At 47.5% G+C, this 71,291-nt stretch overlaps 3 protein-coding genes across 4 annotated transcripts; 2 read left to right on the forward strand and 1 right to left on the reverse strand.

The window, feature by feature from the left end:
• Positions 1 to 5,064: 5,064 nt before the first annotated feature.
• Positions 5,065 to 19,798, reverse strand: cyldl (cylindromatosis (turban tumor syndrome), like). Its single transcript, XM_018740796.2, has 19 exons — positions 19,710 to 19,798; positions 17,710 to 18,172; positions 17,296 to 17,431; positions 15,403 to 15,872; positions 14,994 to 15,123; positions 14,198 to 14,661; positions 13,237 to 13,521; positions 12,017 to 12,098; positions 11,092 to 11,252; positions 10,774 to 10,933; positions 9,165 to 9,300; positions 8,939 to 9,049; positions 8,469 to 8,560; positions 8,279 to 8,342; positions 7,652 to 7,784; positions 7,385 to 7,493; positions 7,021 to 7,139; positions 6,666 to 6,870; positions 5,065 to 5,998 (listed from the first exon to the last, which is right to left on the reverse strand). Exons 2-19 carry the CDS (start codon positions 18,151 to 18,153, stop codon positions 5,814 to 5,816), a joined length of 3,486 nt encoding a protein of 1,161 aa, XP_018596312.2. The 5' UTR covers positions 18,154 to 18,172; positions 19,710 to 19,798; the 3' UTR covers positions 5,065 to 5,813.
• Positions 19,799 to 19,975: 177 nt separating this feature from the next.
• On the forward strand, positions 19,976 to 45,527 carry zc3h3 (zinc finger CCCH-type containing 3). 2 transcript variants are annotated; one of them, XM_029255067.1, is made up of 12 exons: positions 19,976 to 20,040; positions 21,044 to 22,289; positions 23,071 to 23,234; positions 32,084 to 32,237; positions 36,678 to 36,865; positions 37,295 to 37,358; positions 37,474 to 37,632; positions 37,787 to 37,856; positions 40,840 to 40,971; positions 43,579 to 43,742; positions 43,901 to 44,043; positions 45,342 to 45,527. In XM_029255067.1, the coding sequence occupies exons 1-12, from the start codon at positions 19,995 to 19,997 to the stop codon at positions 45,377 to 45,379; spliced, it is 2,568 nt and encodes an 855-aa protein (XP_029110900.1). In that variant the 5' UTR covers positions 19,976 to 19,994; the 3' UTR covers positions 45,380 to 45,527. The 2 variants fall into 2 exon arrangements, with proteins under 2 accessions (XP_029110900.1, XP_029110901.1); XM_029255068.1 differs by having other exon boundaries at positions 23,074 to 23,234.
• Positions 45,528 to 53,504: 7,977 nt separating this feature from the next.
• Positions 53,505 to 56,952, forward strand: mafaa (MAF bZIP transcription factor Aa). Its single transcript, XM_029255086.1, has one exon. The coding sequence runs from the start codon at positions 54,156 to 54,158 to the stop codon at positions 55,173 to 55,175; it is 1,020 nt and encodes a 339-aa protein (XP_029110919.1). The 5' UTR covers positions 53,505 to 54,155; the 3' UTR covers positions 55,176 to 56,952.
• Positions 56,953 to 71,291: the final 14,339 nt, after the last annotated feature.

Here is a 71,291-nt window from a genome sequence, read left to right on the forward strand (position 1 = left end):
TTCTAACACCAGTACAGTAGTGGGAATTAAATGCTGTCGTCTCACTATAAGGTCAGCAATCCCAAAAACATCAGCAACAAGCCATGAATGCAATTCAGGTTTAGAAGATAACTGACACCTCAGGAGGGGAGAAAAAAAAACTGTTAAAACAGGTGCAGTTGTGTGCTCTCAAAAAATAAAAGTGATGTAAAATGAAAGGTGATCCATAACTTGTCTCTATACGTGCCCCAGATGTCCCACATTTTCAGGTGAATTTTGACCTCACACCAGTCTAATCCAAGCTTTACTACTATTATGGATTACTTAACATTAGTGTTTATTTACATGGCAGGAGGGGCTGCAAAAGCAGTTCATGATAAACAGCTTATATTTCCCGTGTTTATGCAACGAGGCGAACTGACACTTCTCAACCAGTTTTCAGAAGCTTATGTTTCAAGGCTGCGAAATGGGATTAATTTATCTGCGGGGAGTTCAGGAAGGACTGCTTGTCCTCAATTTATAATTTTTAATTAATTCTTAAGTTTTCTGTAAATGAAAAATAACAGCATGTTTTTGTGTTTTAACTGTTTGAGCAGTAATTAGATTCTTTCGTTATCTATGACATATCCCCATTTTCTGTGACAGCACTGAAGTCCTGCTACATTCCTACCATCTTTTTAAAAAGCTCATCCTGTCTTTAGAATTGAACCTACAGCTTTCAGTTGAGCCTTTTAACAACTGCGCCCCCTGCTGGTCCGTAATGTCTCCGACAAACAAACCACAGATCCCACATCAGCTACCTTTGAGTAACAAGGTGACAGATCACCATCTGGTTGGGCATGGGGAGGGATGGAGTTGGAGGGGACGGGTGGGTGGAGGAGTTGCTCCAGAGTTCTACCGAGTGTTTTTTTATTTTTTCGAAATATGGGGCATTCGGCATGCAGGGACAAGAATTAATTTAATTTACTTTGCAACGGTGAGTTTTGGTTCCGGCCTGTTAAAAAAGGGGGTATCCAGCCTTTCATGTTTGCCGTTTGCAGCACAGATCCTCCTCCTCTGTACGCAAACGCGGCTCGACCGGCAACCCTTTTAGCAACAGGACGATAATGATCCATCAAACGGCTCTTAGCGGCCGAGGCTCCCGGTGAGCTGCTGGACGAACGCGTCTCCGCGCTCACGGGTCGCAGGAATCGTACGTGAACGTCTTCCACTGCCAGGTCCCTCGAGACTTGTCGGTCGGCGTTTGAGCGGCGCGTCTCGCGTTGGACCAACATCGTCCAGAAGTTTGAGAGCGTGTGTCTGGGGTGACGCGGGGTCTCCTGCTCTCCCTCCTCCTCTTCCTCACCCTCCTCGACCGTTTCCCCCACAAGAGGCCAATGTTTGAAGTCCTGCGCCCGCCCCCTCCCTCTCATGTGCACAGCGTGTGCTCTTCCCTTTCCGACCGCGGTCATTGCACATGGCAGCGGCTGAACAGACTGTGTTCCGATCTCACACCGCACACGCAGCTTTAACGCACCTCCCGCATCACCTCCACCGGCTGCTCCGGACCACATTATGCTGGACCGTGAGGGCGAGAGTCGCGACACGGTTAAAGAAGGCCGAGATCCATCTGGGAGCTGCTGTGGGGCTGAGAAACGGGACTTCTTGTCACCGGGTTACGGGTTCGAATGAATTTAGTCAAATATCCTGCTGTACAAATAAACAAACCATCAAAGATCAGTCCGTGCCTGTACAGTCGTGGAGGTTCAGGGTGCGAGCTGGAATACACTCTGGATGGGACAGCAGTCTCTCTCTCACACACACACACACACACAACATGCAATGTAGATTTGTTCATTTAACTGATGCTTTTCTCCAAAGATACTGACAATATTAACACATCTTTAACTACTAACCCATTTACACAGCTGGGTAATATTACTAGAGCAATTGAGAGTAAGTACCTTGCTCAGGAGTACTACACTTCGATGTGGGACTTTAACCTGCACCCTTTGGGTGTAAAGACCGCTGTTCTAACTACTAAGCCACCAGCTGTCCCTAGAGAGATCTAATGATACACCGGAAACTCTTGTCTTTGGGTTGTGGGAGGAAACCCACACAAACAGGGACAAAATGCAAACTCCTTGCAGACTGACCAGGATTCAAACCCATGTCCCAGGAGCTGTGAGGCTCCAGCTCTACCTGCTGCACCACTGTGCATAACTGCAGCATAAGCTGTGACTGAAGGAAATCAAACAAATCAAAGATCTGTGTCTGGGTTACACTTTCTCGAAAACAGACGGGCGAATGGATAGGTTTGTTTGTCTTTCTTCATTTTTATGACGCACTGATGCGCCACTAAAGCCTATTATAGCCCCGCTGTCAAAGCGCATCTGTGGAATGAATAAATATTCCTTACAATGACGCTGGCTTGGTGGAGAACTTCTGATTCCATTTTACGGCTGGGTGAGGTTGGTACCCAAGGGCTACCGTGACTTGCTGGGACTTGAACTTGCAGCCTTAACCCCCTTTGCCCGCTGCCCTGTGACCTGCCCCTGGCAGCCCTCATTGGCACAGTCCTGCTTTTCAGATAGGCCCTCCCTTCAGCGCCGGGTGGACATGGGCCCATAAGGGTGAGCCAGTACCAGTGTCATGGATTGAATCTCAAAGGATGGACACAGAACAATCTGGAATCGAGCCCCAAACGTCACACGTTTTCACCCATAATAAACATCGGTGCAGCTGGTGGGTCCCAGAGCAAAGCTCACAGCCAAGAGGTTTTAGTTCAAGTGTCAGAAGTCATCCTGTAACTGGACTATGAACAAGGGACGCTACCCAACACACACTGCCCCAGACAAACAGCCAGCTGTATAAATGACAGAGCAAATAAATAACTCAACAAACAATGTAAATAATAAGAAAGCAGCGCTGTCAGTGGGGGAAAGAACACATCTGTCCTGCTGCTCCTCTGTGCATGAGGCGCCGTGGGATTTATTCCAGGCTGATGTGGACCTCGGACCCGCTCATCAAAAGGGGGCCCGGCAAGCGGTGGTTATTTGCTTATTCATCTATTCATCTATTCCCTTTGTTCCGGGGAGCGTAGATGCGAGGCGGCGGTGGGGTGGGGTGCGTGGGTGCAGCGTGTGGGCGACCGAGTAGGAGGAGCAAGACGCTCGGTGTAGCGGAGGTGCCTTTAAAATATACCCAGCTCCAAAAAAAGAGAAGCATTTATAAGTAACTGCAGAAGAGCAATATAGCTGCAATATTACACCATAAATATACTGCAGAGAGTATAGGCGCTACTATCACTAATTCTATGTATGACATATATACTCATAGACTAGTAAATCACAGTACGCATATCCTCGATTTACTCCCCCTTCTGCAAGAATCTCCAGTGGATCTTCGTTTTGTTTTTATAAACTGAGCACTGCAGTAAAATTAAATGTAAAATAAAAACGCTTCGTTATGTAGAGCGGAGTGAAGAGGGATCCGATCTACTCTACTGCTGGAGTGTCCTTGCTTCTATCACCGCTGTCTCGTTATTTACCCTTCATTTTGTCATTATGATTTGCTTTTCATTGTGCTTTAATCTTTCTATGTATTCACTGCACAGCACTCATTCCTCTCATTTCCACCGTATTTTTACCTGTGCAGGTTTCAAACAAACTACTCTTCTAACAAGAACTCAGCCATTCCTGAGACTGGGCCTTTTCTTTGGGTGCTGTGGAAATTTCTGGAATACTGAGCTCCTCGGTGGAGGATCTGCTCTACGGGAGTGCGGACAGGCCCCGGGTGCAAGCGACTGAGTACGAGGAGTAATGGGTGGTGAGCTCAGCATTAATCTGTAATAAAGCACTTAACTTAAAATTGAACAGATTTGTGTCTCATTACTGAAACTCCAAAGAACCTGGACTTGTCTGAAAATACCCACAGTTCTGCTCTTCTCCCCCACTACTGATTTTGAGAAGACCGAGGTGACAGACGGGAACAGCCGCCAGTGCAGTGCAGAAGGCTGTTGCTTTTGGATCCAAAGGGTGCAGGTTCCAATCCCACCTTTGGCTCTAGCACCCTTAAGCAAGGTTTCTTAGCCTAAATTACTCCTATAAAAACTACCCAGCTGTACAAAGCCCCTCAGAAAGATAACGGCTCTGACAGAAGAACCAAAAAGGAAAACTCGGGGTCTGTAGTCCAGGGTAGTTTCTGAGGACAGGTATGAAGAAATATCCTACCCGTTCAGCATCTCCTGAAGAACCTGCACCAGCAGGATGTTTTTTCTTTTCCCTACCAGCCAAGTGGACAGTGATGGAGAGTGACGGGCAGCAGACAACAGGCCTGGACTCATACTGTACAAAACACGCCAGTCGGACACATCAACAGTAACTATGATGACGAGGCAGTCAAACATGTAAAATCTCTGCAACAAGTCACCAAACTTCCCAGAAGCCTTTGTGGCATGTCTAGGAACCTCATCTTGCTGCCAGTGTCTAAATTATTTACATTAGTTGAGGGCAACAGCAGCAAACACAGTTGCATCACCCCAGCCGCTCCACCGGTCCTGGACCACAGCGACCACAAGGGGGGGGAATGGGGGACAATGGAGCCTAAGAGCACCGCCAGGAAAGTCATATCACTCATATTACTACTACTATTCTTACTGTTAATTACTGTAAAGTGCAAAAAATAGCGCTGCTTTGGAGCACAGAGGTTCTTACAGTAACTTCATTTCTACAGCTGGGTCATTTTTACTGCATTAAGTCAGGGTAAGTACCTTGATCAAGGGCACTACAGCATGGCAGAATTCGAACCCAAGTGCATGCGTTTCAGAGCGATGCCCTAAGCACTAGGAGACCCACAGCAGGCTTTAGAAAGAACTACATTTTCAAATTTCCTCCTTAAAGATAGCTGCACTGCACGGGTGAATCTCTTAGCAAACAAAATAAGACACGAGACAGTTTGGACAGCAATCATTTACTCAGTTGCTGCTCCACACACTGGAACAGGTGTGTATTCGTGTGCTCTTACATATGAAACCCTGCAGCTCTACAAAGTGCATTAATAAAAGTTGAGGAGGATTCAATAGAAAGTATCAGCTTTACATTGACGTTTTTTGTTACAAACATCCGTTTATTGTCATCTTATCCTCTGAATCCCAGACAGCGACTGTCTTTTTTTTAAATTATTTCCATCAAGGACAGACACACATCCACACGCTGTTACCGTAGTAAACCCAGCGCGGCCCTTGAGCGCAAAGCGGGCTACAGGTACATTGACTGTGGGCGCCACCGTGAGGCTGAGGCAGTCATTGCAGCGTCGTCTGGACGTCCACAGCAGGCAACAGAGTAGAAAGTGCAAACGGCAACAGGGGACGCAATCAGTTTGGTCCCTTTTGCCAAAGGAAAACCCCCCCAGGCTACAAGAGCGAGGGTTCAACAGGCACTCAGAACAGCACGGGTACACACACTTACCGACTAGGTAAGTTCTGAGCAGTCCAGGACTAAAAATCCCCACTGTCCCTCAGGAAGTGTTTGACATTAAAAAAAGTGTACAGTCCAGCAGGAGAAGCCTTGGACAAACGTCTCATTTTCCTCCTCCTCCTGCTTATTAGTTGTTCAATTACTTTACATTTCAATAGTTGTCATGAAAAAGGCTGTGACAGAGATCACTTACAAGAAATATTGATATATGATACACCGCTAAAGCAGAGGCATCTGAACCCCGCAGCAAGGTAAATGCTAAAGGCTGCTTGTCCTTGGGCATCCAGGGGAAGCTGGACACCAGGCCCCGAGCGCAGGGGTGGTGCATCACCACCGACCATGACGTCCAAGCTTGACATCGATTGGCAGAGCGCTCCCTCAGTGGTACAGCCCCATCCGCGGACTCTCATACAGGTACATGTAGGCATCGCAGAAGAGGCGCTTGGCCACGCCCTCCATGTCCCGTGGGTTCAGGGCTGCCAGCTCCCCCAGCGGCATCTCCAGGTAGCGCGCCACTTCGGGACAAGCCTGGACGCGAGGGATGTTGTATCCATCCTGGTCACCTGTGACGGGGAAAGAAGGTGGTGGCAATCAGGCAGGGGACAAAAGGTGAACAAATTCAGCCCATCGCCAGCAGTACATTTGGACCCAGTTCTTCTGAAGTCAACAACAACTTCTTGCTGGTCTGCTGCCCAAGTGTTGTTCAGTGTGCTTTCATTGTCTGAGCAACTCTGTGTCCACAGAAGAGTTCATGGACTACTTTCTCACGAGGGCAAGGCAATGAAGTGTAAAATTTAGAAAGCGCCGAACATTTTTACAGTAATTCTCAGATCATGTTCTTAGAAAAACGTAGTTGCCTTGTGTTATAAGTTCTTATGTCCATTTCTGTGCCGATTTCGATTAGTTGACGTTTCCCGATTACAAAAATATCACTAGTGCTTCTGGAGCATCAGTTTTAGTTTGGTACTTTACAGCGAAAACATTGAAACATTCTACAAATCGCCAGAACATTCTAAAAAGCATTGGATCCTAAAGGCAGTGCAATATTCACTGCGTGGAACCTGATGCCAAAATTTGTTTATTTCAAGAATTTGCAGTATTTTTCTGAAAATAGACTTGTGGTACAAAGTGTTTAATACAGCAAAACAGAATAGAACATGGGGAGGGAACACTGATGCCTCAGAATGTGAAAAGGGTTATACCCACAAGCAGACGGACACGGACACTCACCCTGCCTGTCTGCCATGCTGTCAAAGAAGACCCAGTCCTCCGGGCAGCGGCCGTGTCTGACGAAGGAGACATAGTGACTCGTCTCTATGCAGAGCACCGCAAACAACTGGAGCTTCTCCTTGGGAGGGATGGCCGACGGGCGGAAGCCGTCAGGGATGCGGAGATGACTGGGCTTGTGGGAACTTCTCTTGGGGTGGCTGTGTACCTGCAGAGGAAGGATCCCCCATCGTATTCTTGAGCCGCCAGTAAAACATAACAACGGGACCTGTCCTGTCAGAGGTTGAACAGCAGAAACACTCGCACCACAAGGACCGGCGTTAGGAAGGAGGTGCGAAAGGAACGCAGCCTCACTCACCTGGAGTGAACATTTGCCACACAGCTGTTTGAAGCCCGTGTTCCCGAAGGTGTCGTCCACAAAGCAGTTGTTACACTCCAGTTCTGCCAGCTGGCCACACAGTATACACTCCTGAGGATCTGAAACACAAACACACACAGAGCACAGGAATAAACTTCCCCGTTTACAAAGCACTGCAGGCCGTACACAGGAAAGGAACTCATGGTACATAAGGTGTTTACTTTATCACGAATGAGAGAGATTTATATTTTATGTGTCTAAAGAGAGAACCAGATGAACGTTGTCTGGTTCCAGAGATCTATGGCGCACCAACTGAAACAGGGATGTGTCGCTTCCACGTTTGTGATCAACCACGGTAACTCACTGTCCAACAGGAGGTCACTGATGTCCAGCTCAAGCGTTGGAATAATTTTATTAAACATCTTGAACGTTTTCCCGAACCGGGGCATCTGCAGGATGAGACAGGCCGGAACCTGGCAAATGGGGGAGGGGGTTAGAGTGACACGCACTGTGGTGGCAGCTGCCGGTCAGAACTGTACACACCACACTGCACCTTAACTGACAGACACTCATAATTCGCAGGTTGTTAGTTCAAACCCTTGGGGCTGCTGTACAATACATGAGTGTTTACCTCAGCCAACCTGAGCGAGTTGCTCCAGAAGGAGTGCTCCAGCAGCTGCCGCACCGTGGGCAGCACCAGGCTGTGATTTTGGTCCAGGAAAATCTGATAGTAGTAGCTCTCCTGCACTTTCTTGCCCGTTGACCTGCGAGACGCAGTGCGGTGCTTGTGAAACACACCATACCTCCACTTCGAATGAGTGTAACGACTGAACAGCAGCTCTGTTCTTGGCGCTAAAACGAGATTTGCAGCTGCGTGGGGTCCCTGCGCTCGTCTGACTATGGAAAAGGGCCAGGCATGGTGCTGCAGACCTGTCAGATCTGTGCCCTAGCAGAGGATGATTTGTTTATACACTCTGGAAAAGTCCTCTAAGGGGGGTGGGGGGGTGTCGGGCCACCACTGCGATACTGGTAGTGACTATTTCTAACCACTAAGGGGAACAGCTGCATCAATGCATACTAAACACACACAACGCAAGAAGGCAGCACTTAGCTAACTGTGGAGCCCCTTTCAAACATAATGCTACTGATACACAACACTAATCATAAGATTATTGTGAAACTTACATGTGACATTTGTGAGAAATTCCAAACTCATTAAGTAGTTTTAATTGGGAAACTGGAGAAAACGGAACCTTACAGCTTAAGCAGCGGCTCCAGGCGAAGGATGTCACTCATAAGAAGGGTGAGGAACTCCTCGGGATCTGTTCAAGAAGCAGCACCACGTGAACACTGGCTCGAAAGCCCTCAGCGGGGAGGGGGGGAATGGACAGTTGAGGCAGTCTGACCCAGAGGACAGGACTAGATTGTCCAGAAGACTCCTCTCCTACCTTTCTCATCTGTGGTGAAGGTGGGGCAGTGTCCGCTGCTCTGCAACTTCTTGCGCAGTTTCATCATACTTTTCTCCGATACGAAGCCCTTACTACAAAAACAAACAAACACACACACACACACACACACACACACACAACGGTGTGAAAACAAACCCCACATGAAAATGGCACAAAAGTCAAGAACAGCTGCACTTCTAGGGACAGCTGGTAACGTAGTGGTTAGAGCTGCTGCAGGTTCAATTCCGACCTCCATCTGTAGTACCCTTGAGTAAGGTTCTTACCTTAATTGCTGGAGTAAATATTACCCAGCTGTGTAAATGGGCAAATAATTGTAAGTAGCTTAACAGTGTAAGTCACTTTGGAGAGAAGCATCAGCTACATGAATGAATGTAAACAGAAGCAAGACTTATCTCAGCGGTCCCTTTAAAACTGAAGCAGACCAACCCCCCCCAATTCGATAAACTCACGTTCGCAGGGGGTTCACGATTTCCTGGAGCAGGATGTTCTGGATCTGGGCGTCTTCCTGGGGCACAGACATGAAGAGCAGCGAGTCCAGCACAGAAGAGCAGGAGAACAGGCTGTGGGAGGAGGGAGGACAGGGACAGAGCAGAGGAGCAGTCACACATCTCTCGCACCCTGGTCCGCTACCAAAATACAGCGGTGGGCTCCAACAAGAGAGCCCGGTGGCCGGACCTGAAGAGAGCAGAATCCATGTAGCAGGAGTTGCAGTGTCCCTGGATTCCCTTCATGTCGCCCATGAGCATCTTGAGCACTTTGTCCGACGTGAGCGGAGCCACTCTTCCCGGCACGAGTTCGTCCGCTCCTCTGTCTGCGCAAACACACACAGCATCGAACGCACTTACATTCGGGCTCGAAAAGTACGACCAGCGGCAACTGAGGGATTACTCATTTACATGTATTCATTCAGCACACGCTTATCTCAGAGACGTTATAATATCGTTACATTACTACAAGTCCTCATGTCTGCTCATAACGTCTAAGGATGACCACCGCACCTGTACGCGAAAACATGACTGTAGCACGCCGGGGCCATCGGAAGAGGGGGCGGAGCCAGGGATGGGCCAGCAACAGCTGGAGTTTATCACAACCTCTGTTTCTTCCCCCGGACCCGCCCGTGACAGGGAGAGCGAGACGGAGGAGCCAATGGCCAATGAGAGAGAGTGCCCTGAGATGTCCACGTCCCCGATTATGACACCGACCCCGATCGAAACCCCACGCACGAAGCTTCCCCATGATCAACCCAATCCCTGTCCCCGTTCCCCCGTCTCCTTCCCCACGTGACCCTGAATAAATACCCCTTTTGAGACACTTCCTTACCTGTGCCGACGCATCTTTATTACAATGACACTTTACTCTATTGTTTACAATATCCTGCATTTCAATATGAATAATGTTTGAAATTAGTGAAAAATGTAACAAAGATCTAGTATACAGCATAGTATCTATGCTTAATTATCCATCCATTTTCCTTCCTGCTTGTCCTAGTAGGGTTGTGGTGGCAGCAGGGAGTTTGCCCCAGGTGGAGGAGTTTAAGTATCTTGGGGTCTTGCTCACGAGTGAGGGGAGAAAGGAGGGCGAGATCGGCAGCAGTAATGCAGTCGGTGTACCGGACTGTAGTGGTGAAGGGGGAGCTGAGCCATAAGGCAAAGCTATCCATTTACCGGTCGATCTACGTCCTTACCCTCACCTTTGGTCATAATTCTTTTGGTCACTACCCAAAGTTGAGATTGCGGATACAAGTGGCTGAAATGAGTTTTCTCCGCAGGGTGTTGGGACTCACTCTCCATGACAGGGTGGGGAGTTCGGACATCTGGGAGGAACTCAGAGTAGAGCCTCTACTCCTCCACATCGAGAGGAGCCAGTTGAGGTGGTTTGGGCATCTGATAAGGATACTTCCTGGGCACCTCCCTTTGGAGGTATACCAGGCACGGCCAACTGGGATGAGGCCCCGAAGTCGGCCCAGGACCTGCTGGAGGGATTATATCTCACAGTTGGCCTGGGAACGACTGGGGATCCCTAGGTTGAGCTGGAGGAAGTTGCAGGGGACAGGAGCAGCTGGGCCTCTTTTCTCTCCCTGTTGCCACCACGACCACGATGCTTGTTCACTGCTGACATATTTGTGTGGTTCATTTTCAACAGTCGACTTGCAGCGGAACAGAACCTGTCGTAAATCGAGGACTGTCTCTACAGATTTCCTCAATGACTGCCCAAAATTTTGGGTTTGCAACAATCACATCATTTCAGTCCCGCCCGTGACAACAGTGATGGTGTGAATTTTCACCTCCGTTTCTCTCCGAGACCGCTGCGTCCGGCGGCGCTGCAGACAGGAAGCGTGTATCTTTGCGACAGGAAGCCAGCCTGACGAACAGGCCTCTCTTGTAGGGACACTGGAAAAAGCGCTTGTTCTTAAAAGTGCCGTCACTCACTCCTATGTCCTCCTCCTGTGCAGAGACGCAGCAAGATGAGCGTGGGGGAAACTTTTAAAACCCTGTCGCTAGTCTGAGTTACACACAAAAGAGAGGACTGCAACCATCAGAGTCAACCAAGTAGTTAGTGTTCGCAGCAGCTGACGGTAGGGTGTGCCCTTGAGTTGCCCTACCAGCTCCAAACCGGCCCTGATTCCGTCGTAGCCCGGCAACGTGCCGATCCAGCGTATGGTGCCGTACGCGGTTCTGCCCTCAAACAGCTTCACCTCCACCATGGAGCCCAGGCTGAAGGTGACATCCTCTACGTTTGGGGTCATACATGGTTCCAGTCGGTCTGACACACACACACACACACACACACACACCTGTCACTGGACACTTCCTGCCACTTACACAGCTGGATATCTGTTTAAGTAACTTTTTCCTCAAGGGTACAACAGAAGCAGCCTTACCACTCCTCATGTTGTAAACATTCAAGTTATTTTTGAAGACTGATTTTAACTATATTTTCTCATCTGCGTTCTAAACTTTCTGCCTGTCGCACAGCAAACTCAGCCTGCTTTACCCACTGAGTGGCAATAGAGAGCACCCAAACAGAAGCGGAGCGTGGGACCACCTGAATTAAACTCATTCCCACAGTGTTTACAGCTCCTTTCTGGTGTGTGTATGAGTGTGGTGATGAGGAACAAGAAAAGGAACACTGCACCTGTTCATGGGATGAATGACTCATTGCTCTGCAGTTCGCATCAAAAAGAAATTTGTGGCGATGACAATTTTTTTTCCTTTCAGTCAATTTAAATTAATTTCAAGGTTGCATCAAAGTTGAGTAGAAATATTCAATAACAGGTCTTAGAGTATTTTATATTAATTATAGCTATATCCAAGGCTTCTACAGAACCCGTAAATAAAAAGTGAAGGAGGCCTGCAGTACTGAGCTCTTATTGACTGGGACTTGATGGCACATTTGAATCTGACTTGAATTACAAACAAAATGAGTTACAAACAAACTTCTAGTCCCTGTTTGGATGAGAGAATAGATAATGGAAAGAGGAAAATGTACATGCTCCAAAGTGGAAGCAGCAGAAGAAAAGATCCCACCTGGAGAGAGCAGCTCCTCCTTAATGACACACTGCAGAGGGATGCTCAGGGGACTCCCGTCCTCCCCCTTCTCGTGCGTGTCCTAAAGGAGGAAGACACACCATCACTCCCTGTTCTGCTCCACCTCCAACAGCTTGGCAGCAACATGCAAATACTACACTGCCTTGCCTTTAGTACTCATTTAGTACCGGTGCTCACAGCCAACGCTGCTCCACACAGCGGCTGTACTGTGGCAGATATCAATATTGAAATTAACGGTAATTGTAACAGTTGTATTGTTTGCGGCGACTATAGTTACTAGTCAGTAAATGAGAAGTACATTATTAAGGGTCCAAAACTTTAAGAACAACCTAAATATACAGTTGGGCACCAGTGAAAAATTCTCTCAATGTTTTTCAAAGTCTCTGCCCCTCATGTTATTGCTTCTGCTATAAAATAGATGAGCCAAATTCCCACATTATCCAGCAATTTTTAATGGTCACTCAAATATGTCACCTGTATGTAAACTGTGACACATGATGTAAAACGTTATGACAAAATGTTGGCTGAATGTAAAAGGGTCCTGGTGTGAAAATCTTGGAATGAAGGAATTTTCCAGTATATTGTTTGTCACATTTTCATTTTTTTTTTTCTTCTCTCATACGTGTGTCTGAAGAATAATAAGTGATCCTAAGGAAAAAAAGTAAAATTCATTGACTATTTAAAATAAACACTCTTGGCACAAATGCCATTACACAGAAGGTCGCAGGTTCAAATTTCACCTCTGGCTGTAGTACCTTGGAGGTACTTACCCTAAATTGATCCAGTTTAAAAAAAAAAAAAATTCCCTGCTGTATGAATGGGTAAATAATTATTTTAAATCAGCTGAATGAATAAATGTAAATAAGAATTGAGCATTAAGATTTCCAAAGAGATTTTTCAATAATGATTACACCGCAGAAGAGCATCAACAGTAGAAGACTGGACACTGAGTAACCTGGTAGCTGTGACAATTTTTCCATTTTCCAATTTTCGAAGGTGAGAGTTTACTAAATTTTCCCAGTATCCCTCAGAGGTGCCCCAGCAGACAGCTCTCTGGCTCCCAGTGATGTTTCAGAGGCCTTTGCTTTAACACACCAAGTATCACTTGTACAGCATTTACAGCACAAAGATAAGGGGAGAACAGGCGGGAGACTGTCAATCAAGACAGCACGGGCTGCTCTCAGCCAATCACAACTCACCGTGGACACGAGCACATAGACCATGCCCTGCTTCTTCTCCAGGCCCATCACTATACCATGTCGGCCTCGGTCATCGTCAGTAAAGAAAGTGACCCTCTCTCCAACGACCAGTGGCTCTTCTTGGTACCCCGATACTCCTTTCCACGGCAGCAGGGGGTCCAGAGGTTTGGGAGCCGAATCTCGAAGCCTGGTAAAAGGGACGAAGACACCGCAGTCCCTGCCACAGGCGAAGTACTTCTTCCCTCTGTAAGTACCATCAGTTTGGCCTTTTCCCTTATGCTTCTCCTGAGTGAGAGGAAAAAGAAAAGGAGAGGAAAGGCACAAGTTGTAGCTCCTCTCCCTAACACATGTGTAGACGCTCCCTGCTACCCAACAACAAAACGAACTGAAGAAGTTTTGCAATAACTCATCTCGTTCATAGCTCCAGTTACCACTAAGTCACAATGAATAAAAGCATAATAATGAAATGTTCTACAGAAATCTCTGATACAGCTATCAAAATTAAAAAAAATACTTTGCAAGACTTCAAATATTGTATTAACTTATATGGTTTATAAGTTATTGTATTAACATAACTCATCAATATGTTCAAATTAAAGCTATCTTGAAATAACAGAAAATTTTAAAATGTCACAAACTTTTATTTGGTGCTGAATGTTGACCGATTCATCTGATAATGTGCAACACTCCTCATTTTCTTATTGATCACTGACACTCAAGAACTCCCGACATGAACTGTTAAGCACTGAGTTGAATTAAGGCACCACACACTCTTGTTCTGCCCAGGAGCTCTTCAAACAACACCACATATATTCATGAAAGAATTATTAACTTTTAACTTCAAATCAAAAGTTATACGTGTCCATTTACCGGTCTAGCAACATGTCTGCAGAATGAAGGTGTGAAGAGTGACACAACAGGAATCACCTGTATACACACAGAGAGTAGAACACACACAGACCTTCAGTTCAATCCCGAAGAACATTCCGGTAATTGGGTGTTGCCTATCTAGCTCTGTGATGCCCCCAGCATAGCGGACCATGCCCTCGCACCATTCCCCATTCACATCCACTTCAACAGGGCTGTCTTCGGAAAGGCTCAAGGCAAAGTCCAGCTCTTTCCTGTCTTCAAAACACTTAAACCTGTCCTTGTCTTTGTCTAGGGCCTGCAGAAGCTCCGCCTCCTCCTTTGTGATCTCTTGCAGTGCATCCACACTCATGACCTTCGGCAATAACTTGGAGTTCATGCATGTGACTACCAAACTCGTCATGTTCTTGGAATTCAGCTTTGAAGCATACTCCTCCTTCTGAACACAACATATGCAGCCTTGAGGGGTGTCACATGAGTGCAGAGGCTCCTTCACGACGATGAAGAACAAATACTGGCTGCTCTGGTCACTCAACTTGTTTTGCTCACATTTACTACCTGCAAAGCAACAGCGGCGATCAATAATGAACGTGAACATTGCACACAATGAAAACAGCAGCATTAGGTCTACACCGGTTGTATAATAGTTGGAGTTGTCATGTTCCAATCAAAAGACTCGGGTTCAGTTCATACCTGCTGATGTAGCACCTCAATTACGGTACTTACCACGAACTGATATAGCAAAATTTACACAGCTGTTAAACGGGTTCATAATTTTAAGATGCTCAGTGTATGAACCTAATTTAAGTTACTGTGAGCAAAGAGCTCAACAAATGATAAAATCTTTTTACATGTTTATTGACATTAAACCAAACGGTACCATTTTTTACCTAAATTCAGTTTGGAGGGCAGACCTCGGACCATGGTAAAAGGGACAAAGACAGCGCAGTCCCGCTCACAGGTGAACAACTTATTTGGTCCAAAATTGTCATTACTTCCACCTTTTCCCTTATGCCTCCCCTGAGTGGAAAAAAAGAGATGTGGAATCTACAAGTGCACACAGATACACAGTATGTACATGAAGTACTACCTGACACTAAGTGAAAACTGGTATAATTCCAGGTTACATTTGCATTACAAAGACTTCACTTAAAATCACTCCTTTCTTTTCTGACGGAAGATAAAACCTGTCATAGTACAAAGCGCAACAGTAAAAGCGTGAAGGAGCAATGACTTCAATAATGCGGTACATACTGCAAATAGCAATGGAGACAAATACAGGAAGAGCAACACACGTACCATCAGTTCAATCCCGAAGAACATTCCGGTAATTGGGTGTTGCCTTTCTGGCTCTTTGATACCCCCGATATAGCGGACCACACCCTCACACCACTCCCCTCTCACATTCACTTCAACAGGGCTGTCTTTGGAGAGGCTCAAGGCAAAGTCCAGCTCTTTCCTGTCCTCAAAACACTTGAACCTGTCCTTGTCCTTGTCTAGGGTCTGCAGAAGCTCCGCCTCCTTCTTTGTGAGCTGTTGCAGGGCATCCACACTCACGACAGACTTTATCAACCTGGAATCTACGCATCTGACAAACAAAGTCGTGCTGTTCTCAGTCTTCACCTGTGACAAATATTCATTTTCCTCAATATAACATATGCAGCCTTGAGGGTGGTCAAATGAGTACAGAAGCTCCTGCACAATGATGAAGAACAAATATGTGTTGCTTTCGTCACTCAGCATGTTGTTGTCATGGTTAAAGTCTCCTCCTGCAAAGGGATATCAGAAATCAATAATCAATATGGGCATTACACATTATATTATCAGGATTATTAAATCTACTCCGAGCAAGTTTGTATCCGTTAAAGCTAAAAATTACAACAAATGATAAGTGTAACAATTAAAGTAACAACTCATCTCTCCTGCCACCTTCTTAGTCTGCCAGTAACTGAGGGGATAATTTTTTTGTTTTAAGGGATGAACTTTGAATCTTGCAGTAAAATTCCTGAGTATGATTTGGAACCATATGCACCAGATACTAACGTAACGAGTGTAATTTGTTCCTGAAGACATCCTGGTAAGGCAAATTCTCTTAAAATGACCTCTTCATTAGCATTAATTTAAAATGGAAAAATAAATGATGTCCTGATGAGTTGCAAAACTTTCATCAATTTTTTTCTACAGAACATACAAAACACCTGCCTGTTTTGGACACCTTTAAAACCAGACTTAGGACCCATATGTTCATAAACACTTATATCCAACACATTTATTTAGATCCTCCTTTGTCCTCTTAACTATGATCATTTATGTTATTTTCCACTTTTCCTATAATAATTTATTCTATTGTTATTGGGTGGCACAGTAGCATAACAGACACTGCATTTCCCAAGGGCTCTTGGTTAGAATCCAGCTCAGTCCATATGCAGTTTGCTTGTCTCCCCCAAATTCACTGTCATTTTGTCTAGGTACTCTAGTTTCATCTCCCAGTCAAAAGACATGTGATTCAGGTGAACTGGTGTGAAAAGCACATTCAGGTGTGTGTGTGTGTGTGAGATGGATTGGCCTCATGCCTGTAATTTTAGAATATGCTAAATGTACTGTATATTTCTTTGTTTTACAGTTGTAACCCATATTAATTTCTTCTGTTTGGTAAAAACACTTTGAGAAGCTGCTTTTTATGTACGGTATAAAAAAGATTATTAGAACACTACCTCTCAAGGCAATTTTTGTAATTGCTGTAATGACATTACCCTTCTTGGCAGAGGTATTTACACAATATTAGCAATGAATTAACAGATAAATAAGATCACAATCAAATTTAATGATATTCTTTTCAGGAGAATCCTATGCATAGTTATCACTTCAGTTTTAAACTGATATTATGACACTGATAGGTAAGGCTTTCCTTTGCCTTTTCATTTAAAAACTTCTCTGTTTCAGGGCTCATTATTATGAGAGATGGTCATTTTTTCACCGTGATAAAAATTCTCAAGACTTCTAAGAGGTTCCTTTAAGCAGTCAGAGGTACAAATGACAAGTTCTTGTAAGTCAGAATTCTCACAGTATGAGACATTATTAAAGGGAGAGAGCCTGTGATAATATCTTCTACTGATACTAATTCTATTGTACTCAGTAACTGTATATAAAATCTACCCACTCAATGATAATTGGAATTAAAAGGCACCATACCATTTTTATATGAATCCTCTTTGGAGGGCGCACCTTGGACCATGGTAAAAGGGACAAAGACAGCACAGTCCCTCTCACAGGTGAAGAACTTTAGTCCAAAACTGTCAATACTCCCACCTTTTCCCTTATGCCTCCCCTGAGTGGGAAGAAAAGAGAAGTGGAATCTAGAAGTGCAGAGAGATGCACAGTACATACATGACGTACTACCTGACACTAAGTGAAAACCTGTACAATTACAGGTCACATTTGCATTACAAAGACTTCACTTAAAACCACTCCTGTAACAGAACAAAAATGGTGAAATAAGGATCAGTGCAAATGCGCAACAGTAAAAGCATGGTGCAATAACTTAGACAACAAGGTACACACTGCATGTAGTAATGGAGAGAAATACAGAAGAAGGGACATACGTACCATCAGTTCAATCCCGAAGAACATTCCAGTAATTGGGTGTTGCCTTTCTGGCTCTTTGATACCCCCAATATAACGGACCACACCCTCACACCACTCCCCTCTCACATTCACTTCAACAGGGCTGTCTTTGGAGAGGCTCAAGGCAAAGTCCAGCTTTTTCCTGTCCTCAAAACACTTGAACCTGTCCTTGTCCTTGTCTAGGGCCTGCAGAAGCTCCGCCTCCTTCTTTGTGAGCTGTTGCAGGGCATCCACCTGCACTGTCCTTTCTGTCACCCAGTAACGCATGCTCTTGACTTCCAAAGTCTTCATGTGCTCCTCGCTGTTTATCTTTGAGACATACTGCATCTCTTCAATGTAACATATGGAGCCTTGAGGGAGACATGAATTCCGAAGCTCTTTCACAATGATGAAGAACAAGTACTTGCTGCTGCCCTCACTCGACATCTTAACGGTCAGTTACCACCTGCAGAAGGAAGGTGGAAGGCAATGTTGGCATGAGCACAGATACTCTTCCTACCTTCATTCATTCATTCATTTGTAGCAAATCTTAGTGGCCTGGAGCCTGTCTTAGGTACACCCTGGATGGAACTTGAGTCCATCACAGGGCAATCTCTCTCCCCCTCTCACACGGGGCAATTTTGAATCACCAATTCACCTGAATGGCATGCCTTTGTACTGCGAGAGGAAATCGGAGCACTAATAATACTCTATACATGCACTACGTATACGCTACAGGTAATAATACTCTATAGATGCCAATTCTATACTCCACAAACAGAAATTTCGATACTCTGTAGATACTTTAGTAAAGCTTTTAAAAGATACCAAATGCTAATGACTACCAAACACTTACTACATATCGCAACTAAAATAAATACATCCATACAAAAAACCAACAGAAACTTAGAGAATTATATTAAACAAAAATCCATCCTGTCACTAAAAATGACAGATAAAAAGTAATAACTAAAATTCACTTGCATTTAACAGAATGTAAAACCAAACATTAAATTAATAATTACATCAAAACATCTTAAAATGCTTAAAAAGGGTTATAAATACTGGTAATGCTAAAACCTACAGTTAAACTCCGTAGACACTAATGTAATGTCATGTATGTGTTTAAAGTGGATTCAAAGTGGCATTTTATTTAACTAAAAGCCATAAACATTTTTATTCAAAGTGATGAAACAGCACAATATGCTTCTTTTAATCATTAATGTTCATTTAAAGCCACCTGTTTGCCTTGAAGCCTTTCACTTTAAATTTGAGAGGAACTGCGAATCGCTCGCCAGCTCCCCAAGACGGGAATTATCATGACAGTTGAGTTTGGTGAAGAATGGCAATAATAAGTTGTGAAAGTCTTTCACTTTGTGTGTCGCTCAGAAGCCAGGCGGGCTGAGCCCCAATTGAATAACTGCACTGTGTTGTGAACAAAGCGACAAAGTGAAACTGAAACTGTTTCTATAAACTAACTAAGCACTAATGTAATGACAACTAGTATCTGTGTCTGAGGCGAAATACGAGTGGAGCGAAACGCTGAAGCTTTTTCACGGACACCGAAAGGCCTCGCCCACAGCTGGAAAAGAGCAGTTTTTGCCTCATTAATGATTATATTAACTAACCCCGGTTGAAATTACATTGACTGAATCGCATTATTGATTGATTGTTGACACTGACTCTCTCCTCCTCCTCTCGTGTCGCTCTCGGTCCTACCACACGTGACACCACCACTGCACTTCAAACTGCCCTTTTCCAACGCGTCTGTAACTGTGAGGTATCAAGAACTCTTTTTTCCTACATATATTTCTTAAATGTTCGTCTTCCGTCGCGCCTGACCTGGTTTCGAACCACGACGCAAGTCACTCTGGCTCTGCTGGTTTCGTTTCACTAAAAAAAAGTCACTCACTCACTGAAGTGCGATTCGTAAAGTACAGACAACTAAAACTTTCGTTCGGGAATTACACATGCAATAACGCCAACTGAGAAAAAAGACTTACATTGAATTATTGCGAAAATAAACAAAAAAGATGGGAAAGCTCGGTACTTCACTCCAGTACGTCGGTTCCTCAAACACAAAATCCCGGCACCCGCAGGTACCTCCGGCGCTACTACTTCCGGACTGCTTGATTGGACACGAAGCCCTTCAGTGAAACCATTCTTAATTGGATAGTATGTGTTTCTGTCTCTGTAAAAGTGTCGCTGATTAAAGGGCCAGGAGGCTACATCCTCGGTTATCATTGGTAGAACGTCGTGACGCAGACAGTTTACGGGGGAGGGGGGAAATGGAGGAGAGAGAATCTCTGACGAGACAGATAGAACTACTCCAAAGTGAGTTTTTAAGCTGGTTTTAAAGCAGTTTGTCGTGATTGTTTTAAAGAATGAAGTAAAAGTGACAAGCAAGGGAAATCGTTGAGTTGTCAGGCGTCGCGTATCAATGTTGTGTGTCATGTTTGCCGGTGCTGTAGCAGTGAAGCTAGCACTGCTCGAGCTCGGTCTGCTGATTGTAGAAATACGCACCAGTGTTACGTGTTTCTAATTCCCTCGCGTTTCAAACTCCTAGTCGGGTTCTACCATCCCGGTGAAATGTTTGTCAGCTCGTTCGAAAGCTAAAGTAATATTTACTCGCGTCGTTCCCCCCCTCTGCTCGAACTAGTGAAGAAGTTAGTAAAAGATAACTGGGTAGGTTACGTAAGCCTAGTTCGGCTTCGGCGTTTCTCTCAGCTCACCTCTCTCTCTGCTGCTGCTTAATTAAGTTATTCAGTGTGAGGTTACATTGATGATCTGTAAATGTATCGTTTTATATGACCAGTTGAAATGTTTTCAAGTTTCAAGTACAGTACCGTGTACAAGACAAGTATCATGAAAATAAATTCTTCGAATGCTTCTCACACTTTGATTTGGACAAGATATAGAGACAAATACTCTGTACAAACAAAACAATGACAGTGAGTTTTAATGTGTGTGCTGAGTCAGAAGATGGGTGTTTGCACAACTGTGTCCACAGAGACTGACTTGATCAGAGCTTATTGCGGGACATTGATGGCTGTTTATGATCGTTATTATGAATATTGTGTCGAAGGTGATTCGATTGGCAGTGCTATGTTTGTGCTCTGATACTTTTATTGTATTAAACAGCAAGGTCTTTAATCAGTTTAGGGTAAGTACCCTGATCCAAGGGGCTGCAGCTGCATGTGGGATTTGAACCTGGGTCCTCCCAGGTCAAGGTGGCAGCTTTAACTACTTGGGCACCTGGGCGTCTGTTTTTACAGTGGTCTGTCTAGTGATGGAGATGTTTGTGAATTAGTCAACATGTCATGTGTTCTTCACCTAGATCTCATCAACACACACAAAAGTATCCATGGAGATGCTCCGTCGGGTCCCGGGGGGTGGCGTGCTCCGACAGCCGCGCCGGTTAGAGGTAGAGGGCTGCCGTTCTCCAGCACGTTCCCCCCCTGCTCAGGGCTCCATGGCCCCCGGCCCTCAGCCCAGTGGAGGAAGTACTACTCTCTGAGCAACAGGAGCACTGTGTCTTCTGCCACCCCCGACCTCTGCCGAGAGCGCCCCCTGCAGGCCCGGCCCTCCCTGAAGCAGGTGTCTCTGCCTGCCTGTCGGACGGACCTCCCGGGGAACTCCTCTCTGCTGGTTCCCAGAAACAGGGGGACGATCAGTTGCCTCCCAAAGGGTGAGTCCCCAGGAACAGCTGCTGCCAGTATCTTGGGACAGACGGGGTCAGAGGTCATGGGCCGTGTCAGCAGGGCCACCGCTTCCATGAGGGGGGCTGGCGTCAGCACTCAAGGGGGCGCTCGGACTGCAGGGGACAGCACTATGGTTATCCAGCAGCTGAAGATGAGCACAGGAAGCAGGGCCAATCCAGCCTCCCGAAAGGCCACAGCTGGGGCATTTCCCACAATCCCACTCAGCTGTCCCCCTCCTCAGAAACCAGATTCCTCAGTGAAGCTGGTAGAAAAAGGGATGCACCCTAGTCGGACTGGCTCCACCCCGCTCCCCTCACTTCCCCCCTCTCTATCCGCGCAAACTCAAGACATCTCCATTCCTGAGGGGGCTCCCAGAAAAAATGCCAATGCCTCCAGCAGGGTATGTCTCCTTGCTGCTGCCCAGAAGAGGTCCCAGTTCACCTGGGTGAAGAGCAGTGCGCCGCAACCGGTCTTGTCGTCTCCGAGGGATGCTGGCTGTGGAGCTGTAGCCCTCGAGCGGAAGGTAGCCCACAGGCCTGGCCTCTCTCTGACCACCAAGTACACGTGGGTGTCATGTGCTGTCAGCCGCCACGGCAGGTTGTCCAGGAGGCCATCCTCCCCCAAAGTGCCGGACCCCTCCCAGAAGAAGACCAAGCCCCGCAGGGCTGTCGGCGCTTCCCCCTCACCTCAGAGCAGTCGCTACCGCTGGAAAGCATCAGGTGTGACGGCAAAGGGCACGGCCCTCAGCGGCTCCGTGTACCGCTGGACCTCGGAGAGGGAGAAGGGTCCGAGGGGGGCGGTGAGCCCCAGGCTCACCCCCCAAGCCACTGGGTTTAAGCTGAAGAGCAGGATGAAGATCATCAGAGGAAGGCCCTCCAGCAGGTGTGGAGCTTGTTCTTGAGTGTCTCCTTTTGACTTTTGCTTTTTGAACAAAGCTTGCTGTAAAAATGCTGTCTCTCTCATTTTATTACATAGCAGGGGATCTCTTAAAGTTGAAGAAACTCCAGTGTTTCTATGCATCCTTTTGATGACTTTCCTACTGTACACTTTCATAAGAGTGACCTTTCCCCATGTAGCTGTTTTAAATGGAAATGTTGGTGGAAATGGTGATGGGGTGGTCTAAAATGTGTCTGTCCTTCCATGTCCTTCACCAGGTGATCTGCCAGCAACACACTTACACTGTTTGTTCTTGGTGTCATCTGATGCTGCATTGAATGTCTATAAATTAACTGTACTATAAATTTAAAGTTATAGTAACTAAATTTATAGTAATTATAAATTGCTCAGTGAAAATGATGTAAATGTGTAAACTGTAGTGGCCAGTAGTGCTGCACTTTCATTGTTTGCCTTGATCCATATTCATTCTGTATTGTGACATTTTTGTACAAAGCATGGGGTTTGTGCACTTAGGTACTGTCAATGATTCACCTGTTTACTTCCTCATGCAATTTTGACTGTACCTTGATCAAGGGGGCTACAACAGGAGATGGGATTTAAACCTGGCTCCATTGAATGATGCTCTGTTACTCCACCTGCTCATCTTTAACGATGACATGAAGCGCGACCAGATGTTCTTTCTGACACGCTGACATGGAAACAAACCAGGTGTTTCCTGAGATCCGTGTGTCTTGGCGCTTTCCTCACCAGCACTTCTCTCCCACAGCAGTCTAGGCTCTGGCTCAGAGCGGCGGCCTGGGTTCAGCTCACCGACCGTGAGCAGCCGCTACTCCTTGCGTCAGCGCCCCCCGGCCCGCGGCCTCATCTCCATCGGGCGGCACAAGCTGCGGCGCTTATCCTCAGCCAACTCACCGGGATCTTCCAGGGCAGGTAGGCACGCGGGGCAGCAGTAGGGGCTGGAGCTGGGGGGTGTTTGACAGCTGAAAAGGCAACAGAACTGTCTAGCAGCATGTCGACCTTGACCAGTTTGAAATATGTCCATGCTGGAGTTGAGCTCACGTTGAGCACCTGTTGGAGCTGTGATGACCATGGTGGTAATCTTGTTGGAGTTGCTGTCATGATGATTTTTACATTTTCTTGACAGTCATATTAGAAATGTGAGGATGATGACCGTGTTTAACTCATGGAGTTTGCTGGCACCACAGACACACGGGTACCTCCACATCACTCATGGTGTATGTAGTGTCATCACTGTTGTCGTTGCTAAGTGTCTCAGGGTCCATATGGACTCTCCAGAATGTTCCATCTTCTTCATGAGAGCTTGCCTTGGTGCAATGTGGACATGCACTTTCCTGCTGCTGCCTAAGCACAGTATTACCGGAAGTTTCTGTCCCCATCGCTGCGGCAGGAGATTTCTTATTGTTGGCACTGACCTGCTACCGCTACATTTGAAGAGCTTTACTCCTACAGGGTTAGTGGGTTTAATCCAGCATCTGACCTTTAACCTTTCTGCCACGGGTGGGTGACATCCAGGTGTCCTTGCACTGGGTGTATTGCTGCGGAACACAGGCACTTCAGTCTGCTACGTACCGGCTCATTCGAGCTCAGATAAGAGCATTCGGAAGTAACTGAAGTTAATTATTATTTCTCAGTTGGTTTGCTGAACAGGGCTTTTATGCGTGTTGTGTTCTGCTCATGCGTGAGTTGCTGCGGTAACACCTTGCATGTGATTATGGCTGTCGATGTGGCATGGAGTGTCAACTGGTTGATTTAAGGTCTGTGAGCGGTGAAAGGCTGTGGCTCTTCCAGGGTCTGAACTCACCACCTACTGGACAGTAGGTGTCGCTGTCTCTGTGCAACGTTTCAACGGTGAGACACAAGGAGGTAAAGGACACTCAGCTCGCTCACCTCTGACGCTCCCTCCTGAGAGGAAGAGAGAGACAGAGCCTTCCGGCCACAGTCCAGCAGAAGGTTCTTCAAATGTGTCCTGCAGGACCTCCTACATCCACAAGGAGACAGTATATCCACTGTAGTCTTGCCCAGAGGCACTGTGGGTAACGGATGGGCCAGCTCCGGGGTGACAGAGGACTGTTTGCAGCTGCTCACGGTGAGGAAGCGAGGCCCTGTGCTATCAAACCCAGGCTGTCCCTTACTCGATGGCAGTGAGTTAATGCTAATTATCCTGTGTAAATTGGATTGTTGTGACTAAGTGTAGGATGAGGGCTGAGCGTGATGGGAAGCATTCGCAATAATTTTACACGCCCCTCCCCTGCTGCTCCCCCACCACATTTGCCATTGTGGAACTGCGACTCCATCTCGCTGTAATTGGCTGGAGTCAATGTGTTTCGCCGTGCGTTCGCAGTGTCATCGCTATTAATGATAAGCTTTATGGGTGGTGATGGGCGGAAGGCAGAGTGTTGGGCTCTCTCTCTCTCTCTCTCTCTCTCTCTCTCACACACACACACACACTGCCCTCCTCCCGCCCCGAGTATTCCTCTCCTTTGCTCATTCTGGTGGCTCCTTTCAAACTCGTTTCACACGGCTGTCTGCTCTCCTGCCTCCACATGCTCATTTCCGTGCCTCCTCCCCGCGGGGTGCCTGCACACAGCCTCAGATAAGAGGTGGCTAATAAAGAGCAAATTGAATTACTAATGACGCGCTCGCTGATCACGTTAAAGTGGCCCTTAAAGCAGACCCCTCCACTCCTATAGACCATCTCATAACTGTGTCTCTCCCTGGACGTCCCCACCCAAAGCGGGAGTCTGTCCGTGTCCCCTGCCTCCCGTCTGCTTATCTGCAGTTTAATTTAGAAGGGTCGTAAACCTAAGTGAGCAGTTAGGGGTGTAATGAATCGCGCGCCGCTCAGCATATGCAAATAAGGCGGGAAGGCAGATAAACGGGCTGATGGGATTGCTGAGGAGGCTGCTTCCCCATGGGGGGGGAGGTGACCTCTTCCATGCAGGTCTCTGTCCTCCTGCCCCCTGTCCGTGTCTGTCGTTTTGCATGTTTCCCACTGAGACAGGCACACACACAGAGTTTGGAATTTGACAGCTCTCTTTCTCCAGAACAGATCATCCTTCCCTCTCCACTTGCTTCCTATGTCTCTGATTCTCCGATCTGTCCGGCTGTCTTGTCCTTTTCCATTTCCGTGGCCTTTGTGTGGTTTGCATCCTCTTCTTTCTGCTCTGGACTCAGTGACGGGTGTTTCTACAACTTATTCCTGTTTCCTCCCATCAGTTACCATGGTGTGTGTCCCCCCCCCCCCCCCCCCCGCCTTCTCCACTGTCTCTCGCACTTTGAAAACACAAACGGTGGCATCGGCTCTGCTCTGCACTGTGTACCGGTGTGTGTTTTTTATGTCCTTCGGGGTGTGTGACTTGGTGCTGTAGACATCCCCTCCTTGGCTGCGGTCTGAGAGAAGCCATTTTTGGAATTGACTTCAGTAATTTTGCGATTCTGGCGCATCGATTGCCGGAGGCCTCGCCTGAATCCGCAGTTTCAGCGTTTCTGTGTCGGTTTATTCATGGGCTCAGTATCAAATGTACAAATACATTATTTTTTTGAAAGCGTAATAAAAATGTTAGGCTTTTATTGTAAGAATAAGTTTTAAAAGCTTGAATGGTAATTAAGTTTAGCTATTTTTCTTGGGAGATAAGTCTTTGCGGCTTAAGGGAGGACTAATCTGCACGCGTTTAACAATTTAATGGCACCTATGATGGATGCCTGGGGGGGTTGCAGGACTGTGCACCTGTGGCCACAAGGGGGCGACCTTCACTCTGCCCTTCGAAATACATTAATTCGGCGATTAGAGGCATCGCCTCTGTTCTCAGCTCGTACAGCTTCACCATGCCCTGCGTTTGTTTGGCTTGATACATTTCTTGTCTTTGTTTGTTTGCTTTGTTTGCTCTTTAACCTACTCTGCTCTGGTCCAGCCGCAGCACCTCTCCACGCGTCGGAGCTCCATGGGGGTTGGTCCCTGGTGCTGTCCACGTCATACTGATCACATTCCAGCTCAGTGTGCGGATCATTCCCACCCTTTGGACAGTGGAGACTTGGGTACAGAGAGCCCACAGAGTAGTTTAAAGTGCCCTGATGCCCTTTACTGGAAATACAAGTGTATCTTTTTATTAGTCGTTTATTCCATGCTTTCCTACATAGTGACTTGGTGTGATGATTTTGCACTGTTATTTACTGTGATTTACCCATGTATGAAGCTGGCTCATTTTTATTGTATCACTTCAGGGTAAGTACCTTCATCAGGGGTACTATACCAGGGGGCAGGATTTGAACCAAGAACCTCCAGATTGCACAGTGATAGAATATTACATAAAGTACACGCACCATTGGACACCCTGTGATGAGTGAGTACACGCGCGTATGCACACACACAGTTTGGGAAGTTTACACTGTGCTTCATTGGCAGGTCAACAGGAGTGTTATGGTAAAGGGCCAACCGGGGGAGACAAGTCTCTTACCTACAGTCCTCTGTTGCAGTCATCTGGTCCAGCGCCAGCCCCCCCCCCCCCAGCCCTGGAGCGGCTGTGTGCTTTTTAATATCAGACGACTGCTGCTGTTTGTCAGTTGGCCGCTCTTGTTAAAGGACTTTAAGATAACTGCTAATTCCACTCCAGGTCTATTGATTAGCTGCACGCTGGGCTATTGTTTTATGGCCGAGTGACTCCCCCAGCACCCCACCCCACTCCTCTCTCAGAGCATCGCGCTACGGCTGAATAATTAATGCATAACTTATTTAATTAGTTAGATTTGCTCCAAACAGAGGACGAGGGTGACATATTTATGGATTTTCAGAGGTGGGGCCGGCTGTTGGGAACCATAAAGCAGCCACAGTCATCCGCAGCTCTGCTGCCCTCCCTGCCTCCTGTTGGAACGGCATGGCGAGTGGAACTCGGACAGCTTTGTGTGTCGTCGCTTATGCCAATAAAGCGCAGTACAATTGGAAAAATGTGAAAGTGGAAGAATTGGCATTCCAAACAGGATGAGCGCAGACAATGATGTGCTGTGGCAAAAGTCACGAAAATGGAATAACATGGTAGGAAGTAATCAAAACATAAAAAGCAGTCAGAAAGGACACCAAAAACATATTGATAAGGAGCCAAAGGTGAAGCATTAGTGCCTATATTGGTGGTGGGAGATCGTAAGCCCTTCATAGGGTAGTAGTGGTCTGGATTTCGGTTTTCACACTGTTTTCTGAGTGAGTTGTGGTCACACTGTGTTTGGTACGTGTGTGCGCACTGCTGTTTGGCCCCAGCTCCCTGGGTAGGGGTTTTTACTGCCTATTACTGTCTACTAAAGGCTGAAACTGGACCTCCATAGGTGTGTGTTCCACTGTTTGCTTTACAATAGTTATTCGCATATCAGCCAGACTGCTGTGCTGCTCCTACGGTTACAGTTGAGGCCACAGACACCCCCCTGACCACTTTGTCCCCCTTTCCTATACTGTCTACGTGGAGTGTATCTCCAGAGCTCCTCGTGATGGAGCATGGTCTGGCAGCGTCTCTTTGACTGTGAGAAGGTCCACTTGCGGGGAAGCACACGTGTGAACTTTATGGATGTCGAGGGTTAGAGGACAGCGGACCTGTGGCCAACGCCGACCTGCTGCTTTTAACGCATTACGCTGGATGATTGTCAGCTGAGAAACATGACTTAGAGACTGGAAGTGTGTAACTTGTTCTCTTTGTAACTCCAGAGTCACTTTAACCCCCAAGTAAACAGGGTTGTTGTGAAGTCAGTACACAAAGCCTTCAACTCTGACTCCAGTAACCCAATAATGGCTTCTGACTCTGACTCCACAGCAGTGCCCAAAAGTTGCTCATTATTCTGGGGGTCGACTTGTCCAGCAAATATAGGCCTAAGCCTATATTGCACCTCTAATTTTCGGGGGTCAGCTTATACATTGGCATATATGGTACATTTAGTTGGAGTCAGTACATTTTTACTGACCCCAACTCCAGTAACCCAATAATTGCTTCCAACTCCACAGTACTGCTAGCAACAATCATCTTTTGAAATCAGCAGTATAAACAGTGCACTGTGTATTTACCGTATTTAAATGTATTAGTCGGTGATAATTTTAAAATTGACTCAATATTTTAACGTTGAGCTACGTAAACTTTAAAATGACTGCAAATAAATTGTCTCTAGAAACTCCTGTTCACTGCTGATTTATTTTTTGATTATGTCCTATGAACAGAGCTTAGTTACCTTATTATTGATCATCAGTACTCAGCACCACAAGATATGACCGTTAAACACTGTGTAACGGAGTTGAATTGAGGTGGTGCCACACTCCTGTTCTTCTCTAGTGCTCTTTACTGCAGTCTGTCCACTCGGAGGGTGAATGCGGGATGTGTCCGCCCTGCTATACACAGGAGTTTTAGAAAATAGTGAAGTGAAGGAAATGCAATTAAAAATGAATAAAGGGAAAACTCATAATTGGACCATTCATAAGGTGAGGAGCCTGTGTGCTCAGATACAAAGTACACAAGGCATTTGTCTCCGTTAACTGTTGCGCTTCCGAGGTTGTGAAGGAACACGGGCAGCAAAGAGCAAAAGGTCAAGGCAGATGAAAGAGGAAGTGGTAACTGAAAAAGCTCATACTGAGCATGTGCAGCTTCCAGCTGGTGGGCGGGACGTAGTGTAAACGAGAGCTGCCGATGATCAATGGGGCTCCGTTGCTCCCGTGGCAGGAAGGCGGTGTTGGATGAGTGGGTCCGAGGAGAGTGGGATCTCAATCATCCCAGTAATAGGGCTCTGACAGGATATGGACGTGCGTACGCTCTCTCTCACACACACACACACACATACACACACACACACACATATTCGCGGCCACACAAAGGTGCTGCCATTAAACAGGAGGTAAAGCGGAACAGCGTCGTGAATCGCTGTGCCCACCGGGAGCGCCGGGTGCCTTTGACAAGCTTTATTTGTCATGCACTGGGACGTCAGTGTTGTAGCCCCCAGACAGATGACTGCTGTTGGGAGAAGCAATGATCCCCACGCACCCACACATTCATACCCAGGCCTTTTTCATACATGGTTCAAGCAGCATGGGGAGCATAGAGCAGATGGAGGGATGAAGAGGTGTGTGTGTGTGTGTGTGTGTGTGTGTGTGTGTGTGTGTGTGTGTGTGTGTGTGTGTGTGTCTCTCTGCAGGAAAGTTAGCGCAGGTATTTAACAACGAGAAGGGAGCAGGAGACAGGGTTCAAGGTCTGCTGTGTGGGACATGTTAAAGGAGATGCAAATGGGAAGGCCTCCAGATGAATCCAGGTGTGTGTGTGTGTGTGTGTGTGTGTGTGTGTGTGTGTGTGTGTTAGTCATCAGGTGTCTTTGTCCACATGTGTACAGACCCAGATAATGTGTGTGATGACTGTACAGGTTTTCCCCCTCACTGGGCATCACTGACTCTTTGAACGTCACGAAAAGTGTGAAATGAAGTGATCGCTACAGTACACTGTTTGTGATGGTAATTATCGCACAGCAGCACCAACTGTTTCTACAGTCAGTCCAGTTGACGTCCAGCACATGGGGCCCAAGACAAGTTTAAATTACACACAGTCCTCAACTAATGACACAAGTTTCCTACGACCAGCTGAACTTGTTACAGTTGCCACGTTAACCTTATTATGTCAGTTCTGTGTTCCCACTCTTAGCTGTAACGTGTAACGGCAGGTGCTCTGTCCGCTCTGCAACAACACCGACGGGACTCCAAAGCTCTTACAGTCTGTGTCTTGTCTCAGTGTCTGGGTCTCCAACAGTCACTGCATTTTGTTTGCACAACTTTTCCTTTGTCTTTTCACTTCATTTTACTTTTTGTTTACACTGTCCAGCAGGTGAAAGTGTTAGTGTTCTGGTGGTGCAGAAAAGAAAAAGCAAAAGCTAATAAATTTCAAAGTGAAAATAATAGTGCAGCATGTAAATGTAATTATGCTACGTTGTATTATTATTATTGTACATTAGTGCTGTTTTAATGTGAATAATGTGTGAAATTAGTGAAAAGTGAGAGGAAAGCCCTTTTACCCAACGTAGTGTTCATGTGTGTTAATCGTTTCTATGGCCACATTGTTCACTATGGTACAATATAAGGGTCAAGTATCAGTAGGTTCACTTATTGCGGGACTGTGAGAATGAGCTCCACTCGTAAGTGGAGAACGGCCTCTTAGTTGAGTTCATGCTCCGTTATTGTGTCCAGAAAAGCCCAGTGTATAGCATGAGACAAAGGGGACATGTTGTCAAAGACCGCTGTATGGAATATGTATAAAGCAGAGCCCACTGCTCTCAGTTTTTGAGGAAACAGGCTCCAGTGCCACGGGGGGGGTCTGTCTCTACTGAAATGCACACTGTGAAGTCAAAACTGTCTGCAGAGTTGACCGTCCAGCTACTGCGCTCCTGCGGCTCTGTTCCCATCCAGCCGTGTTGAGTGCAGTGTGTCCTTATCCGTTATGAATCTGGCACCTGCTCACACTCTCGTTTGGTAGAGAACTGACCATAAAGCAACTCCACCAGGAGCGTGTGGGTCAGGGCACCGGAGGGCTACAATGGCTTTCTGTGCACGTGCACCGGAAAACACAGTAATACCGCTATTAGCCGTACTTTAAATTTATTAAAATATGTGATTAACGCCTGTGTTTAATCTCAGTGTGGCCATCGTGGGGCCCTAAGGTGTGCTTGAAAAAGCTACGACGACTCCTCTCGCTCCCCAAGTTAATGGGTTTCACTCTGTTAGTCTGTCCTTTTTTCCCCCATTTTCTTACTTTTTTTCGCACTGATCTCAGGTTGTCAGTTGCGTTGCTTGCATATAAATCTCTGAACGTTGGTGTAAAAAGCGCTTCTGGAGAGCGGCGACCATTCTTTACCCAGCTGTGCGATGCCTGTCACACCATCTCTGGCTCTTCATAAAGCACAAAGATGGATATGTAGCCAGATGAATAAATAAGGGAGCGAAGGCGGAGCCGTGTTCCTCCCGCTCATCGTTCCGGCGCCGTCGCCAACGTGTCGCCCAAATCATATAACGAACGAGACTTAAAGACAGAGCAGGCAAACGGGCGTGATTTATTATCCTCATAAAAATTCCTCCTGTTATTTCAGTCGTCTTTACATGTGGAACTTGTTAAAGGGCACTCCTGCCTGACAGGTGTGTGTGTGTGAGAGAGAGAGAGAGAGAGAGAGGAAATGGGGAATGTTCTTTGTGCCGCAAACACCTGTTGAGCTGATAGATGGCAGTAAAGAGCACCAAACATAACAAGTGTGTTGGCCGTCTTGATTCAACTCATTTCCACTCTGTTTACAGCTCGTGTCTGGTGTTGTTGTGTTGGAATCCCCAACACAACAACACCAGACATAGGTGGACCATAACCGTCGAGATAAATTGGAGCTAATAAAGTTGAAAAATGGCAACAAATTTTGCACAGGATTATGAGATTAATCAGTTTGTAGGAAGAAGTTTATGGTGACTTTGTGTGTATTTTTATTTTCATTCATTTTCAATTATTGATAATTTGTAGCTTGAAGTTCAAAAAAAATTTCCTGTAGTTATATCCAGGCTTCTAGGACTTAATCAGCAAATTAATGGAGGGATGCCTGTATCGTTATGCTCATGGTAAAGGTGACTTTGGAGTCGAGAGGATTGTGTGTGTGTGGGAGCGGATAAGAGAGAGGTCACTACTCACTGAAAGCAATGATAAGGAGTGGTCTGTCCTAATGACCTATACCCTAGTGACCTGACCCTCTCTCTCTCTCTCTCTCTCTCTGCCCTCCAGGCCCCTCCTCCCCCGTCCTGCGTGGGTCCACGGCCCAGAGGGTCATCAGGACACGTTACAAGATCGTGACCCGCAGGGGTTTTCCTGGACCGTCGTCCGCCTCCTTCAGCAGCCCATCGCTTTCTTGGAGAGCTAGGAAAGTCCAGTGTGCCAGGTAAGAACACACACATATATATTCTCACTCACTCTCAGTAGCATACGCAGAGCTGCCTGCGATGCACTGGTGCCACACTGAGTGAGGGCTCTATGTGCTCTTTACTGCCCTCCCCTGGATGGAAGTGATATTGTGATGAGTGACTGAAGTGAGAATGACAGGAGACAGAGGTCAGTTCTGGGGGATGGGCTGTACCTCCCGTCTACTACTCCGGTCCGCACTTTGTGTGTGTGGTGCATTGTGTTCCTCTTGTGTTCACGCTTGGAGATAACGGCCTCCCAGCCTTGCCAGGTGGCCTTTGACCTAAGAAGTCAGCATCTACCTTATAGCTTTTAGGACAGGAGCACGTGCACCAAGGCTTCACTTTGGACTCAAGAGACCCAGGTTCCAATCCCACTCGTGCTATGGTACCCTTGATCAAGCTAAATACCCTGAACTGATCCAGTAAAAATTGCTGTATAAATGGGTAAATCTCTAAGTAGCTTAACATTAAGTCACTTTGGAGAGTAGTTTCAGGTAAATGATTACAAACTAATAATTCTGTTGTTCTTAGTCACTTGTGTCCCTTTTCTTGTAACAGTCTTGGAGCTGCCCTTCCCCCTCCCTTCATTGCCCAGCTCTGGCATGGGCTCATGGGGTGTCAGCACATCGGGGCACGTGCTCCATTTAGGCACTGACATTATCTCAATTTACGCACGGCATCTTCATGCTGCGGGTAACGCCACCAAAATTTACACCCGGAGCTCTGTGTTCATCTGCACCGCTAAGTGAGTGTCATTTCCCCACGATCCAAACAGCCATCGTCTGCTAATGTCCCCCGCACCGCCGCCACCCCCCCCCCCCCAGCCCTCGTTCATCTTTCATCCCCCTTTTACTAAATTAGGCTGCGTTGCAGTTAAGTATCCCTGGAAATTAAATTCAGTTCATTTACGCACCCGGTGCCCCGAATGGATGCAAACGGGGTTGATAGTGGCTTTGCTTTCATCCTGTTCGCTCGGCCTTTATTCTCATTCTGACACTATAATTTATCCCTGTAATGAGGGAACGCAACACTTCTTTAGGAGAAGGCGTTGCTCTCATAACGCTCTAAGGTACAGTTGGGTTTTGCCATAACTACAGGCATTGTTTTCTAATCAAACTTTATGTTCATATCTGCACGCTGAGTGGTTTGTCTGTTCAGTTTTGTTTCTGCATTGCTTAACTTTTGTATCTGACTATTCACTTGTAGCCTTTTAAAGTGGAAGATATCAACTCCTGGGACTTAAACCCACAACTTCTTGTTCTGTAATGTGTTCGTCCAGGGAGGACCTTCAGGCTTCCCTCACGTTATGGACAATCCCATTGCGAGAACTGGTACTAATGAGTATGTAATTTGTTCCCTAAAATTTGCATAGTGACACATCAACACACACTGAGGAGAAACACCTTATGAAAGTGCAGATTTCAATCCAAAATGTGAGCGATGCCCACAACTACAGGAGGTGAGCAGCCTTCCACTCCCCACTCAGGGTGTTGCTGCTCCTGTAATTCTCAGTTGTCTCATAGCTGTGTGCCCACTTCTAGCCATCTCTCAGAAACCTTGGGGCTTTTATCATACAGTAAAACTATCATCTATTGTAGTAATTAACCCTAAAAAAGTTGGTAGGAAAGGGCTTAAAGAAAAGGTAAAGGAAGGCCTTACTTGTCACTCTAAAACTAAAACACAATTATCTGAAAAGGCAGGATCACAACAAATGACTTTGTGTGAGTGGTTTTACGACATTTTTACCACAAATGATCTTTTATAAACAGCTCAGCAGAGGGGACAGGCAGGTAATTACATTTTGAGAAATGCCTTGTTAGTGTTTTAATAATAATCTGTTTTATATGATGCACGTTAAAGGAACCTGTCCCAGGAAATAGTATGTGAAGCGGAGTATGTCCTAGACAGGATGTCAGTCCTTTACAAGGCAATCTCAAACACACGCGCGCGCACACACACACACACACACACGCACACATACATGCTATGGGCAATTTGAAATTATTATTTGGCCTGCAACACGTGTTTGGACTGCGAGAGGAAACTAGAGCACTTACAGGAATCCTACAAAAACAGGAGGCAAATATGAAACCTCCACACAGACTGCGCCGGATCCAAACCCACAGTCTGGTAGCTGTAAGGCAACAGCGATACCCACTGTGGTGCCCAAGATCAACAGATAATAGGGACGGGGGGTGCAAAAACTGGTATGTGTGAGTAGTTCTGAATGCACACACACTCCCAGCGTCGAACCCCGTGTGAAGACAGCGATGTTTAGCAACACAGTTTTTACCTTAATTTCCATTTCAGTTCACAGTAAAACTATAATACAGAGGAAACAGTGATCCTTTACTTGGAACCATTAAAGTGCCGTGTGAGCAGTGCAGTTACATCACTCAGGCTACACACACTGTCTTCATAATGAGGTGTGTGAGGCCAGATTACACACCAATAATACATACGCTAATAAACACCACCATCATCAGTTCACCCTCTGTAAAGACCACATTTCTGTCGTAATGATGATAACCAGCAGCTGCTCGGGAGAGCAAAGGAGCAATTGAGTGTGCATGTGTACGCATGTGTGTGTGCACGCGTGTAGACCCATGTGGTGAGTGACAAAGACACTTGGGTCACGTACATACAGCCACAATCTGATGGGCAGCAGATTGGACACCCTGGATCATCCCCATAATAGACATTAGAGCCATAATAACGGTTGGACTGAAGGACTTCAGGGGTATAAATTTCCCATAATCCTCCTCTCCTCGTGGCCTTGTCACTCTTCTCTTTCTCACTGTGAACACAAGGGTGATGACAGTGGTAGTGGGAGAGGTGTGTGTTGAAGGGACTCTGCTGGACATCCAGATGGACATTGGGAGTCACCACAATGTAATCCCTGGAGGGTCTCTTTGAACCATTTCTTTTACGGTACAGGGGTGTTTTTCTCTAGAACTTTCTATAGCATGCAGCTCAGTCATAAATAAAAGGAACAAATGGGAAAAATACAGTGGGGTAATAGAGTAAAAGACAATGAATAATATAATGACAAAAGCATTAGAGGTAAATGATAATACTAAAGTAAAATAGTGAAAAGGGAGTATGCGCCATCATTAATAACGAAATGCGCGCAGGTTGTTGTAGCCAGAAAGAGAGGGGGTCAAGATCCGCTGCATCTGGGGGGGCGCGTCAGAAGGGATTGTTTGGAGCTCCGAGCGCCGGATTAGTGGAACCACATCAAGGCCTTGAGTGATGATGCTGCTGCTGCCGTTTGTGGATGAAGGAGTTTCTCGCTATTCTTTGGAGGAGGGAAGAAAGTGCAGCTCAGCAGCTTTGTTTTGTGTGTGCTCTCTCTCTCTCTCTCTCTCTCTCTCTCCCCATGCCTTCTCACTGCAAACTGGACCCCGGTTCTGATGTAGAGCCAGTCCAGCATAACAGAGGTGCCCTGCGTCACACCTAGAGCCGTCCCCTCCTATCGGAGCCTAACAACAGGGCAGGTTCAGCTCTGGACCTTCTGATTGTGGGGTTTAAGCGTGTGAAGGGGAAGACTGTTAAAGAGCATGCTGGGGACTCCATTTGGAGTTCTGAAGCCCATTTGTGAGCCTAAACCCTGTCCTCAAATACCAGATACTGGCCATCTCACTGTTTAAACTCCTTAGTTTTGGCCCTGTTGTGGTGGAATGAGCTCCCTCTATCCCTCAGTACTGCTGAGCCCTTCCCAGCCTTCAAGAAGGGCCTCAAACCAGTCTGCATTCACTTCCAGGGCTGATATTGACACGTCAACTGCTTCCATTCTGCCTCTCGCGCTTGATACCTCTTCCCGTCAGATCTCAGGAACAGTCAAGCGAGAGGTCTAAAGCAACTGTGTCATTATCATTGTTGCTTTCTTCTGGGAGGCAACAGGAGTTCGAGCAGCTTGTCTGTCGTGTGACCTTAACGTTTCCACCTTTCTCAGCCCCCGCAAACGGCTAAGACCAGCAGTATTCGGCGCAACCCCCACAATTCCTCACATCGCAGAAGTAAAAGTCAGGTCATTCATCACCAGGCACAGTGCTGAATACCCCTCTCCTTCATCAGCACCACCCAGATACACACACGCGCGCACACGTACACCTACATGCTGTCATGCGGGCACAGCCATCCTCACAAAGCTGCTCTGAAAGAGTCAGACATATATACGCAAACAGCTGTAGACCCTCAGCAGTGTCCAGAGCAGCCGCTAGTTCTCCCTTACCAGTCACATGCATACACACACATACACCCCAAAGACACTGTTGGCTTTAGTAGAGTGCCCATCTGTTCTGTTCCTAACGTGTGAACCTGTAAGCTGAGTGCAGAGCATGTGAACCATGTGGCTAATGAGCAGGAGTCCTGCCAGACAGGCCATCGTGTAACCAAAACCCCCTGCACCCTCCCAGGAATCTCCTGCAGAGCCGTCTCCGGAGCCCCCCAGGAGCACCCCCTGATGAAGGGGTGCTGGCACATCCCTGGAGGGGGCGCAATGTGCGCTGGATTGGTGGTGCCCTCTACAGAGTCTCTGCCAATAAGCTGTACCGCACGGCCTCCCCGAGTGCCTCCGCCGCAGCTGCAGTGCGGCTTCGAGCAGGTAGGGGCAGCTGAGACACACCCTCCTGCTGTCTGAACTCTGCCCACCATGTTAGCACACACTGTTTTAACTTCACCTGCTGCCCTAATTCCTCCCAGTGTCTTTACACACACACAGTTTTAACTCCACCTCCTCTACTAACTCCTCCCACTGTTGTTACCTTCCACTGTCTTTAGTATACCCACATTTTTATCTCCATCTGCAGTATTAACTCCTCCCACTCTCCTAACTCCACCCACTCCCTTAAACCACCCACTGTTTTTGTCTCGATTTCTTCACGATTGCAGGTGTTAATCTTGTTGGCCCATTATTTCACCATCTTGGTACAACTTTGGGTTCATTGATACTTTATTGAAATCTCTGCTGCCTGATATCAAATTGAGAGCTACTTGAGCACCATGAACTCACGTAACTCCTCCCTCCGCACAGGAAAGTGTTCCACCCCTCAGGACCCGGCAGCTCACAGGGCCTCCAGCACCAGACACCTGGCCAGGTGGGCCCACTGCTCACCCAGTGGGGTGGTACATGTAAATATCTGTGCTGTTCTGTTACTGCGAGAGGATGAAATCAGTCGTGTGTGTGTGTGTGTGTGTGTGTGTGTCATCCAGCCGAGCGGTCCAGCGCAGCCGCTCCATCATCAGACATGCCCTCCAGCGCCGGCAGCAGAGCAAGCAGTACTGCATGTACTACAACCGCTTTGGGCGCTGCAACCGTGGCCAGAACTGCCCGTACATCCACGACCCAGACAAGGTGGCTGTCTGCACAAGGTACGCAGCACATGCTTCTGGAGGACCTAGTGTGGTTGGGAGGGAGTTCAGAGGCTTCAAGTGCTGCTCAGAACAAACCGGTGAGGTAACGCTTTCAGCGCTGCTCTGTGATTGGTCGAACTGTATATGTGAGACTCCTCATTGGCTGCCACAGGTTCCTGCGAGGCACCTGCAAGCAAACGGATGGCACCTGCCCCTTCTCACATAAGGTGTCCAAGGAAAAGGTGAGCCGCTGTAGGTCTGTGTGTGAACATGGCGGAGCACGAAACATACACACACACACACACACACACACACACACACACACACACACACACACAGTGCATACTGAGAATATGATCGCACTGCGATCCACACTGACATCCTGGAGCAGGTGAACTTGAGCGCTTTGGGTTGTCACAGTGATTCCGATAGCCTGCTTACCATGGTGACCTCACGCTAAAAGGAGAAAAATGAGCTGTGTGTGATGTTATGATGCACACTCATCGGGCCCGAAAGCTTTTCCCGGGGCCATAATACTTTCTTTTCTAAATTAAATTAAATTAAATGTGAAACAGATGAGCCGCGGTAGCAGGAACAGCAGCCATCTTAGGCAGTTTCCAGCAGACTTCTGTGCACGTTTTGGTTGTCATCATTGTCTTTCAACACGGTGTAAACACACTAATACAGGTGTGTACCTGCCACTGACTTGGAGGTTCCAAGTGAGAGGTGATGCTTTATTGGGACCTTGTTTTCGTGTGTGAGCTGAGAAGCACCTGCGATTCCATGCAACAGTTCCTGTGTAATTCTGGATGGTTCTCGGCCCGTTTGCGTCTTAGGCCGTGTCACTTAGGACTTGATATGAGATTGCTGACCTGGTTACACTGCCAGGTGTTTGATATATGAGTTGTGCTGAAATTCCTGACCCGGTCGTGGTGCCAGGTGTTACACTGAGAGGCACATACTGTGTTCTGGTCGCATTTCAAGCCCTTGAGGTGACAAATTGCCACTGGGCTTTGACCCCCATCCGGGACGGGGGCGGACTGCCGGTTCACATTTCTGGCTGAGCTCATCCTGGGGACACACCTGTGAACCCGTCGCTTCACCGGTGCCAGGTGTTACACACACTGTTCACGCTCAGGTATGTGCCACAGTCACGTTCATCACACAATGTGTGACATGCCTGTTCACCTGTCTGTGTGACCTAGCAGAGGCAGAACAGTCCCTATAAGCCCCGCCCACCGAAATATCACCCACGCGAGTTGAGCCGAACTCTTATTCAGAGTCAGGCGGCAGAGGTTCACAACCCGCTCCTGATGCCATGTCCACCCTGTGCACATGGCCGTGCACGCAGAACATAAACACAAGGCAATGTGTGTCCCGACTTTGGCCTCGGTAAATATTTCTGTAGCAGTTAATTAGGCAGAGGACATACAACCCTCGTTCAGACAGCTCCCCTGATACTTCTTCTCAGGTTGTTGGTTGGCATTCAGAGGTATTTTTAGCACTGTCCGAGCGGTATGAGGCGAGGAGACAGTCTTTATCACTCATCAAACTCGTATGCTGTGGTTTGCAGCTGCAGAGTACGCCAGGAAGGTCTGTCAGTCAAGCTCACGGGAAATGATCTTCACTGTTCTGGAGAACATTGAATGCTGTGATGAGATGGGTTCTACAGTCTACCTGTATCAGCCTCCAGTAGAACAGCACTTCAGTGAGGCTTTTTAACACTAAATGGTACATCACTGTGAATGGCAGGAGAGAAACACTCAGGATTTCCCTGTTTGGGGAGGGGGTGTAGGTCGAAGCCCCCTGCCCCCTGGGTCGAATGGTCCCAGTGATCCTTGCACCTGTGTCAGTCAGTCCTGGCCAGGAGGGTCCGGTTGCCTCTTCAACTTGTAAACACAATTATCATCAGAAGGCTATTGGTAATTCATTTTGTTGGTACCCCCACAGTAACTTTTATTGCCTAAATAACAACTGATAAATCAAAGGATATTTGTGTTATTTTGAGTTAAGTTCTGTGAAAGTCTTGGACATAACCTTAGTAAATTAAAAATATTCTTTCTGAGACACTAGTACATTTACATAGATTTACATATTCAGCAGATTCTTTTCTCCAAAGTGACTTCCAATGAACTCTATGTAGTGTTATCAGCCCACACACCGTCTTCGCCTAGGTAACTTACACTGCTAGATACACTACTTACAATGGGTCACTCATCCGTACAGTACATCAGTGGAACACACTCTCTCTCTGTCACACACACCAATTTAATGATATATTAGTAATAGTAATTTGTAGAATTACTAATAGTAATTCTATTAACATCAAGCTATATTCAAATTCAAATTAATTTACAACAAAAATAAAAATTTTCTCCACTAACTCCTATTTGATGGCGATTGTAGACGATTGATCCCATAAACATGGGCAATGTTCTTCAACCTGTTATTGATCGCCAAGCTTCAGGAACACGACACAAGCTGTAAACACAGTGGACGTGAGTTGAATTAAGGTGGTCCCACAGTCCTGTTGTGTCCTTTACTGCCATCTTTCAGCGCTGGGGGGGGAAATACAGGTCACGTTCACTCCTCTACATACAGGAATTTTCCAAAATAGATAAAGGAAATGCTATTTAAAATCATTTGGAAGATATTTGGGGGGTGCGGTGGCGCAGTGGGTTGGTCCAGGTCCTGCTTTGTGGTGGGTCTGGGGTTCGAGTCCCGCTTGGGGTGCCCTGCGACAGACTGGCGTCCTGTCCTGGGTGTGTCCCCTCCCCCTCCAGCCTTACGCCCTGAGTTGCCGGGTTAGGCTCCGGTTCCCCGTGATCCTGTATTGGACAAGTGGTTCAGAAAGTTTGTGTGTGTGTGTGTGTGTGTGTGTGTGTGTGTGTGTGTGTGTGTGTGTGTGTGGAAGATATTTGTATCCTCAGAAGCATGTAATGGAAACTTTGTACCACAAAGAGCCAGTGTAAACAGAGTACACAGATGGTGATCTTTAACATACATTAACAATACAGTCACAAGCCATTAGAGTGGTTGTGCCGGTTAATTAAAGCATGTTCTGTGGTTGTCTGCTTGTGAATATTCATAGTTATGGCCTGGACATTTTTAGCTGAGACGAGGCTTTTCCAGAAAAACGCAAACCTCCCAGCTGTAGCACGGTGCGTTTTGTGTGGACCCCGGGTCACGCCTGTCACTGACGTTTTCTCTGTCTCTTTCTTGCAGATGCCCGTATGCTCGTACTTCCTGAGGGGAGTGTGCAGCAACAGCAGCTGCCCTTACAGCCATGTGTACGTGTCCCGCAAGGCAGCCATCTGCGAGGACTTTGTCAGGGGCTACTGTCCTCAGGGAGAGAAGGTGCGTCTTCTGAAGACTTCCACCTTTTTCTTTCTCGGTGGTTCCTCTCACCTGTGCCCACTAAGATCTGTCCAACCCTCCCGGTACCTTCTGTTTTCTCCCATGCCTTCTGTTTCCTGTCTCTTCCTTCTGTCCCTGTGTCCCTGCTGTCCCATGCTCCTTCCTGGGTTGACATTCTCTGTGTCTTTGTGCCCCATGGAAGAGGACTCCTTCCTCCACACAAGTCATTTCTCCATCAAGCACACAAAGGACATGTTTACTGTACCAAAAGCACAAAGATCAACATCAGCAGCGACAGTAATCAGCAGTTTCAATAACGTCGCAGTTTCAATAACGTCACATTTTCCTGCACCGAAGCCTTCCCCTGCATATCAGTTTTACACTTTTTTTCTCTCACTTTTGACACCCCTGCAAGCCTCTTCTCTCCCTGCCTTATTTTTCAAAATGGCTTTTATTCTCTCATTGCCAGGACACATTTAAATATTCCTGTGGAAAATGAGAGCGTGTAAAACAAAGGGGATATTAATATTTATTCTATTATCCAAAGTGCTTAGTCTGTCACTTTGCGGCGCAGCTCAGAAGAGCTGTCCCACACATGATGGATAGCGGCCCGTAATTATTTATGGGGAAAGTGCTGATGGAGGCGCTCAGGGCCCCGTCCACTCAGGGGTTAAGTCCGTCTCCCTGCTCGGCGGCGGCGGCAAATGTGCTGACGCGCCCCTCTTGCCGGCACAGAAACGGCCCTAATAGACCCCTGGGATGCTCGCGTGGGGCTTAAATCAAGTGGAAAACCGTGGACTTGGTCTCAGATGAAGATGTTCCTCCCATTGGAGAAGTGTGTACTGTGTGCATATCTGTGAGTGTGTGTTCGCTTTCATTTTTCAGTGACTCATTTGAGGTGTGCACCGCAACTGTTTGGACAGACACTCTAGCTGCCACTCCACCTACTGGCGGCTCCCATGAGCACTCTTGGCACAAGTGTTTTAGACATATTTGTGCACATTACATTCTGTCCACTCCATTCCCGAGTGCTCATTGTTTGTGGTGAGGGTTCGTATTTATTAATTTCACACTCGCTTTTCTTCAAGGTGACACTCAACAAGGAGTAAACTAAAGCGCATCCTCAACAGATGAAGACCTTTGGATTCAGACATGTTGACGTGTGGTCAACATGGTCAATGCCACCGTTTTACACAATTAGCTGGATATACAACTGATAGGTGATACAGAGTTGAAGGTAACAGATGGCATGATACCAATTTATGGAGGAGCTAGGAGATCAGGAGAGAAGTGGCTCTGAAGGAGTTTGAGACTCCATAAAAGAATGCTGGGAGGGATTCGGCAGCTCTGAGGGACAGTGAGGGTTCGTTCCGTTACATCAGAGCCAAAACTGAACTGAAACATATTTCCATTTGTTCATCGACCTCGGCAACAATAAGATGGTCAGTGTCTATATCTACTGCTTAAAATTTATATATCGGATGAACTGTGCAGAAGTACACAAGGTACGTTCCTAGATACTGTGGTTTACCAGTTTAGCCATCAAGCTAAACAAGAAAAGAAACGCAAACGAAAAGCACATTCTGAACACACTCGAACACATGAAAACATTTGAAAAGCAAATGAAGGTGGTAGCACTGCATGTGGATAACAGCAAAGAGCAAGAGGCCTGACAAGAAAGGATCTCTTTGGCATACTTTGATAAATATGACAATAATACTGTCTGACACAATGTCCCATAATGTCACTGTCTCTCATATAACGGGGTGCAGTACAGCAAGAAACGGCTTGTGAAAAATGTTTTTCCCCATATGAAACGGGATTTTTTTTTTTTTTTCAGTGCAATGGAAGTTTTGCCCAATTACATGGCAGTCAGTTCATTTCCACATTGAGTATTTTATTCACTACCTGCTCTGTCTCTCTCTGCCAAGCATGCAGACACTGTGCTTTCTCTTTTATAAAACTGCATGTACTTCTGGTTTCCTGCTTCCCGTCACATTGATGATGATCTCAACCAATCACAGCCCAGCCCTCCGTTAAGGTAGATCTGGTGTCAGGGCTGAAAGTGATTCTGTGCTATGAATTTACTTAGCTGACATGTTTCTTCAAAGCACCTCCCAGTGTTAAGTTGATTACACTGATATACCCCATGGTACAACTGGGTGAATTTTTACTGAAAGCACAGATGGGCATCTCATGTCGTGTGGAATGTAGGCATGTGGAATTTAAAGGTTTGCAGGCTGTGGGGGCCTCGTGGGGCAGCCAGGGGGGCTGCAGAAGAGCTGCTCTCCAAGAGATCTGGGGAAGCCACCCTCCCCTCTGGTCTTCTTCAGGATTGTTGGGGTCCTGATGCCCCTGGACCCCCGGGGTCTATAATTACAGTGGTGGACAGGTGGGGGGTGTGGTGGTATTGGAGCTCTTCCTTTGCACACATGTCATATTGCATGAAGTGTGTGTTCCTATGTCAGACACAAGAGACTCCCACACTAACAGTTAACACAGACACGGTCTGCAGTGTGTGGTTCCCGGTTGTTCTGGAGCTCTGTCTGTGACTGCAGTATTTTACCGTTGTATGTGACCACTCGCCACTCTCTCTGTTGCTCTCAGTGTAAGAAAAAACACACCCTGCTGTGCCCGGACTTCTCGAGTGCCGCTGGGTGTCCACGAGGCTCCAGGTGCCATCTGCAGCACCGGTCGCGGACAAAGCGAGTTGCACCACGCCACTCCTCCATGCCAGCCAAGCGAGCCCGCAAACACAGCAGCCCCGACAGGTAAGGAGGAGGCACACTCAAACCCGTGGAGGCCACAACGAAACTGGTGCTGCAGCATTGGTTATAGGTGAAAGTGGAGGGCTGAGCGGTGCAGAGTGTGTTTTGTGTGTGGGAGGGGAGGAATACTCCAGAAAGCCCCTCCCTTTTCTCTCTTGCAGACAGGAGTCAGTAGAAGGCACCGCGCCCCAGGACAGGACACCTCCGGGCCCCAGCAGGCTGCCCTCCTTCATTTCCCTGTGCAGCTCTCCAGAGGGAACGGAGGCACTAGATACCCCCCCAGCTGGTGGGCCACAGGTCACAGGTGAGACTCAAGTCTTCAAGGAGGAGGAAAAAGCAGGAATTGCAACCATTAAGCGTGGTGGCAAAGTTCTTTCTGTGGCTACCAAGGCAGCTGTCTTTCCCAAAAGCCCCAGCAGGCATTGGGTGTGATGGTGTCCTGTCCCAGGGCCAACTGAGAGAGCGGGAGATCACTCTGCCCCTACTGACAGGCTGTTGAGCAGCAATTCAGCACCTCTGTCCCAGAATAAGATCATTGTTTCTCCTCTCCCCTGGCCCTGGCTGCTGTTTGCCTCCTTTACGCATTTGTGCATACCCACACGTATACGTCCAGACACATCATAAACCACAGATAGCCAGGTGAAAATGGAGCACCTTTTTTTTTACCCTATGTGTGTTATGAACATGCATGAATGTTTTCAACATCATGAATTGTCAGATACAAAAGTTTTGCAGATCAATTATTTAGGTTTATTGACGTTTTCTTTGGCATTCACCACTCTGTTTTCTGAAAATTAAAAAAGCTAGCTGCAATTCTATGTGCCACCATTAGTGGGCAGCGAAACATCCCCAGAACATCACACTTCCACCACCATGCTCGACTGTTTGTGGAAGATTCCTACTCTGAAGTTCTGTATTTGTGTGTTTTTTTAATGTTATGTGACAGGACCCATGCTGTTCAGAAAGTTCTGATTTTTTTTGAGTTAACAGAACATTGTTCCTAAACTCTTGATAAACATCCAGGTTTTTTAAAAACTGTAGACGAATTTCATGTTCTTTTTCAGACAGCCACTCCTAGGTAGATTCACTACTGTTCCAGACCGTTTCAGTTTGATGAATAAAACTGACTGTGGTTCGATTGCAGTTCAGAGCTCTAGGAATAGCAGCATTACCCAGACTGACAGGCTTCTGCAGCTTTTCTCTGGAAATTTCCTTTGAGTGTAGCATAAGGTACCTCCACGACTATTTGTTTTGCCTACGTTTCCTCGCAAGGGTTAAAGTAGCTAACTGTTGTACTGGACAGGGCTCCCAAACCAGGCTGACTCTAATTACCCCCTTAATTGGATTGATTACACTGGGGGGGTAGTTGCTTTACCACACCTCACATGGAACACAACAACAAGGAAATACCATAAAAACAGCACTGGTGTCACTTCTCTCTCAGGCTCCATTCGTATGCTGCTGTAACTGGTCTGGAGAAGATGGGGCCAAATTTCATGTCAAAAAGCTACAAAAATGGAGAAAAATGTAGAAAGGGGATAATACTTGTTCATGGCACTGTTTCTCCTTCCTCTTTCTTTCCTGGTGTTTTGTCCTCTCCAGCTCCAGAGAAGAAGCTCCACATCAAGCCTCGCTTCTAAGGCCCAAAAGCGCCAGAAGAATTCTGGAAAGTTCTCTATCTGGAAGCCTCGTCACACTGCCGCAGTTTCCCCCCCCCCCCCAGTAATTTAAACTGATGGGTTTTTAATATTCACACTCAGTACCTTCAATAAAGTTTTTATAACTGCTCTTGGTAACATCCTGTGTTTGGCGATTCTCTTTGGGGGTAACATTTAGCACAGTAACACCCAGGTTCCTGCAGTCTGCCAGTTCCACATGTCAATGGCTGTGACCGCAGAAGCACCATGTTTTACCTGCTGTGTGTGCAGTACTGTTGGTGGCAGAGCTTCCTGGTGGTCAGAAGGGTTACAGCTCAAAACCCAGGAGGTAAAATCTGTTATACCATGGAGGACAGTCAGTTTGAGCTTTGTCATTCTGACAGAATCCGATCTTCTCATGATGTGTCCAGAGTACGACAACATGATGTCTCTTCACTTGTGCACCCAGTTCTGGTTTGATCCACTCAAACATTCATCTGTTTGTTTCTCTGCCAGTCCACTGTGTCCTTAAGTTTCCTCCGGCACCACAGTCCCAAGGAGTCCATGTTTCTCCTGTCCTGCTTCTTCACTGTCCGCCTTTTTCATCCATACTGTGTCACGGCACCACGAGGGACCGTGAAAAGGAACCCACCTGCAGCCGTTAAGGTAGTTAAGGGCACAGCCTGGTAACAAGCAGTGGTTCGTGACCCAGGAAGACCCTGCTAGGAGAGATGATAAAGTACTCTGGGTAAAACTTGGTGTTGGAGTTGGACCCAAAAGAGTGGTGGTTGATCCTCCAAGGCTTCAGTGTCCACACTGGACCCAACAGCGTTGTTTGTTCCTGAGCTTCACGCTCAGGAAAATGAATAACGTGCCGGTACTTAGTGCCGTATCGATCACCCACCGAGTGTTACCGTACCCGTTACTCTGGATGTAGGAGCGCAGAGGAGTGTCGCGCCTCGTGGACCATCCCAGCACGGCATGTGGGCGCGGACATCACATCCTGCCGATGCCGGTAAGAGTGAAAAAGCAGGCTGTGTTTGTGGGAATCCATTTTCATTAGGAGAGCAGCTGTGTGCTGGCTCTGCACCCGTCAACACCACCCCTCCCCCCAGCAGTGATGGGGTGTCGACGTGTCCTGTTCAGACGGGCAGGAGCCCTGGGGGAAGTAAACGGCAGCTCCGGTCAACATGACACTGGAGGTTGTGGGTTCAAATTGCAAACACTTTCCAATTGAACTTCGAGGAGTGTTGTCATGTAAAACTGGGTGAAATTGGACGTAAGTGAGGTGCAAATGACGTACCTGCTGAGAAATGAGCCATTCTTACAGGTTGAGTAAAGTCTTTCTGAACTTCAGGACAGCCAGCTCAGCACCAGGTGGTGTATTGTTCATGCTGCTTCCTTGCACTCAGATAGCCCAGGTTTGAGTCCCGCTCCTGCTGTTGCACCCTTGAGTAAAGTACTTCCTGGGTAAATGGAAGTATTGTATAAATATAGAACTCTCATTGATAGTGCTGTGTGAGTCCACCTTTATCCACTTGGTCCCACCCATGAGTTTTAAAAGCAAAAATCTATAGATTCTCAGTTTTGTCCCTGGTGTGATAGAATGAGTTCCCTCTGCCCCTGAGAGCAGCTGAATCCTCCCATGCTGAAGAAGAGTCTGCAAGTCACTTCTCTTCTGACAGCTCCATAAGTAAGTTCAACACAATCTGCAATGATCATTATATTATTTGCTATTTGAATGTCCCTTGTGTAGGAGATACAGGAGGGATGAGAACCAGCAATATGGTGGTGTCAGACACACAAGCTGTGTCTGTAATCCTATGTCTGTGTCTAAAGCTCTTTGTCTGTTGTTGAACAATTTTTGTTTGCTCTATGTTTGGAGAAAAGGGTCTGATAACTGAAGAAATGAAAATTTTGTGATGTGCAAAGTCAGAAATGAACAATTGGAACAGCTGTGGGGCCCGCAAACAACAGGTCCCCCTGCTCTGACCCCAGCAGAGCCCTCGCACCGCCCACCCCTCCCTACCAGGGTTGTCCACAGGAAGCTCTATGATCAGGCTCCACGGAAACGCAGCGACGCCGCGCCTGCCCACCCCCTTCCACCCCCTGTTCGGAAGACAGAAAGCACCGGAGACAGTTCCCTGCTGCCACTCGTCCCGGCAGACGTGCTGAGCTCTGCAAACCCTAATTAAGATCAATATTTCAAGTTTTAGTAAAAGCGAGAGAGAGGAGGGATGGGGAGCGGGGGCGGGGGGGTGCGGCTGTCCGCCCCTCCTGCTGCGGACGATCTCGTCGAAACAAAAAAGGTCAACTGTAATTTTTCTCTTCCTGGATGGATTGCAGGAACGTAAAAAAGACAAACTTATTACGGCTCCGCGGAGAGGCTGCGCCATCAATAAAGATCAGGGCTTCTCTGGAGGGGCCATTCATTAGAGCTTCTCTCTCTCTCCCTCTCTCTTGCTTTCTCTCTCACAGCCTCTCCCTTCCTCCCTCTGCCCCTCAGCCTTCCCCCCCCCCCCCTCTCTCTCTCTCTCTCTCTCTCTCTCTCTCTCTCTCTCTCTCTCTCTCTCTCTCTCTCTCTCACCCTCTCTCTCTCACCCACCTGTGCTTCCAGCAGAGCTCTTGGGGCCCCTGCAGTCCACTAGAGTGAAGGGTTTTGAGGCCCCTCCCCATAAGAACTGGGACAGAGTCGGGAACTCACTCGTTGGCAGCTGGAGAAGTTTGAGAACACGAGGAAGTAGCAGTGCTGCTCAGTATGGGTTTGGGGCAGAGAGACAATCCTCAGGCAGCGCTGGTGCCCCACAGCTCCTGGGCTGTGGGTTCAAACTGGGCTTAGTGTGTCTTGAGTTTGTGTGTTCTCTTCATGTTTGTATGGCTTTCTTTCAGGTGCTCTGGTTTCCTCCCACAGTGGATATTTGTCAAGTGGACCGGTGACTAAATTGCTCTTTTTGTGTGTGTCTGTGTGTGACTGTGATTTCCCTCTGATGGACTGGTGTGATTTCCCTAGTGTACGCTCCATCACATCCCATGCCTCCAGGATAGGCTCTGGACCACCATGACTCGGCAGTGGACAAGTGGATGGGACACACCACACTCAACCTAAAAGGACAGAACCCACAAACAGCCGGCACCTCGACTCCAAGCCCCTCCACTGTGGGAAGAAATGCTGATGGCAAGTGGTGGAACACTGCTGTTTCACAGGTAGCTTCACCCCCCCCCCCCAGTGGGAAATCTCCTGTCAGGTGGTCCCCAGTACAGCCCAGCAATCGTCTGCATTCCATAGGGGGTCCTGCAGCAGGTTTCGGCACCTCGGTCTTAAATGAGTAGTTTCAGTTGGTAGTTTCACTCTTTGTGAGGTTTCACTCTGAATTATTTGAACATATAACCTTATGGTGTTGCTGTTCATTACTGTAATGAGTCATGCGGACTCTGAACACATCTTCTGTTTTCCGGATCCCTGCACTGCGAATGTTTGACTGTCAGGGCAGAAAGACGGCACGGGGGACGCTGGACCGAAATGCAAGATCTTTCGTTAGACTCAAGCGGCTAGGCGGGTTTTCGTGGCCGGGGGCAGGCGTATAGTCGATCGATGGGCGAACTGGGTTGAAACGAGGATCCGAAGACGCGGTGGCGGTGCGAAGCGAGCGGTCGTATCCAGGGGAACATGGAGCTGGACAAAGGGCTTTGGAGCAGGAACAGCAAGGACAGACTTGAGAGCGCAGAGGGGACGGTTGTCTCAGGGTGAATGAGATTCCATGACTGGAGGGTGGTGGTTCAGCACCTTAAATCTTGCTGGTCTTGATTGGCCCCAGGTGTCCTTGTTCAAGGAACAGTGGAGGGCGTGACATTGACAATACGAACATTTTATTTATTTTTACTTCAGTTTCTTCCCATCTACTTCCTGTAACTTCGGTTTGTAGCAGAGTGAACAGAACCTGCTTTCACCACCAAGCCAGTAGATGGCAGTAGAGAGCACCTTAATAATCAGAACAGTGTGACCAACTTCATTCAACTCACATGCACAGTATTTACCGCTCTTCTCTGGCATTCCTGAGTGTCAGAGATCAATAAGGAGATGAGGAACATACCAAATGTTTATGGGACGAACCGGTCAACTATTGGTACTGAACAGAAGTTTGTGGTGTTTTATTGTCATTGTTAGGCTCCCGATGAACATTCACCCTACTTTATACAGCTGGAGCAATTCTCAAGGGTACTACAGCAGGAGGTGGGATTCAAACTGGGATTTTAACCGCTTTCCTACCTGTTTTAATGTAACTTGTATTTTATTGGAATATTTAAAGATGTACAAAGTGTGCTGTGTACATTATAGCTACATACTGTACATCCAAGACTGTTTACAGAAAGTAACTCATGAATAAATGCATCTGTTTTACTGCGCTTTTGTTGATTGTGTCTTTAAATTGTCTTTAAGAAGACTTCAGAGTTACAAAAAATGGAGTTGTAAATCTACTTCTGGTCCCAGTTACGTTTTCTTGCCGAGGAGTCGGAGTTCCTAAAAAGGGCTCAACCTCTCAGCTCTGAACTTCAGCCCCGCTGGAGGTGGGTGTGTCAGAACGGGGCCGCTGGCCAGTACGCTAACGTCGTCCCTCCAATCCTCCGTCCCTCCAGCGACGGAGATTGCGAGCGAGACCACATGAAGCGCTCCCACACTGCGAGCAGATAACAGCACCTCCCCCACCTTTTCCGCTGGGGGATGCTGGGAAGGAACGGCAGTGGGTCGACCCCAGAGCTGCTGGCGAGCCCCTCCGTGCTGATGTCCACTTTGCTTCAATACCCAGAAGTGCAGGAGCAGCGACGGCCCAATATGCGGTGACACAAAGAAAACCCCTGACTGGGGAATTTATGAGCGCAGCTCGAACCCGACGCCCCTCACTGCCGTGAGCAGCCTGAGCCCGATCGCCTTAAATATGGCATCTCAATGCAGACTGCTGCGCTGGGACTCGAGGCCCATCCTGCTTATTTGATAAAAACCCTATAATGACTCGGCGCACCTTAAACCCCAAATACCTTGATACGATTTCCGCACTTGATCTTTTTTATTTTTTATTTATTTCTCTTTGCAAGCAGATTGAGGAGGGTGGATTTCATCCCATTTCACCCACGTCTCCAGCAGGCTGGGGGGGCTCACCAGGCTAGTTCAAAGCAGTTGCTGCTTGTGTCACATTGAAAAGATTAACTAAAATTATGACTAAATTGTAACTAATATCGTGACTAAAATGTGGCTGAAATTGTGGATAAAATCTGGACTAAAATTAACATAACATGGCTACAATCATGACTAAATTTAGGGCTAAGATATGTCTGAAATCGAGATAAAAATCAGGGCTGTCTGACTAAAATTAGGAATGAGGTAGAACATAAAATCTAGACTAAAAGTAAGACTAAGATATGGCTGATGTGACTAAAATTAAGACTGCGATATAACAAAAAAGGTGATGAAAATTAGCACTAAGAAATGGTCAACTGTGACAAAATTAGGACCATATGTTCTAACTGAGTCGTTGTGCAGCTGTTGGGATCACAGAGTTGGGTCCTGATGCCTTACGTTCTGCTCCACAATATTAGTCATACGGAAAACTGTGTCGCGTAGTCGTACAAATCGCCGTGAAATCGACGAGAGCCGTTTCGTCTGTCTGTTTTTGGACTCTTTGAGTGTCGGGATGCACCGAAGGTGGTGTGAGTTCTAACACTGTGACACAGGTTCACACACCCACACCCCCAGATGTGTTACATTGTGTATTTCACAATTCTGAATGCTCATTATTAAGGAGTTGTCATCCAACTGTGGGCCCCTCAGTTCCTCCTTGTGACACATGCAATGCTTGATACCTGTGCGTGTGTGTGTGTGTGTGTGTGTGTGTGTGTGTGTGTGTGTGTGTGTGTGTGTGTGTGTGTGATTTTACAGGCTGACAACGGTTAAGTACACATGTGACATACAATGTCTGCAATGTGACTCTGAGACCTGTGGTTATATGTAATAACACCCCAAGTGACCACAGCAGAATGAGGGCCAGGAAAGCCTAATCCTCACCTTTGACCCTTTCTTTAATGGACCAAAACACACAGGTCAGACTCTCTCCCTCTGCCTTTCTTTCTCTCGTGGCCCTGGGGTCTCCTGCTTCTTCCTGGACATCAAGCTGTGCGATCACAGCGTTCATAACCGCTTATTTTAAGCGCACCTCTACCTGGCAGCCCGCGTGCCTCGAGCTCAAAACCCAACGTCGTCCCTGACACAGGCCTTTATTAAAATGCATATTCAGAGTGTATGCTGTAATTATGATGAACTCACACAGAGTTTACCCCCCGTGGGCTCCGTTAGAAATATGAAGTTTATTCTAGAATATACTGCGTCGGGCCCATAAAAGCGCAATTAATGACATGCAGCACATGAAAGTGCATGGATGAGGGAAATATAATATTTTGCGGTGTACAGCTGATTATTGCAGTACAGCAGTGCGACGCGCCGCCTTTTCCAGTGCAGTGGAAGGAAGCGCAGTGAGCCGCGTGTTACGGTGTGAAATCCTCATTCTGTACCACATATTTACCGTTCAGGTAAAACCTGAAGGAAATGATGATGGTACAGAAGGTACAGCGCGGGGAACCAAACCACCGCAGAAAGGTTAACTCTGTTAACTCTTTCTTTGCCTCCTCCTTGTTACCGTAAGTGACCAGGAATTACCATGATTATCGTGGGTTTCCGTGAGTTAGTCCCGTTATGTCCAAATTATGACTCCTGCTGCCATCGGATATGAATTAATAACCACCAGTTAATGAATCAGTTAATCAATTTATTAACTGTGGGTCAATTAAAAGGAACGCTTTTAGGGTAAAATAAATAGGAAGGAATGGGAAAAGAGTAAAACAGTTAAAGAACTAGAAGGTCACGCTCTGCTTTCTTTTAATGGCTCTTTGAAACGGATTTAGACGGAGATGGAAGCAATATTGACACAGCAACGCGCGCGCGCGCGCGCTCACGACGGATCTGTTCGCTCCGCTCGTGTTTTCGTGCGTACAGTAAAGAGCACGGGCGCCTTGCTGTCGCTCAAAGGGACTTCTGGGGTAAGTCACAAATTCTGACATTGAGAAACTGCAAACTTTATTTGCTGAAGCTACGAACAGCTGCGAAGCGAAGGTGACTAAACTGATTTTTAATTCGCATCGTTTTATTTCTGCTACTACTAGTTGTGGAACTGGCAACTTATGGAAATGAATGTATGTAGGAAATTAATTTAATGTTTAATGTCCAGTCGAATACAGAAAGTGAGCTGTCAGCGTGGTACAGTATACTATATACTATAGTACACATTTGCGGAAGGTGATATTAATTAATTGTAATAAGTTTCCCTTTTGTAACGCAAGCCGGTGTCATTTAAAACGCCAAATGTTTTAAATCAACGTACTGGCAACAGTGGAGAAATTGTTAATGATTTTTTGTTTGATTGACTGGCCAATTTGTAGCATCGTTATTTTAAGCTGCAATTTATTACCAGTATTATTAGCAACGAGACTGCATAAATTTCTAGAATGTTCCATGCAGTTCCACATTATTACGCAAGTTACTTCATCTAAGTTGTTTGTAAAATATATATAGAGTTTAATATCTTAATATTTATAAGCTATTTTTAAGCTCTGCTGTCGCAGTCCACGGTCACGCGGCTGTTTCACAGGGTGCGCGCTCTGCGACGCTCGTACGGACGGACAGAAGGTAAAGCGGGGCTCTTGTCCTGTTTTAATAGCTATTTACCATAATTCCCGTGAGGCTGGTTACTGTAAAACCAGTGGCGCTCATTCGAACCTCACACATCCGCGCTCCCACCGCACCTGACACACACACCTGCCCGGCAGCGACCACTGTCTGCAGTTACACGGCGCGAGCCGCTGGAGGGCGGCACTTGCTCTGGCTGCGCGTCCCCGCGTTCCCGCGTCACCGCGACCGCTGCACCGTCCCGCCACGAGCTTTACAGCGGGGAGCTGCCGTCGCGCGCCCCCATTGGCCCGTGGCACGTCCACGTGGGAGGGTCCGCGCACTTGGACGCATAAATGGGCGGCTGGCCACGCGCACGGGCTCCACTAGTGCGCGTGCCACTGACAGCGGGGGGTGAGAAGGAGCAGGAACTGCGACTGTCTGCTGTTTTACCACAGCAGCAGCTCGAAACGGGAGACTAGGCAGGGAGGCGCGTGCGTGGCGCGCACCGGGGCACGTGGACACCCCCGCCCCCCCCCCCTACCTACAGAGCCGAGGCGAGGACTGTTTCGTGGGAACCGCGCCTCCTTTCTTCCTTTCTTCCTTCCCTCCTTCCTTCGTTCCTTCCCACCGTCGGACAGAACTAAGAACGATCAGAACTTTCAGTGCGCATCTGCCCCAGTCGAACCCCGGTGCGAAGGAGTCGCGCGCAAAGTTGTACTCTTTCTACTCTTTGCGGCACGTGGCTGCTGAGAACTTGCGCGCACTTTCGAGAGCCGCCGAGGAAGGCGAACCGCGGGAACGTGCGAGCGAGCGGCAGCGAGCCGGAAGGAGCAGCGCGCGCACGGGGAGCGGCGACAGTGGAGCGCGGAGCGGCCGCGACCCCAGCGACCACCATCTGACCCGGGGGAAAAGTTCGCGCTCGAGGGGGCCGGGAGGCACGCTGGCAGGTGCGCGCCTCAGGTTACATGCGCGCGCGCGCACTGCGCCACCATAAATAGAAGTTGCGCTAAAGGGCTGAGGCGCGCGCGCTCCCCCGCCGCGTCGCTGGCCGTCCCATGGACTGACATGGCCTCGGACCTCGGCATGAGCGCGGAGCTGCCCGCGAGCCCGCTCGCCATCGAGTACGTGAACGATTTCGACCTCATGAAGTTCGAGGTGAAGAAGGAGCCGCCCGAGGCGGAGCGCTACTGCCACCGCGTGCCGCCAGGCTCGCTCTCGTCCACGCCGATCAGCACGCCCTGCTCCTCGGTGCCCTCGTCGCCCAGCTTCTGCGCGCCCAGCCCCGTTGGGCACCCGGCCCCGAACGCCGGGAACGCGCTCACCGGCGGTGGCGGCGGAGGTGGAGGCGGCGGCGGCGGCGGCCAGGCCTCGGCGGCGGGGAAGGCGCAGCTGGAGGAGCTCTACTGGATCCCGGGCTACCAGCCGCACCTGAACCCGGAGGCCCTGAACCTGACGCCGGAGGACGCCGTAGAGGCGCTCATCGGGAACGCGCACCACCACCATCACCACCACCACCACCAGCCGTACGAGGGCTTCCGCGCGCAGCAGTTCGCGGGGGAGGACCTGTCGGTGGCCTCCGGCGCGCACCACGCGCACCACCACCACCAGGCGCACCACGCGCACCACCACGCGCACCACCACCACCACCACCAGCACCACCAGCAGCAGCAGCACGCGCGCCTCGAGGACCGCTTCACGGACGAGCAGCTCGTGAGCATGACGGTGCGCGAGCTCAACCGGCAGCTGCGCGGCTTCAGCAAGGAGGAGGTGATCCGCCTCAAGCAGAAGCGGCGCACGCTCAAGAACCGCGGCTACGCGCAGTCGTGCCGCTACAAGCGCGTGCAGCAGCGGCACCTGCTCGAGACGGAGAAGTGCACGCTGCAGGGCCAGGTGGAGCAGCTGAAGCAGGAGGTGGCGCGCCTGGCCAAGGAGAGGGACCTGTACAAGGACAAGTACGAGAAGCTGGCGAGCCGCGCCTTCGCGGGGGGCAACAGCAGCGGCAGCAACAACAGCAGCAACAACGGCGCGAGGGACCCGTCGGGTGGGGGTCTCGGGAAGCCCCCTGCCGCGGAGTTCTTCATGTGAGACGCACGCTTCCCTCTCCTACACCTACAGGCGCGCGCGCGCGCACACCTTTCCCGGCGATCCGTCGGCGTTTTCGTTCGCACACGTCCTTTCCCACGTGCGCGCCGCGAGAGAAGGCGTGTGTCCGAGCGAAGGAGCCGCTCGCCGCGGTTTCGGTCCCACGGACGCTACGTGATCCGCTTTAAAGTTCAAACAGAATACAGATGTGAACGCGAGAATTAATTCGCGCAGCTATGATAAGCAACAACTAAAAAGACGGAGCCGCTATACGAGGCGAACGTGGACCGTAAAGTGCGTAACAGGGACGAGACGCGTAACGAGATGTTCCTCCCGCAAGAAATAAAGGGAAACGTTGTTAACGCGGTCTGCGTGGCGCTAACTTATTATTCTCCATCGGCACCAAAAGGGAATCGTGTTCACAATATACAATAGCTGTTTTCTTACAGTGACTGGGATGATTTTAACAGTGAAAAGTCGTTTACTGTTATCATTATTGTTTTTTTTTTTCCGATTTATCCTTCTTGCTACTTTTTCGTTGTTATTCCTACTTTACTCGTGTAATGGTACTTATCTGGCTATTTTTAGGATTCCATGTGTGCATTATTATTATCATTGCTGTTATTATTGTTATTACTGTAGCACCGCGAACACTGGGACGGGAGGCAGCAGTAAACGGAAGGCGCGCGCGGTGCTGCGCTCTATCGGCGTTGCATCCGGGAACTTTTTTTATTTCTGATCATAATAAAAGACAGTAAATTGTGAAGCTCACCGCTGTGTTCGCGTTCGTGGCCCTTCCCTCGGTCCAGAGCCGTGTGCGCGGCGTGGAAGAGTCACGTACTCGGAGAGATGGCAATAATAGGGCGCCCTATGGCGGGGACCCTCCATGACAGCAGACGGCCAGATGTTCTCCACTTTTAACTCGCTTTTAACTTGCTGATTTCCGTTGTTCGCAGCACCACAGTGAACAGACACGTGAGGTTTTACAGGAAACAAACTGGACTTTCCGCGGGGACGCGATGACCCCTCCGAACCGCGCGCGTGCCCAGCGAGCCTGCATGCGGGACATGTGCGGTTTTACTGTCTTTAAGTCCGCAGATCCACGTGGATGAGCAGCATGACGCGCATTTCCTCCTACTAATGAAATAAAACTAATAAATAATAATAATAAGGATAATATGAAATAATCTTTACTTTGTCGCCCCGCCTGCTTCCTCGGAGAGGGTTCGAGAAGAGAAGCGCCGCTGCCGGACTCATGCCACGGCTGGAGAGAATTTTACCGTGGGAAAATACACTGTAATTACAGTCACGTGTCATCAATTAGCGCCTCATCGCAGAGGAGCTCCGTGATTTCTGTTCCTTCCTTCCTCGTGGTTTGTGACGGAAGCTCTGAAAAGACAAGTGAGCCGCATTTTTGACTCGTCCCTTCGCTCTTGTAAATATGTGTAGAGATGACAGGTGACCGTGTCCTTTATCTTACTTCGAAAGGCATCTTTTGCTTGATTATTCAGAAAAAAAAAAGTCCTAATACAATGTTTGTATGTAACGGCATGCAAATATTCTGCGATTTTCTCATTCTAATGAATATTTACAGTAAAAAGGCTGACATTTACTGCACTGTGTCCCACACGATGGACGAAACGGGTTTCATGTCAAGCTGGTCCTCTGTCCACACAAAGGTGAGCTGGAGATGAGAGAGAAGTAACAGGTAACAGCTGCTGCTCTGTGCTCGCGCGCCGAATTTACTGCAAACGGATTTAATACCATAGTAAAGTAAGGGTGCCGCGACGTACGGGCGTTTGGACAGTGTGTGGACGCCGAGGACCTCTTCGAAAGTGTCTCAAGTGTCCAGGTGTCTTCCTCCGTTGTGGAACGAGACGTTAAGCGAGTAACTGTCGTTCATTTCATTGTTTTTTTTTTTTTTTTGATTTTTCTTGTATCTATTTTTTTTTTCCTCGTGTGTTTCAGTGCCGCTCAGCGACGCGATGATCTGGAGACACTCGTTCATGTTTCATACACTCGTGTATGTTTTTGCCCACGCGGCACCTGAACCCCTCTCAACCTGCCGACGGGGTGTAAAATGGTGTAACTTCAGCATTCCAGACCAAAGAACTCATTTCTTTCCTATTTGAATGGCAGCACTTAAATAATACAAATATTATTATTGCGGAGACGCAGAGGGATCATCAGCATCTCTCTCTCCGTCCGTCCGTTCGCTCATCAATAAGTAATCAATGGACTGATCGCTGGGTGACATCTCCTCCGGAAGGTGGACCCCGGTCAATCATCTCGTCATCTGCTCATCTCCCAGGAGCGATGATCACTTGTTTCAGCAGCAGAACCATTTCCGTGTGTCGTATAATAATTGTCTTTTCTCTGGTTATTAGTTATTCGTTTTCTCAGGACACCCAGTTCAGCCATCATTCAGTACTGTCTTGTATACACACACACACACACACATAGATATATATATATATATATATATGTATATATAAATATATATATATATATATATGTATATATAAATATATACATATATGTGTGTGTGTGTGTGTGTGTATTTTTTTGGGAGGGGGAGCATCGCGTTGTTAGAAAATGCATTAATTGACTGGAGCATAAATGGTGTGGATTGTTTCTGGATGAGGCGGAACAAACCGGTGTGTGTATATGTGTACATATGAAATTAATATATATAAATATATACATATATTTATTGGAGAAACGTGTACATGGTGCAGGTTGTCCAGACGAGATGTTTCGGGTGGAATGTTGTTTTCATAACGTTTAATAAAAACTTCTGACCAATTTTTGTCTCTTCCATATATTATTATTATTATTATTATTATTATTATTATTATTATTTCAAAATTAGCCAAAAACGTCTAATATTCCTTGAAAAATATTAAAAGTTCGTGGTGTAATTATACACTCAGTAAATTAGTCATATAGTTCTTTATTGGTTAATGAGTGTTCACAGTAGTTGTAATTAAAATGTAATTTTGAATTATTGTTTTCAAAACGTTAATTGTATTTTCTGGATTTATTCGTTTATCTGTAACGTGTTTTTGTTTTCTTTAAACGAAATATTTAGAATTAAATAGATGCGAAATAAATACTAGATAGTTAATATATATTTCGATATCTTTGAAACGATTAGCACTTTTAATTTTGATGAGGATAATTTTCACGGTGTTTTCTTTAAATAAAATGAAATATTATGACTAAATATTACTGCCAGTCCGATGGGGAGAGAAGAGAGTTTTGGTCGCGCGGACAGTTTGATTTGATAAAAACTACAAGTTTATGTAATCGCCACAGAAACGCTGGATATTAACTTATAGTTACATTCTAACCCTGTCGATGTGTGTGATTATAAATATGAAATTCAGATTTGGAATTTACTATTTACATGTTCAATCTCACATCGGTTCTCTACATGTTCCGGCGCCGCAAATATGTTTGTCATTCGATTTTGTGCTGCTTCAGTTTATTATTATTATTATTATTATTATGGAACAAAATATTGCGCATTTTTAAAAAGAAAACTTTGGATTTCGTCTGAAATAATTCGGATATGTTTGCGAGACGCGGATCACTGTAACACTGAGTGTTTCGATTGAAGTGTTTTAAATGTCGCTCTTCGATTCTGATATCGGGAAAAATCGTCACTATTGACGAGTAACATTGTGACAAATGAGCGAAATGGAGACAAACCGTCGTTGTTTAATAAAACAAATAAAAAAATATGTTCGATAATAATGTTGGGTCACAATGGCTCGTGACATAAATCACCGCTAGAAATATAATCTAGACTTCACACGGGCTCTTCTACAGTATTAATAACCGTGATTTTGTGGTAAATACCGCCCCCCCACACACACACACACACACACGGAGTGTGTCTTCGCAAGAATGATGTCACACTCTTTTATCGGGTCCACAGGTACCTGTCCCACCGCTCGAATATAGGTGACCCCCCCAAGGTCACCAAAGTCCCCACTGTGTGTGTGTGTGTGTGTGTGTGTGTGTGTGTGTGTGCGCGTGTTTTCTCACTAGTGTTCACACACACAGATGAGCGCAGGTGTGAATGGAAACCCTGACCTATAAAGAGTGGGAATGACATTTCTGGAAGCATCTCTCACACACACACACACACACACACACACACACACACACACACACACACACACACACACACACACACACACACACACACCCCTCTGGTGGGGCAGCTGGTAGTGTAGGGGTTAGAAGTGCTGCCTTTGGACCTAAAGATGCAGCGTTGAATCCCTCTTCTACCTGCAGTACCCTTGAGGAACGTACTAACCTGGTAAAATTACTTAGCTGTATAAATAGGTAAATAATTGCAATTATTGGAGAAAAGTATCAGCAAAATTAATAAATGTGAACAGGCTGTTACAAACGGTGACTCACTGCAGTGTGTGTCTGTGTGTGTCTGGGTGATGTCAGGCATGGATCTGTATTCTGGCCCTCTCTGAGAGTGTGTGTCCGTGTGTTTGCTGTACCCCGGTAAAAGAGAGAGTCCTCATTCCAGCCTCCAGAGGGCCGCTGTTGATGGACAGATGGGGGTCCTTTCCTCCGCTGAGAGGCACAAATACTGGAGCTCAAGGGGGGGGGGGGGGGGTCCTTCCTGCTGTGTGCTTATTGCTGCTACAAAAAAGTGTTTATTAACAGTCCAGATTTTTCCTTTCTGCGTGTGATGTGCTCTGAGTCCAGTGTATTTACAGTAAACCTAAAAGGGTTCATGTGTGATATTGCTGCACATATTTACTGGTAGTAATAATAATAATAATAATAATAATAATCATAATCATAATAATTTAGTTTTATTTCTTTTTCCCACAGATAATTGTTTTTAACTGCTAAGTGTTTTTCTGAGTGAACTGGAGCTTCTCTGGGTAACGATGATGATGATGATGATGAGGATCAGCTGCATGTTCTACAGGTTTTTGTTCACACAAGCTGGAGATTTCCAGGCCCGTGGTGGACCTGGGTGCTTCTGTTGGACAGACACACAGCTCAGGGTTGGGGGACGGTGCGGGACTTTTTATTATGAAAGATGACAACACACACACACACACACACACACACACACACACACACACACACACACACTTCTACAGTTAAATAGAGTGTAAGATGGCTATGTTCTTTAACTCTGGGCTTTATCTCCCTCTTGAGGGACCTTTTCTTGAACCATTAAAATTATATTTAATCTTAACTGAGTCAGAAAATGGAACCAATGAAGCAGATGTGACTTATGGGAAAGGGGCTGTGGGAAAGAGGGTCACTGAAGGTCACTGCTAGGGTCTGGGGGAGGTCATCTAGGGTCACCAAGCAAAGCCACAGGATCTTTAATGAGCACGGCGGGGGCAGTTGGGGGGCAGTGGAGAGAGAGAGAAAGAGAGAGAGCGAGAGAGTCTCCTTCCTGGTCCTGATGATGGATGTCCGCAGTGAGATGCGTCCTGCTGCCGGTCCTCCTGGAGGGGGTTCACTGTCTCTCTTCCACTGGACCCCGATGATGCTGATGATCCTGCGGGGAATTAAAACCCCGAAGGCAGCATCTCAGTCCGTCCACACACCCGATGTGCTTCCTGTCAGAGAAGGTCCAGCAGAGAAGATTCCAGAAGCTTCTGGTGTGTCGTGAGAATCTCTTGCTGTGACATCTCTGGGTCTGGTGTGGTACTGAACCACAACTGCACTGGACTGGACTGGACTGCAATGTCTCCAGTGCGTCCCCAGAGTACAGTGTCCACAGACATGGCTGTCCTTCCCGGTGATGCTGTATGTCTAGTGGACTGCGCGCACACACACACACACACACACACACACACACACACACACTCTGTCAAACGCAGTGTGCTTGAACCCCTGTGCAGGCCCGTGTGTCCTTCCTGTATCCACCCCTGAAACCCCACCCCCTCGTCCCCAGGCCACTTCCTCCACTTACTGCTGACTGACAGGAAACAGTGAGCTGCCTGACACACACCAATCCCCGCTGCACACACACTGCCGCCATGCTTTGCCCCGCCTCCACGCTGCCAGCTTCTTCTTTCTCCTCATCTTCCTCTTCCTTCCTGTCCTGGACCTGCATATGACTTCAGTGGTGTTCAGTCTCTGTGTGTGTGTGTGTGTGTGTGTGTGTGTGTGTGTGTGTAAGTACACATTCATTTACATATTTAATATGCATGTTTCTCTTCCCTTTGACCACTCACAGTCAGGTTTACACTCAGATCTGTTCCCTAAATTTACAGACAAGATCAGTAAGGCTCAATAACAGAGCTGCATCAGAACAATTAAAAATAAATTACCAGTGACAAATATATATAAAATAGATGTATATGGCTGCTATAATGTGTGTAAATTAAAACACTGATTTCATTCTCTAAATCTTATAAAACACACACACACACACACACACACACACACACACACACACACACACACACACACACACACACACATTTTCAGAACCGCTTGTCCCTTACGGGGTCACGGGGAACCGGAGCCTACCCGGCAACACAGGGCGTAAGGCCGGAGGGGGAGGGGACACACCCAGGACGGGACACATTTTCAGAACTGCTTGTCCCGTACGGGGTCACGGGGAACCGGAGCCTACCCGGCAACACAGGGCGTAAGGCCGGAGGGGGAAGGGGACACACCCAGGACGGGACGCCAGTCCGTCGCAAGGTACCCCAAGCAGGACTCGAACCCCAGACCCACCGGACAGCAGGACTGCGGTCCAACCCACTGCGCCACTGCGCCACCGCACCCCCTCTTATAAAGCATATTAATGTTTTTTTTCCCTTTAGTCTAAAATGGATAGAGTGACAGCAAATGTATTATCATTATTATTATTATTATTATTATTATTATTATTAGTATTATTATTATTACTGACTCAGTGGGTGCAAACCAGGGTAAACAGAGTAAACAAGGCAAAGAAGACAAATGGTGCTAAAGAAAAGCGGACAGAATAATAGGTCACAGCAGGTAGTGCTGATTCTGGACTCATAGGTTGCAGGTTCGAATCCCCAGTCCTACCGTAGTATGCTTGATGAGGACACTTACCCTGAAGTGATACAGTCAAAATTACAGTGCTGTACAAAAGTGTAAATTGGTGTAAGCAGCTTTGGGTACAAACCCCACACTGTCTTCTTCACTTTGGAGAAGACAAAAACAAAGAAGTGCAAACAAGGTAAACAGGGTACTTTGAGTGGAAAACTGCTTCTGTTTGGTGATTACACTGAACCCCCCCAAGAGCGTGGTGAAGACCCCTGTGTGCAGGAACCAATTTGGTGGGGTGACCCCCCACCCCACTCCCCCCCGGGCCTCGGGGCGCCGTCACACACACTAACTGACACGCCTCGTGCTGAATAGACAAACAGAAACATGCTTCTGCAGGAGAAAAATGTGCGGAAACAGCGGAATCGCCACACCCCCGACGCCATCACCCCCCCGACACTCCGGAAACAAACAAACAAACAGGAGAACCAATGAATAAGATGAGAAACGAGCTAATGGTGCCTCCGAAAGGGAGAAGCTAAGGGTTCGAACGAAGCGCAGGGTTTTGGCGACTGGGACAGGCCAAGGAAAATTAATGACATAATAATAGTAATTTAAACATTTTAAAACATATCCATCTATCTGCACATCTTTCAGCCAAGGTGACTGAAAATTTTACACAATCGGCTTTTCAAGGATTTATCCATTTGTATAACGGGGTACTTTTACTGCGTCACCTCAGGGTCCCGTCACCAAGGGTTCTACAGCAGGAGATGGGTTTCGAACCCGGGACCGTGAAGCCCAGCCCTAAATGCTACGTCACCACAAAAAACTCTCTCCTTGATGAGTGTCATGACCACAATGTGGCCTCTCATTATCAAGGTCTTAATGTCTCATTTATGAAACGACGACTTTTGAGTTCTTATTTTAAAATCAGTAAAATCTTTCGTTTTACCCATTTATTCCAACAATAAATTCTTTCATTTCAATTAGTTCTGCTCTTCCTTCCTGGACCCACTATGTCCAGTCCAGGGTGCGAAACCCAGTGTGTCTCTCACTTCCTCATGAGCCGGAGATGGAGCTTCATCTGCGACTGCCTGCTCTTCTTGAGGCATCGCCCCCTCTGACCCGCAAGCCAAGGGTTCGAGTCCCAGGCAGGGCTACCACACGGTGTCCTTGCTGCTGCAACTCGGAGCTCAAAGTGAATTGCTGGAGGCAGAACGTCACGCAGGTCCGATTTCAAACCCTCAGCAAAGGGAGGCGGCGGACAGAGCAGCACAATCACCCTGGTCTTTCTGAGTGGGGGATGGGGGGGCGCACAGGCGCCCGCTGCCCGGTCGGGGTCACCAGACTCACTGCTGGATTTCCTGGAGCACCTTGGGAAGGAGCCGCTTTCGATTCTTCAACCACGACCAACCGGTGCGATGAAAACGAAAGAAAGACGCGAGCGGAGACTCCCGGTAAGGGGTCACTCGCACATAGATTGTTTTAGCGTCCATGCCACAGACCCCCCCCCCATGGCTCAGGCTGGTGTGGGAGATCTCCTGAAGAGACATGGTGGGACTCGAACTCAAATCCTCACAGCTTCCACTCTTCCTCTATATCCAGTCTTCAAGGGTGCTGCTAGGACTCAGCCACTGCGTGGGTGAGAAAGGTGGACAATGAGGAAGCAGGACAAGAAGAACACGGACCCCTTTGGACTCTGGTGCTGGAGGAGACTTTTAAGGAGACTGTGGACAGACAGGAACTCAACCAGACAGTTTAATTTATCCAAAAGGTATCGCATCGTATGCAAAAAGGGGTTCTGCTGAGATGCAGAGAACATGGATGGAGTACCTAATGAGCTGCTGTTCAAAGGGGGCCCCCAAAATACCATAAAATATGACGCACAGGTAAAGGTACAGTGGACACTATTATTGGACAGTTCACTTCCAGGTCGGCTACAACGACGAAGGACACTGCAAGTGACTCCGAACACCGAATTTCTCCTGCTCTTATGGTTGTGTCGTCATGAGAACATATGGAGATCCTTTTGTCTGTGGTCCAGATATTTTGAGATGCTTCAGCTTCAGGGAGGCTGGATGCTCTCCGAGGTGCTGAACTTCCCCCACCAGTTTGGGTACCATCCAGCTGCTCAGCTCCATCAGGCATGATGGAAAAACTTGCTGCTCCACATGTGGTGTGTGTGCACATACCGCTTTGGGTTTTTCTGTGTGTGTGTGTGTGCGTGTGTGTATTTTGTTTCTCTTCACATGTGTACAGAATACAGAAGAATGTACAGTACAGCAGGTGACACTGAGTGACTGACCCTTGACCTTCGAGAGAAGGCTGTGATACTGAAGAACGCATAGGTCTGTTACACAGTACTGCTCACTATCGCCCTCTACAGGCCGGGAGACTCTACAGCACTGCTCTCCAACTCCTCCTTCTTTCACATTCTCATAGAACAAATATCTTCTCTCCATAGTCACCGTCATACAATGATGTGAGTTAAGACATAGTTCCAGTTCTTTATGAAGTGATCTCTTATATTACCCACTACCACCTGGACAAACTTTTTTATTTACATTTATTCATTTAGCAGACGCTTTTCTCCAAAGCGACGAACAACTCAGCGAAAGTGCAATTTGTGCAGTACGTTAGCGTTACTATTTATTTCAGGCTGACGCCCAGTGACCTCACACAGTGGAGAAGCCACGCTTCTCTCTGCTTTGGTCCTGTAGTCAAGCTAGGGTTCATCTCAGGCCCTCCTCTGCCTCACTGAAGGTTCGAGGTCTTGACCTTACATACCACACCGACTCATTACTGAAGGTCTGGCGGGAGCTGAGTGTCTCGGTGATTCCTGTCTTTCTGTCCTTCCTCCTGGGAACAGCGGCTGTAGCTCCATCTAAATTCCCCTCCACACTTTGTTCCTCTGTCTTCTCCTTCTTGCTGCCCTCTGTTATTCTTTCTCCCTTCCCATATCCTTTACTCCTGCGTCTCTCTTCCCTGCCTCGACTCTTCTGGATGGGCCGCATCTGGTACTCGGTTCCTCCTAATGAGCCAACACCAGGTTCGGCCGTGAGTCCTGGCTGGGAGAGGGTGTGGTTGTGGGCAGAATCCTGAGCAGGGAGGAGGGAGGAGGAAAGAGGAAAGAACAGCAGATGCAACTCATCAGAAAAACCTCCATCCTTCACCCGTCCCTTTGAGCTGCTCTCCTCCAACGATCGTTGGCGTTTTCAGGTCACCTACCACCCACCGTCCTGCAGGGATTCGGCACCTTTTCTGAGGTTTCCTTTCTTGTTCTCCTTGACTGACGAGAACATGCGCTCATCACTTCGCCGCCGGTCACCTGCCTGGTTGAACTCAGCATTCTGCAGTGTTTCAAACACAGGTGTGTGAAAGGCCTTCTGGTTGAGCAGAAGTGGACCGATCCATGACAGAGATGGCTGCTCCAGGCTCATTCTTCTCATAGAATCTGCTCTCATTATTATTTCTTCATCTATATGATGCTTTTCTCCAAAGTGACTTACAGTGATTGACGTAGTTATACAGCACAGTAATTTCAGGGTAAATTCAGGGCTTTAACCACTACGCCACCCGTTGCCCCATGTCATTAGTAGATTGCTATATCCAAAGGTCATGAGGTGGTGGACGGACCATGAAAAGTGTAGATGAGTGTAGTGGGCTAGTAGAAGGTCATGAATGAATGAATGAATGAATGAATGAATGAATGAATGAAACGCTATGAATCCCAGAGGGAAATTCAGGAGACAACAGAGAATATAAATACACACACATATACATACACACACACACACACACAGAGCATATATTTACAGTTTTGTACCCTCTAAGGTCCCATGAGTTGTAGACACTACAAGGGTGTAAAATTTACTGTGTAAAAGGTGCAGAAACAGAAACAGGGACCAAAGGAGAGCTTGGACACACTGCATGAACCACTCTGAGGTCCTTTCGGTGGGACCTGACCAGAGTTTACAGAACCAGCTTAGATCTCCACTGGATCCTCTCAGGATCTACTGGACACCTCCATAGGGGGAACTGGGAATGCCATGGGTACAGTGAGGTAAAACAACACTGCTGTACCCCACTAGCCTGTTCAGTGTGTCCAGTGTCGTATGGATCTGCTCCTCTGATCTTTCTCCGGGTCTGCAGGACTGCAGGACAGAGTTGTATCTTTGGTTGGACCTGGTATGCTTGGCTACTCGTGTTCCGCACAAGGAATCACAAACGCCTCCCAATACCTACTGGCCATGTGTTCTGCGCTCCAAGGGCACACAATGGATTGCTGGGGGGGCACCGTGTGAAGGGTCCAAGGCTCAGGGGAGCAACGCCGCTGGCGGGATGCACAAATTCATCACATCTGTCAAGGTGACACCATGCCAGCCCCCCGGGACTGGACCACCAGATGTGTGACTGTCTCACACTCTTTCGCCTGGGAACTGTTCCGTGTCCTGCTGCTCCTATAAGAAAACACACACACAAACTTTTATTTCATGAGACAGGAGAGCTGTGCATTTGCACATGGTGGGACGGGGGGTACAGTACTGTCCCCTTGCAATCTGAAGGATCGGGGTTCAAAACTCACCTCCTGCTGTTGCACCCTGAACTGATACAGTAAGAAACAGCCAGCTGTGCAAATGGATAAATCAGTTTAATATTTATTGTGTAACACTACTGGTCACTATGGATTAAGGTATCAGTAAAGTATCAAATCAAATTGATATTTGTTCATTTAATTTGCTCTGCTCCAAAATGATGCTTAGTTCTAAGTAAAAAGGGCATTTTAGTTATGGATAATAATGCTGAACACTGCATCATTAAATAAATAATGAAAAAACACAGATTTATTTAAATCATTTTAATAAACATTTTTCATTTAAATAATATTTGTATTAAATTTCCCTAATTGTTAAATTAATATAATAGTTTTAGTAATTATTTTATTTTAATGCCTTTTTAAAATTGAATTTTGAGCACATTCAAGAGAAGGGAGTGAGAGGATTCAGTTCAGTCATTAACTGTGTGTGTGTGTGTGTGTGTGTGTGTGTGTGTGTGTGTGTGTGTGTGTGTGTGTGTGTGAGAGAGTTACCACACTGCAGTCCTGTCCTGTCTCAAGCGGTCCTGCAGGTCTCCACCATGGGCCCACGCGCCACCGTTAGACACGCAGCCAGGTGAGACGATGCTGCTTTTCTGCCACAGGTTGAATGGCCCCATTTTCCGCTACCCCACCGACATTTAAATATTTCAGCAGCAGCAGGTTCCCTCTCCCCGGGGTGAAGGGGCATTAGACGCGCCAGAGCTCACGGAGCTGTCAAAGGGCGCCTTGGCAGAGGGCGAACGTGCAGACGGAGCGGGACGCGGTCGGGCCTACAGCCCAGAGACAGGAAGCCCATGAAACATTGATTGTCCCTTCGCCCCACCGGGGGAAACCCAGCAAACTACAGACTAGAGGACAGTAAGTTAAAGTGAAAAAAAAAATAAAAATCTGAAAATAAATAAACACGAGAACTGTCTTCTCAGCTTACGAATGCAAAGGGGACCGGAAGTCTGTTTGTAACTCGCTTGTGTTCACAAGTCTAAACTCGCTTTCACCGCTGACTTACACTCAATAAAAGCCTAATAACACTGACCTCCCTTGAATTATTCACAGTTTAGTTCTGGCAAAAATAATACAATATTTTGTAGGACTTTTTCATATTTAAAAGATTACAGCTCAGGGACCTGAGAGCCTCCCAGCACAGCCAGTCAGCAGCCAGCTGAAGAGTGCTTTGGGGGGAACCTCCAGTCAGTCTCACTCACCGTGCCGAAATTGGAGCCGTTCTCCTCGCCCATGTGTTCCCTCTAAGTTTTGCTCTTAATGTCCTCTGGTCATTCTAGGTTCGAATCCCTTCGGCGCGTTTCTGTCTTTAGGTCGGTAGCTCACTTTTTTCAGCTTTAAACGAAATTCTCCCCTTGAGTCCGACAGCATTCCGCTCCTTTTTATCTGCGAGAAAGTGCAACGTTCCTCACCTTGTTGGTCACCGACCTTCAGGAGCACCAAACACGAGCTGTAAACACTGTGGAGGTAAGTTGAACAACGTGTTCCCAAACTCGTGTTCCGCTCAGGTGCTCTTTACCGCCCTCTACAGGCTCGGGGGGTAAACAGAAACCACGTTTGCTGTGCAGCAGCGAAACCTTTGAGAAACTGGACGAATGAGGGAACAATATTAAAAATGAATGAACCGGAAAATGCTGGTATCTTCAGAAATGTGTAACGGGAGGAGTCAGTCCATTAACACTGGTGGAATTCACTTAATGCTTTAAATAAAGATAATTTATATGTTATGAAGGTCACAGCCATATTTTACATGCATACTTTTTACTGGAAAATTGAGCAAATACTGTTTGGCTATCAGGTGGTGCCTTAACCACCACACAGGCTGCTGTAGACCGGCTGCTGGTAGCAATACCACCCGGATTCACACTCCGGCGGAGGGGCAGGGCTGGCAATGTCACCACAGACACACACGCTCTCGCACAAACACATCGTGGGATTCGACCCTGTGACCCTGAGGACACGGGAGGTGTTTTGTGTTCGCCGTGTTCTCCGGGACTCAAGGTGATAACACTCTTTTGTACTCATCATATTTGTACTTTGTAGGGACGTGTCAGAGCACCATGTGTGGTGAAATATTCATGCAGCAGGATGATAGATCACAGGGAATGGTGGGGGGTGGGGGTGGGGGGGGTGCTGACTGGAAGCAGAAGGCGACAGTTAGTGGGTCACTGGGGATGGACCGCGTGGGGGGTGGGGGGCGGAGGCTGTACATCCTGGGCCCATTTGGACGTGTGAGAACATCAGGGACGTTCTGATTCGCCCCCAGCTGTGTGGAGCTCAAGTTTCCTCAAAGGACCGGGGTTCGAATCCCACTCCCACTCTAGTACCCTTCATCCCTGAACTGACAGAGTAAAACTTACCCTGCTGTGTACATAGGGAAATCACAGAGAAAAGCTTAGTGTGCAACCGAATATTGAAAGTCTCTTAGGGGAACATGTCAGATATATGAATTATTAATAGTAATACGAAGAAAGTGAGAAAAGAGTGGACAGAGACCACTTCTGAGAAACAGTAAATTTTCATTGTACCACAGTAATGCAATATTCATACTTCTTTTCTTCTAAATTGGCCAGCTTAAGGACATGTAAACTGCACTTAAACCATATGTTTGTTTTTAAACAAAATTAGTGATGAAATATCTTTAACCAGTTTATGCTTATGCAGTTTAGATGTATTTGCACAACTCACTGTAAATACGGTAATGTAAGAAACACCGCAAAGGAGTCGCAATGTCCACAGTGAGCTGGGCACCAGCCAGGGGTCAAATGTGGGCCCGCTGACTGATGGGGGGGGTTACAGGAAACACCGCACCGCACTCGAAGGTCCCGGGTTCAAACCACACTCCTGCTGTAGATCCAGCGTGCAAAGTTCTTACCCCGAACTGGCACGGTAAAAATTGCCCAGCTGTGTAAATGAATGTAGATGTAACTTTGGCGAAAAGCATCGGCTAAGTTAATAAAGGTAAATATTAATGCAGTAAATACAGTTTGTACTGACAGACTAGTGAGAGGGATATGAACCCCTCCCTGTGACTCTATAGCGCCCCCTGCAGGCTTCTTCTCTACTCTCATCATGGTGTAAATAGCCTGGTCACTGAGGACCTGGGATTGTTTGTTCTGGAGAAGGGAGGGGAATCCTGGACATGGCCTGAATTATTGAGGACCCCACACATTCTCTTTCTCTCACACACACAGAGTGATGCTCGAGGTAAGCAAGTGTATCTCTGGCAGGGATGTGAAGTCTTGGTGAGACTGTAGGGGGGGCAGCAGGGCGACCTACTGTACATTAACACCAGTGCAACGGCACGCGATCCCACACCCTCCCTGTGTATGAACACACTCCGCTCCGCTGGAACTTGACAGCAGCAGAGGAAAAGAGTGTGTGAGGAAGGGGAGATGAGCGTGAATCCTGCTAGAGCGGCCTGACTGAGAATTCATACTCTGTAAGCTGTAGTGTGTCTCATGAATCAATTGATCGATAGCATGATCAATCCAAGTCAAAGTATTTTAAGAGGAGCACTTTGCTCAAGGGTTCAGCCGCTGGGACCCTGGTGACCACGACCTGTGCTTCAGCTTCACACAGAAGTTCTATGGTTCTTGGGTCCTCGGATTCACGGAAACTCATAGCGTGAGCAGAAGCAGGAGAGGCACACATGCTGGGAACTCATGTCCAGGGAAACAAAGGTCAAAAGGCAAACAAACAAACCTTTCAGTCAATCAGAAGGGTTTCCTCTGGAGTCCCTTTCCCTCCATCTTCATCCTCATCTTCCTCCCTGGGCTTTCATCCACTGTCCGCTCAGCGTCGTTTGACCCCTGGGTGTTAACTCCGAAGGCCTGAAGGATCTCGAGCTGTCGCACACAAGTCGGCCCTCCACCCAGAGCCCTGAAACCCCCAGCCACGGGGAGTGCCGGCGGTGCGGGTGCTGAAGCGGACGGTTTAAAGAGCTGCGTTGGCCGTTTCGCCCCCTGCTGCCAGCTCATTAATCGGGCCGCCTCGGGGGACGGCCGCTCATGGGTGAGGTCAGGGTGACTCCCAGGCGGGTGGGGAAGGGCGGGGCTGAGCTCCAAAAAACCGCCGGGTCCGGTCGCATTAACGGCACCTGAGACGATTGCTGCCAGTCAAACGGGGACGGGACGGACACACTGAAGGTGTAAATGGTGCAGAGTCCGGCAGAGGAGAGGGGACAGGAGCAGGGGTGGTACAGCTCCTTTCCATCATGGGTGTTATTGCTACGGGGGGATCGCCAGGGCAACCGTGTAGAGGAGGAACCAAGAGAGATATACACCTGGCTTGAGGGTTCCAAGAGAAGTGAAGAGACAGAAGTGTCCAGCAGCGCCCCCTGGGGCCCTGGGGTAATACACACCACTTTTACATTTATTCTTATTTGTTCCATTTGTTCTATTCACCCTCCTCCGAACATGTGCACAGAGCTTCTCCTGCTCATGACCGTCATCAGATACCAGTGCTAGCTCATAAACGCACCTCAGAAATGT

The sequence above is a fragment of the Scleropages formosus genome, chromosome 9 (genome assembly GCF_900964775.1).
Source record: "Scleropages formosus chromosome 9, fSclFor1.1, whole genome shotgun sequence".
NCBI lineage: Eukaryota > Metazoa > Chordata > Actinopteri > Osteoglossiformes > Osteoglossidae > Scleropages > Scleropages formosus.

What these genes read in the sequence shown, in the direction of transcription:
- cyldl (XM_018740796.2), bottom strand. Translation starts at nt 18,153, where the DNA reads ATGTCGAGTGAGGGCAGCAGCAAGTACTTGTTCTTCATCATTGTGAAA. An exon ending in AGAGGATTCATATAAAAATG is followed by an intron (nt 15,873 to 17,295) that starts GTATGGTGCCTT and finishes ATCCCTTTGCAG; the next exon opens with GAGGAGACTTTAACCATGAC. An exon ending in TCTATGTGCTCGTGTCCACG is followed by an intron (nt 12,099 to 13,236) that starts GTGAGTTGTGAT and finishes TTCCTCCTTTAG; the next exon opens with GACACGCACGAGAAGGGGGA.
- zc3h3 (XM_029255067.1), top strand. Translation starts at nt 19,995, where the DNA reads ATGGAGGAGAGAGAATCTCTGACGAGACAGATAGAACTACTCCAAA. An exon ending in AAACACAGCAGCCCCGACAG is followed by an intron (nt 43,743 to 43,900) that starts GTAAGGAGGAGG and finishes TCTCTCTTGCAG; the next exon opens with ACAGGAGTCAGTAGAAGGCA. An exon ending in TGGTGGGCCACAGGTCACAG is followed by an intron (nt 44,044 to 45,341) that starts GTGAGACTCAAG and finishes TGTCCTCTCCAG; the next exon opens with CTCCAGAGAAGAAGCTCCAC.
- mafaa (XM_029255086.1), top strand. Translation starts at nt 54,156, where the DNA reads ATGGCCTCGGACCTCGGCATGAGCGCGGAGCTGCCCGCGAGCCCGCTC.